We start from the raw sequence: 57,012 nt of genomic DNA, 5'->3' as shown, positions 1-57,012 counted from the left end.
TATGTTGAATAATGAACATGGTGGCTCAGTGGTTAGCACTGTTGCCTTGCAGCACTGGGGTCCTGGGCTCAAATCCTGCCAAGGACAACATCTGCATGGAGTTTGTATGCTCTCCCTGTGTTTGCGTGGGTACTGTGGTGTCCCCTCACACTCCAAAAACATACTAATAGGGAACTTAGATTGTGAGCCCCAATGGGGACATGAAATGATGTACAGTGCTGTGGAATAAGTATGCGCTATATAAATGTGTAAAATAAATAATATAGAATATTAAACCATAGAAATGATTGAAAATGATACTTATTTATTTCTACGTGAATATCAGATATTGAAACCATGGCCCCTGGAAGAAAGTTGGCAAAATCGGTAAAGATGGCCCAAAATGACAAATTACATCCATATAACTTTGTGGATGTGGAACAGAAAATTGTTAGTGGATCAGATGAAGACATCTCAGAAGGTATATACAGTAACTGGATGGTTAAAGGGGTTGTCTAGTTGTAAAGTATTGATGGCCTCTCCTCAGGGTCACTCACCAATAGTAAATTGCCGATTAGTTGCTTGGCGGGGCAGTGCACTCATGTACTGAGCTCATTTCTGCAGGAAGCAGATAGCTCCCACTGTAGTGGTGCAGTGTGGTATTACAGGCTAAGTACCCATTCATTTCAATGGGAACATGGCCTGCAATACCAAGCTGGGCCACTGCAGGGGGAGCTATCTGCTTCCTGTAGAAATTAATTCACTGCAAGAGTGCACAAAGCCCAGAGAACAGCTGATTGTCGGGGGTCGCTGAAGATAGCACATGCATGGTTTACAACCCCACAGCCCTTGTAATGGTCTATTGGGTGTCAGTAAACTGTTGTGTCCCGAGCTTTCAGACCGAAACCCATGTTCAAATAATGAATACAGAGTTAATAGGGGGAGTTCTTCATTAGAAGAGCAGACAGCATCTACAAAAAGCATTTCTGTCTCTGGAGGACCTGAGACATCTGTGAAGTGCACTGACAACCTGTGGAATGGGCATCGGATAATTCTTAATTTCCCCTGTGGTAGTGATGCCAGATTCTGCCACAAATTAATCTGATCATTGGGAGTCTTATTAGCAGGACACTCAATGGTCCGCAGATTTTCTGGGGACCCTTCTGAAAAAAGTTAACTCCTCCTTTTAGTTTTTTTTGTCACTGTTATTTGTATGTCTTCAAACTTATCCTGCATACAATGCTATATTATTACAGATCAGAACATACTCATCAATAAACATGGGAAAAAACGCCCCCTACCAGTGAAAAATGAAGAAGATGAAGATCACATGGGGTGATTGGTTTTTTTTTTCAAATATCAAGTTAATACAGTCAAAACCTCCAACCTGAGAGCTCGGTCAATCACTTATTTACGGCTTATTCAGACGATTGTATATCGGCCGGGTATTCACGCTGGCCGATATACGGCGTCTCTCTCTGCAGGGGGAGGAGGCTGGAAGAGCCGGGAGCAGTGCTCTGAACTCCCGCCCCCTCTCTGCCCCTCTGCACTATTTGCAATATGTGGGGGTGGGACAGGGCGGGGCTACATTTTAGGGGGGGGGATTAGCTCTGCCCCATCCCACCTCCCCTCATTGCAAATAGTGGAGAGGGGGCGGGAGCTCAGTGCACTGCTCCCGACTCTTCCAGCCTCCTCCCCCTGCAGAGAGGGACGCCGTATATCGGCCATAGTTAATACCAGGCCGATATACGGTCGACTGAATAAGCCCTTAAGTGTAGTATAGGGAATAGTTGCATTGATTTTGTTTTGTGTGGGAAGAAACTTTGTATTTGTAACATATGCAAATTAATGATAGCGTAATCCTCCGTGGCGCCACCTATTGGAATGATAGCTACACTGTGAGTCAACAAGAAGTCTTTTAACCGGCCTTGCACTATGATTAGAGATGTAAACCAAGCAGGTTATCCATGTACATACATTGATTTGGGATTATTGCTCCTCTTAGTATACAGTAGGATTATGGCTTGCAATGTTTACGATAGGAACTCTCTCTCTACCCCCAGTCTCTGTAACATACATATGGAGACTGCATGTTAAACAATCTTCCTCACACCTGAAATCAATATTTGAAATCTAACACTTAATGCCGTATTTTTTCTTAACACTTTTTTTTACTGTATCACCATTTAATCTCTTTATTACCACTAGGGGGAGCTCATTCTAAGGATTTTTATAGTTCTCTTTCAACTCAGTGATAGCCGACACCTGCTGGTAAAAAGGGTTATTTAACTCTACAGCTGTGGAGAGACTAGAGGAGTTCAGGGCAGCATGGAACTGAGCAAACACATTACAGAATTAAAAATAGATAAAAAAATGGGGAGCAGCAGAAGGGAACAAAAAAGGGACATTGAGGCAAAAATCAGGAAAAGGCAGGGGACACTGGAGAAGTTAAACGTTTCCTAAAGAGAATTTTGCTCAAGTTTTTTGTAAAAGGGATTTCCAGGACTCCATATGCGCTTAAGGCCTCTTTCTCATGGGGGATGCGTTTTTATGCTGGCCAAAAAATGCATGGACGGGGAAAAGTCGCAATCAAGTCACGGCCAAAATTTGTGTTTTCTCGCCCACTCACACAAGCGGCTGCAGCTTATAAATCTCGCAGCGCAGAAAACCCCTCGGTCGGCATAAATGCTCAGCATTGCTTCTAATGTGTAACTAGAGCCAGCTGAAATGTTTTCACAGCGTTGGACACTGCTAAACTCCCTCCGTTTTTTTTGCAGATCTCATAGGAGTCTTTTGGAACCACCAGTGCATATCAGCTAAAAGAACCCCTATCTTTTCTGGCCGCGTATAAAATCGGTCACCGTATTCAGTCGCCAATGTCTTATTATTCCCGGTGCTACGTTTTTATGCAACTGAAAATCGGTTATCTGAATGAACGTATTGGAATCCAATTGAGGCTGTATTAGCCACGTAAAAATGTTTGTGTGATCACGGCCTAAGGCTAAGTTCACATGGCCGAGCAAGATATCAAGCTGTGAAACTTGGCCCGATATTGTGCTTGGGAAAGTGCAATGTACCCACGGATGCAAGCCTCCCATCGCCTCCCATCACTTCAGTTCAGCCATGTCAGAGGATTGGCAAATGTTTCCAATTGTTTTCAATGGGAAACCTTGCACTGCGTTCGCGTTTTCCGGCCCCATTGAAAACAATTAGCGAGGCGCTCTGAGGGAATGCGACGTGCACATGAGTGCGATGCAAGGTTTCCCATTGAAAACCATGGGACAGCTTTGCCAATCCTCCGACATGGCCGAAATCCGTGCCAGAGGTTCGCAACTTCTCAGAAGTGATCGGAGGCGTTTTTGACACAAAAACGTCTGGCATCTGCAAGGATATCGCACCGAGTTTCCAGACCTGAATCACTGAGGCAGGAGGATCAATAAAGAAAATGGAATATATTCACTGGAATGATCCCTTAAAATTTAACTTTTATTTAATTAATTAAAATATGGTGCCCCATACACATAACAAGAAAGACAAGACAACATAAAGAAGGATATGGATTGCTGGTTATGTGCCTCTATGGATGTGCAGGCAACTTGATTTATCAATCAACCAGATCCAAATATCACTAAGAAAATACTGGCAGTTTAGAGAAGCCAGATTCCAAACTTCTAAGGGTTAGGAAAAGTCCATTTACAAGTTTTGTATTTATAGAGATACAGGTTTACTAGCGAAATACAGGCAGTTTAGAATTGCCAGCCTATAGACTACTAAGGGTAAAGCGAGTCTGTTAGTAAGTTTCGTATTCTAGAGATTCTGGTTCAAATTCAGGTTCAACGCGTTTCTGTCAGTTGTATGACTCATCAGGAACCAATTATTTATGCGGTAAGTACTGGATATTACTATGATCAAAGTAGTGCAATAAGAATATACGTGTTGTTTTTCTCAAAATTATTCGTCGCACTAACCCCAAAGAAAATATAATGAACTAGCAATAGGATGCTGATGTATCCTTCCCTTTAAGCTACAATAGGAGATGAGGCCTGGAGTTAGACACACTTTAGATAAAGGTAGTGGTCTAATCCTATGAGGTAAGAGCCCCAAAGAGTACACTAATTCCTTCAGTACTCTACAGAGTTTAGTGTACTCTTTGGGGCTCTTACCTCATAGGATTAGACCACTACCTTTATCTAAAGTGTGTCTAACTCCAGGCCTCATCTCCTATTGTAGCTTAAAGGGAAGGATACATCAGCATCCTATTGCTAGTTCATTATATTTTCTTTGGGGTTAGTGCGACGAATAATTTTGAGAAAAACAACACGTATATTCTTATTGCACTACTTTGATCATAGTAATATCCAGTACTTACCGCATAAATAATTGGTTCCTGATGAGTCATACAACTGACAGAAACGCGTTGAACCTGAATTTGAACCAGAATCTCTAGAATACGAAACTTACTAACAGACTCGTTTTACCCTTAGTAGTCTATAAGCTGGCAATTCTAAACTGCCAGTATTTCGCTAGTAAACCTGTATCTCTATAAAATACGAAACTTGTAAATGGACTTTTCCTAACCCTTAGAAGTTTGGAAGCTGGCTTCTCTAAACTGCCAGTATTGTCTTAGTGATATTTGGATCTGGTTGATAAATCAAGTTGCCTGCACATCCATAGAGGCACATAACCAGCAATCCATATCCTTCTTTATGTTGTCTTGTCTTTCTCGTTATGTGTATGGGACACCATATTTTAATTAATTAAATAAAAGTTACATTTTAAGAGTTTCCAGACCTGCTATCGCGTTCACCCATGTGAAATTAGCCTTTGTTTCAGAAACCTGCAAAAAATATCTCCTCTACATTTATCATTCATTTTGAGGTTTACTGTTCCTCTAAGGAATATGCTGAGAATAATTTGATTATACAATTTTCATGTCACAAATCTGCTTTCTAACTAAAATCCAGTCCCTCCTACCAGATTAGGTTACATTTTATTAATAGGATACTTGTGAGAACAACCAATAGTGCCATCTTATGGCCCAGAAGGCTTTATGGACACAGGTTATCCTGATAGGACAAAGTCCCTTACGATCCTGAGCTCTGTTGTAAAATTTGTACCAGTCTCCCTTGTATGTCAAATGCTGTTTATCACACTGTTGTCCTCTTATGATCTTACAGTAAAAATACCTTTACATAGAGCGATTATCACTCAAATTCTCCCTGGAAACAGCAATTTTGGGTGATAATCCTCACTCATGCGCCAACAGAGCACTGGGTGTAAAATCACCCACTTGTCAGAACTAAAAACCAAGCAAATGTAAACAGGAACCTCTCAGTGCTTGAGCATGTTTACTGTAAATGGAAGGCGGCAGGCGGTCATAACGATCCTGGCCCTCTCCACCTCCATTCACTTGAACGACTATTCCTCCTTATGAGCCTGACAGTCGTCCCGTGTAAAGAGACACGCTGATAAACTCTCTCCCACCTCCCTTCTCCGGCAGCTCCCATAGGAGTCTACGGGAGCTGCTGCCATGTTCCTCGGGGTCACTATTACTACTGGGGCCAATATAGGGGATGCTATTACTACTGAGGCCGCAAAAAGGAGTCACTATTACTACTGGGCCGCAATAGGGGTCACTATTACTACTAGGGCCACAATAGGGGTCACTATTACTACTGGGGCCACAACAGGGTTCGCTATTACTACACAGGGCCCATATAGGGGACACTGTTACTACTGGGGCCACTGTGGGGGTCACTATTACTATTGGGGCCACTATGGAGGTCATTGTAATTACTGGGGCCACTATGGGGGTCACGATTATTACTGGGGTCACTATGGGGGTCACTTACTACTGGGGCTACTATGGGGGACCCTATTACTGTGGTCACTTACTACTGGGGCTACTATGGGAGACACTATTATTACTGGGGTCACGATGGGGGGCACTATTACTACTGGGGCCACTATGGAAACCACTCTTTATTATTGGAGCCACTCTGATTACTGGGTGCACTGTGGTGGTCACTATTATTATGGAGGTCACTGTTACTACTTGGGCCACTATGGGGGTCACTCTTATTACTGGAGTCACTTACTATTGGGGCCACTATTATGATTGGGGTCAGTATAGAGGTCACTGTTACTACTGTGGCCATTATGGGGTCCCTATCACTACTGGGGCCACTATGGGGACCCTATTACTACTGGGGTGACTATTGCGGCCACTATGGGAGTCACCATTACTATACTGTCGTACAATTACAATTGGCCCTTTGAAGGCACCCATAAGGCTGATGTGGCCCTCAGTGAAAATGAGCTTGACGCCCCTGGTCTATAGTATTGTTACACCTGTGCTATGAAAATCACTTGATGCCTGAATATAAATAATAATGAGAATTAAAAGAGTTATATTAATGATGGTAATAATTAAAAGGGTTGTCTGGGAGTGAGGCAAATTTAAAAAAAATTGATCCAGGCCTGCTAAAACAATAAAAGTAGGGGTACCTGTCCTCTGATCAGGCCCTTTGCTGCTGCAGCCCTTTCAGTCCTTTTTAGTTTTCATTTTTTCATTCCCACTTTCAAAAAATCATAACTTTTTATTTTTTAATTGTTGATCCCTGTGAAGAAGTAAGAGCTGTACCTGATCTAATGAAAAAAGATCATTCACAGTCCGGTCTGGTAAGAAGTTTCTAATCAAGTGGGAATCGCTGTGATACTGTAGTTAGACATTGACTGCTGAAACAGTAGACCGTGATTAATGGGGTTTTCCAGGTCCAAACTGTTGATGACCTATGCTCAGGATAAGTCATTAATAGTGGATCAGCAACAGTCTGACACTCAAAATCCCCACCAATCAGCTGATTAAAGAGGCCATTTTGCTCAGTGAAGAACTGAAGCCTCTTCTCAGGCATGTGACATCACGTTCATCAGTCACATGGCCTGACAGCAGCTCAGTTCCCTTCAAGTGAATGGGATTGAACTGTAATACCAGCCACAACCTTTATATAATGTACAACGCTGTGCCTGGTAAGAATTGGTATGGACTCATCCGAGCACCACTGTCACTTCAATCAACTGCAGGGATCCCAAGCATAGGAAAACTCTTTGGGCGAATGCCCATGGACGGAATCGCTACTCATTTCCCCGCTGCGATAAAACGTGTGTGAATTCCGCAGCTATTAGATTCTATTGAACCTAATAGCTTTCTACCTGCCAACGCTCACATGCAGAATTCTACCGCGGATTTTCGCAACGGGAAAAAAAATCGCAGCATGTTTTTTCCACGGATTTACGCCACAGGAGGTCTCTATTAATATAGTATTAATATAGACCGTGGAAATCCGCGATCACTAGCAGGCCCTTTTGTGTTTTTAATCGTGGTACTCCTGCAGCGTAAATCCGTGGGCGTATCCCGTGGCACTCGTGGGCATGAGCCCTTTTTAAGAATTTATTCTTAGAGTATGATATTTATGGACTATTGTTTTATATTTGCAATTTAAATGTATTTACATGGTTGCCAGTTAATTTTGAGCTTTAGGACATTATATGTAAAGTGGTTATTAGGGCTTAAACAGATGGGCGTGATTTTGTCCCGTTATGCGGCCATGAAAATCACGGCTACATAACGGAACAAAACAAAACTATTGATTTCAATGGTTTCGTTTTCACTAGTGATATTCTCGGGCGTTAATACTACTCCTGAGAAAAGATCGGACTTGCCCTGTCTTTCTCGCACACAGTTAATACTATGTGCAGGACATATCTTCCCACTTCAAGCTCACATGGAACCGCGCGGAGTTTGAAAGGTTAAGAAAAAAAGATTTTTACCTTGTTCATGCGCAACTATGCTCCACAGCGGCGAAAGTAGTTGCGCTTATTCCTATCTGAAGCAGTCCTTATGCTGACATCAGATCACTGGAAGGTATAGGAGTTGAGCATGAAAATACTGAGTATCTCTGAGAGCATGTAATATAAGACATCATTAGTAAATAACTTGCTCTCACAAACTTTGAAAGTGGGATAATTGTGAGAGAAACATAGGTGCGAGAATATGCAAAAACTCTGAACTTTTGAATTGCTGGAGAACTGCATGAGAGCAGACCACCAGGCCTCATGCCTAGACAGTAATTCAGCTGGAGATCAGTTGTAGATTTTCAATGTTTCCCCTATAAGAAAAATCCCTACTATAAGGTACCCAGTACCTATCATGAAAAAGTGTCACCATGACGATAGCTGCAAATTTATGACTCGCGGGTATTACTTTAGAGAGGTAGCCTAAAGTTTAGAGGTTAAATAATGATATTTTGTATTTTGCAATGATCATTTTTTTCTCCCTTCTTACCCTTTTGTTTTCTTTTTGAATTGTAGTGGAGAGGTACAGAATATGCTAGAACGATTTGGAGGCAAGTATGCACTTTTTTGTTTTTCCTTTTTCTTTATTATTGATTCCATTTTGTTACATTATTGTGAACATAATTTTAAAAAGATCACATTCACACACTGCACATGAAAACTTTAAATTTTTAGGAGATTTTGCACAGTGCCATTTCCGGTGTGTTTTCTCCAATTGATTTTAAAGCCACAGTTTTTTGTTCATGAGTGAAAACCACAACAGACAGAGTTCTAGGAACATTTCCTAGAACTGCTTCTTTAATTAAACACAGCTGTGCTCACAACAAAAGTATTGTTCTTCAGTATTCCTATACGTATATGCTGTTTTATTATATAAAAAGGACTTTGATTCTTAGAACTTCATAGAGTTCACTCACACAGGCGTAGGTCGCCCACGTATTAGGCATGTATTTGCTGCATATGTTAAATTCCCATTGCCTATATTGGTGCGTATTACCCACAATATGCTGCATTTTTTCATGCACATAATAAAAACGCAGGTGTGAGTAGTAGCCCAATAGAATTCAGTGGGCTTTTAGCACTGTGTATTACGCGTGTGAAAAATACACACGTAATATGTGGGAGACATGCGCTCATGTGAGTGAATCATTATTAAAAGTCAAGGTAAGTTAAAATTGCTTTGTTTAGTGTCTGAGGCCACTCTGATGACGTCATCATTTTTCCCCCTCCCAGTGGCATAGTAAGCAGCGTGTAAAACGTAGGACATGCTGCGGTTTTTTTTTTTTTTAATGTACATAATAAAAACACGGGTGTGAAGAAACAAATATAATTCAATGGGCTTTTAGCACTGCTTATTACATGCATGAAAAATATGCACGTAATATGAGGGAGACCTATGCTTGTGTGAGTCCTTTTTACAAGTCAAGGTAGGTAAAAATTACTTTGTTTAGTGTCTTAAATGGTATATACATGTTCACAATAATTTTTCATCTAAAATGAAAAGAAGCAACTTTTGTTAAAAATCGTACAGCTTTTTGTATCTTCAATTTCTATGCAGACCTACTGTGTGTCTCCATGGTAACATAATACAAAGCAGACCCCCTGCTAAGTCTGTTCTTACATTTTTACTCCCTTTCAACTACCCCTACTGGTTAACATTTAGTCTTGGTAGAAATAAAGTACAACCTCTTTTAATCAGGTTTTCATTTATCGGGGCCTAAATATTGATTGTGCGCTCCTCATCATTGTTCTATAAACAATTAACCACTAGTGAGACAAAAAAAAATTAAAAGTAACCAAATTCAGTATGTAGTCAAGACGTACACCAACATTCGCAGAGGCTCGCACAGAAACGTCACCGCTGACGCAAGTGCGGCTGTACGCCAGCCAGCACATTGCAGAACACAGAGAGAAGACGCCAGATGGGTAAGCGAGAGGTCACTGCAGGGGCATGGGTCACATCCTGCTGCGAGAATCTCACAGTCGGAATCCGACCCAGCCGTGTGCATGAGACCTTAGGCCCCATCCACGGACGTGATTTCACCGGTGGTAAATCGCCCAGAAATCACGCCGTCTGAAGCTTTCCATAGCAACGTCATGCGTCTCCGTAGCAACATCAGTACAGCGCCGGCCCCCTGTCCACGAGCGGAGAATCATTGCGATTCTCTGCGGTCAGCCTATCTGTCAGAAAGGGTGACCGGCGGAGATTTGTCTGCCTACTCCTGGGCGGCTTTGCAACGCCCGTGGACAGGGGCCTTACTTTCAAATTGTTTATGAGAAACTTTTACCCATTCTTATTTACAATTTTGCTTCAGTTCATTGATATTTGTGTGCATTTGTTTATGAAAAGCTTTCTTAAAGGAAATATGTCAGCATCTTTTGAACCCCTCTCTGCAGTGAGCATAAGGTAGTACCTGTTACACTAATTACACTGATATGTCTGGATTTGTACAATAGTTTTGCAGAAAATTACATTTTATCAGCAGCAGTATATATAGAGGACTACTTAAAGTAGTCCTGGATATTCATGAGCTGCAGGCTAGCTACACCCACTTTATAGCTAGAGAGCTGCCCATCTGCTTTTACACAGGTTTCATAGGTCTGTTTATTCAAATACTACAGTTTACAAGGATATTTATATAAATAATGTATAAATACAATGGATTTGAGTTTGGAAAGCATTAAAATAACGTTCATCCTTTACAGAAGAATTGACGAATCTGTGGGTGTACTGAAACTTATAAGCAGTATTGTAGTTAAAGTATAACCTTTAATAGTTTAATTAAATTAGTCAAGACATGAATCCTGGCTGAAATGTGTAGCAAGCAACAGAGACAAACAAACAAAAAAAAGTATTTTTTTTTTCAGGTTCCACAAAGAGTCCAGCTATAGATGTAGGTTTCCAATGTGAGACTTGAGATGTCACTGCAAAATTTTCACACTCTCCTGCAATAATTAGCTGCACTGACAAAATCACACCATACTGTGCCCCTATAATGAAACTATAAGAATGTCCTGGACAACCACCTTGCATCATGTCTTCAGCAGTGAAGTCATCAAGGTGGTACTGTTGGCTAGTGTGGTCAGGACTTGTAACGATTGCTAAAATGAGGCTAGATTACGGCTGTCTGAATAAGGCCTAACTGTAATTATTATGTGTTTATTTCACTGAAACTCACAATGCAGCGAACAGTTTCAGGTAGACAGTACCAAAGTATTGCAGCATCCTGAGCATGAGCTCCACAAGCAACCCTGATGATCTAGATCTGGGAATACATAATTTAAAGGAATTGATTTTTTTAAAGTTAGATAAGAATTAAACTTTTACCAATCTTTTAAATACAGCGGACATTAACAAGGCTCTAATAGCAAAGCGCAAAAGGTTGGAAACGTATACAAAGGCATCTTTAAAAACCAGCAACCAGAAAATTGAACATGTTTGGAAAACACAACAAGATCAGAGGTGAGTTACTATGCAATATGGATTTACAATTTTTTCAATCAGTCCCTCCCTACTCCAAGACATATTTTTGTGACATATAGGGCAATTTTTTACTTCCTTCTATCACTGACATTTTTTCCGTTCTTTTCATTTAGTTAAAGATAATGTGTACAAAAAGTGTAAAAAAAAACAAAAAACCCAAAACACAATTTTTAAATTTAGAATTCTTAATTCTAAAAATTATTATATTTTCATTAAAATAAAGTACAAGAATGGGTTGCCCATTTTGTTTTGAATGTTTTGATATGTAATTTATAAAGTTTCACATTACGAGGCAGATATGGCAACGGTTTAGTGACATTGGGTAATTTTCTCTTATGTAACAGTCACTATATCTGCCCTGCAATCTGAACCTATACAAGCGAAACAAAATGGCAAACCCATTCCTGTACTTTATTTAACAAAAATATAATTATTTTAAAAATAAGGAACTCTAAATTTAAAAACGTTATATATATGAGAGCTGGGTACAACGCAGGAAACGATACTGCCGCTTCCTGAATTTTCTGTATTTTTCCATTGAGCGCTATGTAGCCTGTAAAAGAGAAGGCAGAAGCAGTTAAAACCCGCTTATTTTTTTCCTGTGGGTTCTCAGTTGTGTCTAAATTGCAGCAGCTTTAATCCTATGCTGTATATTTACACCACTTAGTCCTAATCGGGTTAATTACAGCAGAACTCATGCACGATACTTTACTAGATGTTGTTATCCTACTACCATGTTGGCACTGGAGCTGAAAGGATAAATCCATTTTTAAGCAATTTAGAAACCTATTGGTCAAGAGCATCATTCAGTGGTATATCAGACAACGTATGAGAGTTCCGGGATAGAAATGCAGGCATAGCAGTAGGACAAATGTGAAATTCTCCATACTGGTCATCCTCACCATTAATGGGAATAGGTAAAACAAATAAGAATATATGAAGAGAATTTGTTAGAGGATCGATGACAGGAGTACATTTCTTGTAAATTACAGATTTAGAAGCATAAATGTTGGACTCAAGCTACTGACAAAAATATGGTTACTCAGTGGAGACTGTATAAAAGGCGAAGGAGCAATTGACAGAAATAGTGCCACAGCTACTACTATCATTCCAAAATTCCCAGAACTTGACACGGTCCAAGCTAGGAAGTCATGGAATGGTGTTTAAGAGCAGACTACTTCCAGTGGATGGTTCTGGTGTACTCTGGACAAGTTCTGAAACTTTAATCACTTACAGATTCAGCAGGTTGTGAATGAAGGCCCATAGCATGCGCTCCACCTCCATGCAGATGCTGACCTGGAAGACTAGATGAAGGCCCAGTATCTACTATACCATGGTCACACTTAATTCGGAAGCGGCTTCTCTTAGCTAGCATCTGGACTTCAATGAAGGGCAGCGCTGAGACAGCTTAGGGACTAAGAGGCTGTCCCACTGCGAGCTCCTCATTTAAAGGGGTTGTCCCGCGGCAGCAAGTGGGTCTATACACTTCTGTATGGCCATATTAATGCACTTTGTAATGTACATTGTGCATTAATTATGAGCCATACAGAAGTTATAAAAAGTTTTTCACTTACCTGCTCTGTTGCTAGCGTCCTCGTTCCCATGGAGCCGACTAATTTTCGCCCTCCGATGGCCAAATTAGCCGCGCTTGCGCAGTCCGGGTCTTCTGCTCTCTTCAATGGAGCTGCTCGTGCAGAATGCCGGCTCCGTGTAGCTCCGCCCCGTCACGTGCCGATTCCAGCCAATCAGGAGGCTGGAATCGGCAATGGACCGCACAGAAGAGCTGCGGTCCACGGAGGGAGCAGACCCCGGCGGCCATCTTCAGCAGGTAAGTATGAAGACGCCGGACCGCCGGGATTCAGGTAAGCGCTGAGCGGTTTGTTTTTTTAACCCCTGCATCGGGGTTGTCTCGCGCCGAACGGGGGGGGGGGGGGGGGGGGTTAAAAAAAAACAAAACCCTGTTTCGGCGCGGGACAACCCCTTTAAGTCCAGGAAAAGGAGGGAGTAATTTCAGGGATCAGCATCTAATATACTGTAGCATACATATCACTGCAGATCTGTCAGCAATTATGGAGATTCTGTGCTTAAAAAAAAAAAAAAAAGACATGCTGCGGTCGGCAAATCCGCGCCGCAACAGCGGCTTCTGCTGGCTTAGCCGCAGCGGATTTGCCGTCCCGTGTCGACGAGATTTCTGAGAAATCTCGTCCACATGGCTAGCTAATCCCGGGATTAGCAGCCACATGTGGATTTGCCGCAGCGAAATTCCACACGGAATTCCCACGGCAAATCCGCCCCATGTGAACCCAGCCTCAAAGTTAATACTACTGACTTCAGCACTCATGAGATGCCTGAGCTTTTCAGTTGCACACAGCATGCATCAGATATGTGCAACTACATTATTCCTCTTTCCCACAAGCATATATCGGCCTGCCGTTTTCATTGTTGGCCGATATACGCTACAATCTGATGCATTGGATTGCAGTGCATCAGATCACATGGCTGTATTCCCATGATGTAAAAACGCCCAGGCGGCCAATATAGCGCCGGGAGTTTTTACTTCGGGCCCAAAAGATAGTCCTGGAACTATCTTTTGGACTGGAATACGTCAGCCGCTGAATGGGCTCCTATGGGCGCCAATGACAGCGGCTGGAGGTGGGAGGGAGTTTAGCAGCATGACTGCTAAACTCCCTCTTCACTCCTCCCCTCCGGCTGATTCCAATGGGGTGGGGCGGGGCTAAGTGCCACTCCATCCTGCAAGAGGTGAGATGCCTGCGGGGGGCTGGATGGGGGCGAAGCCAAGCTCCCGCCCTTTTTCCGCAGCCAGCAATGTGAGGATGTGGGATGGGGTGGTGCTTACCTCCGTCCCCTCCCATTGAAATCAGCTGGAGGGGAGGAGAAAGGAGGTGAGCCCGGGGGGAGGGGGGAGGAGAGGCTCAATGGCTTGTCAGCCTCGGCATATATGCACCGGGCGCCTGTTCATGAGGTTTTACACCTCATATCGTAGCGTAAAATGGCGGCCGCTATACGCTCGTGGGAATAATACCGTACTGCGATGTACTATTTCTATAATGAGTTCATGTCTTATTCAACCTAACAACATTTTTACTAGCTCTCATAAATAATTGCAGTATCAAGTAACATTTACAACTTCTGTTGCATTACAGGCAGAAGATGAACAATGAGTATTCTCAACAATTTCAGACATTATTTCACCAGTGGGAAGATGACATGCAAAAGACAGAAGAGCAAGAAGAAAATGTAACGGTAATTGCTTTTGTACACTCATTATAAAGATAATAGTTAAATCAAGCACCTAGATGGAGTTGTTAGAATCAAATGAAATTTTCTATGTGTGATTGTAACGTTGATATGAGTAAGTAATTACAATATCAGAGCAAAAGGATAATTTATTGTGGAAAACTGAACGCTTGAAGAGAGGCAATTGTACCCTGTTGTACTGCCACTAGCTTGGATACAAGACGTGATATAGGCAGGCATAGAGGCATAAAGGTTCTCTATGGTATCCAGCAGTGTTCTCCTGTCAGGATGGCGCACAGCACAAAAATGTGACTTTTATTTTTATAATACAAGTCTATGGGAGGCGGGACTCTGCAAAGAGTTAGATTTTCATGTCACTTACAGACTTCAGAGGGGGATAACGCTGGATTGCTGGAGCAGGCGAATATAAAAAAAAAAAAAAAAAAACACCCGTCTCCGTCTCCCTGTCCCCATCCCCTAACAGCACCATAACTTATTTTATGGTCGCGTGAAGACATGACAGTTTCCCTTAAGACACCGTGAAACCAGTCGTAGACCTCGTTCTCAGTCTGTAAATTGTCAGATGCACATCATTTTTCAGACATTACACTGAATGAACTCTTCCGTGTGAACAAGGCCTAAGAGTATTTTTTTCTGGAAGAATTTGATTGTGATATAAACCTCAGATTTCTGCAGCTTAAAATCTTTATTTTCGCTTTGACTCACAAACTAGAATATGTTCCGTCAGCAGCAGAAGCTTTTTCAACAGGCCAGAATAGTTCAGAACCAGAGACTGAAAGCAACTAAGCAACTCTGTGAACAGTTCTTCAAGGTACTTCACATTGTTTATTAGATATTAAAGTGCACGTAAAATGTTATTAGAAAGTTCTGTATAGTATTTACAACTGTGTAGCCTTACTTCTGCAGAGACACAGTTTTCCATCTCTACAGGTCAATAACAAATTAGTAATTGTATTCTGCATAATTTTTTTTAAAGGGCTGACCACTTTGAACAACCTTAGCAGCTAGATGCCAGGAGTCTTGCGACTGTTTGCCGTGCAAGAGCCACATGGTTTAGATTCTCTGCAGTAGTTCATATTTATTCATTAAGATGAGTGACCCTATAGTCCTGGACGCATCTCTTGGCCTAGACTACTAGAAGATGGCCCTAATAGGGACTCCAAACTTGTAGTTATAGGTTACTACTTCTATCTGACTTGTTTCTAACCTACAAACTGTAGGAGAGCTTAGGAGGGTTGTCCAGGATAACAAACACATCTCATTCTTCTAACAATACTACACCTGTCCACAGGTTTTGTTTGGTATTGCAGCTCCGGCCCATTCATTTCAATAGAGCTCAGCTGTACTAGTATACACATGCTTTGAACAAGTGTGGTGCTGTTTTAGGGCGCATTCAGACGACCGTATATCGTCCGCCGGCCGATACACGGCGTCTCTCTCTGCAGGGGGTGGAGGCTGGAAGAGTCGGGAGCAGTGCTCTGAGCTCCAGCCCACAGAAGTACATAATTTCTATGTGCTTCATCTGTAGAAATGGATCTACTACAAACTGCATCACATGAGATTTCCAGCACCATTTTTGATGTGCAGTTGGGAGGGGTATCATCTCGCCTTAGGGAGAGCACAAAAAAGGTTAGTGAGGAGACTTTTTAAGGCCATCCATGCCCCTCTGGGCAATATGCAAATAAGGAAGATGGAATACCTCTGCAGCGCCACCTTATTGATGTGCAGCTAACATGCATATGAAAAATGCCATAGAAATGCTATACAAGGGCCACATGGGAACACAGCCTTAGGCCAAGCTGCACACGACTGGAAGCCTGCAGTGTAATCCGACCCTGAGCCCAGCCAGCATCTGCTCGTGCCTCTCATTTCTTTTCTGTACTGCGGATGGTCCGCACAGTGAGCCATCGGACATGCACAATATAGATTTTTTAATTTTTTTTAAATCCCTGCTTTTCCTGCATCATTGCTAGGCAATGTCAATTGTGGAAGGGCCACGGGTAGCCGTCTGTGCGGAATCAACTTAAAAATAGTGCATGATGCGATTTTTTTCTCTCCTCCTCCGAGAGCGAAAAATTGCAATCAATTTATGCTCGTGTGCAGGAAAAAAATGCTTTTCCAGAGCATGCTATGGAAAGTATTTGCTGTGGAACCTGAAGGCAGATGCACGCTTTGGATTCCGCAATGCAAATATGGTCGTATGAGCGTTTTTGAGCACGTAATATGGAGTGACTAGAACCCATTGATTTCAATGGGTTCGTTCACAAGAGTATTTTACATGTGCAATTCTGTCATGCAAAATAATACCAAGCATGTTCAATGACCTGTGCTTTTGCGTAGGGAAACAGGACATATGAAACTAATTAGGCTAATAAGCCATTTCAATGTACGGGACTGTGGGTTATTTTAAGAGCGCAAAATGTGCACGATTTGCGCACACAAAGAGTACAGTAAAAAACAAAGTTGCGCATGCAAATATGCAACGCCTGATGCGGAAAAATGAGGTGCCAGTGCATGTGCAAAAACACTTATGCTCATGAATCCAGCCTTATGGCCCATTTACAGGTAATGATTGTTGCTGAAAATTCATTCATACGAACAAAAGTGCGCAGTAATAGTCATCTCTAAACGTGAAGCCATCATGCACTTTTCGTTTGTCGCTCAGTTTCAGCCTGCATTAAAAACATTGCTGGTTCGCTCACTTCTGATTTCAATTAAAACACTCCCTGCTCAGTGTTTTACATAGGAATGTAAAGCACTGAGCCAGAAGTTAGTAATCTGCCTGTCTAAACATACTGAAGAAGCGCAAACTACTAGCAGTGATGTTACTCGCTCAGGCAGATCGTTTAAACAGAATCGTAAAAGGGGCATTAGGCTAGGGCTACTGTGTGACAACTGCAGTCAACAGTACTACATACAACTCAGTGTAATTCTTGAGACTGCATCTGTTGCTCTACAAAAAAGCCTTATTCAGACGAACGTACGCATATATATGTTTGCCCGTACATTCGCAATATTTTTAACTAGCTCGAATCTCGATCGTAATTGGCATTTTTAAAGTCATTCACACCAGCCACTGCAGCGTGCATGTTAAAGAAATACACGCTGAAGCGATGGCAAGCAACAAATGGAAGAAATCCTCAGAATGGCAATAAAATGCCTAATTAGAGAGAGCCATCTTCTTTTCCCAGCGTTGTACGCAGAGTAGCTCCCTCCTCCTTTTTTTTTTTTCCAGCTGCCATAGAAGTCTATGGGAGCTTGCTGCGTAACACGGCGAAAGATAGGTCAAAACTTCTCTTTTTACAACCCCTGTGAAAAATAGAGCAGGTCCTATTTTTTCTCACACTAATATTTTGGAAGGTAAAAACACATTCTTCTAAATGAAGCAATTTAAATCAAATGAGTCGCACTATATGTGCGACTTTTTAATGTATGGAAATAAGTTCGAGTGATCTAGCCCATAGGAAGAAAGCTCCTGTTTTGTACTCCTGGACAACATCTATCTACAAAAGGTATTTTATTTCTATTTTAGATAAATTTGATTTGATCAAAAAAATGCTTGCACATACGGTCGCCTCTGCAACAAAATATATATGGTAAAATCCACCAGTGAATAGAGCTTACTGCGGATTTAAAAAAATTGTAGCACAAATCATGCTTTTTTTTCTTTAAACGTGTCAATAGAGTTTTGAAAACCTCAATAACTTGAAACCCCACTGTAAGTTGCATGCAGAAAATCTGCAGCAAATCCACCCCAAGTGAATTTACTCTTATACACGTTCTTTTTCTTTTTAGAGCATGCTTGAACTAGAGAAAAACAATGAAAACCTCTTAACCAGCGCTCAAAATGAGCTGAAGAAGGAAATGGCTATGCTACAAAAGAAAATATTGATGGACACTGTAAGTCAAGATCAAATAATCTATTGTGATATGACACATTGCTCATCATTTTTTCCATCAAGTTTTATTATGAAAATATGAGATAAGTACTGTATAAAAATAGTTTAACATGTTTGTCCTTTTTCTTCTGTCAGCAACAGCAAGAGAAGGCAATTGTTCGAAAGTCTCTTCAGTCAATTTTTCTGATGGATCCCTGACGGAATAACTTGTACCTATGTAACATATAATATACAATTATTCACCAAATATATAAAGTTGCGTTTTAAAGTCATGATTTAGAAAGTTATGTTTGGTTTACGTAACACAATTTGCAATGTTATGTAACAGTCATGTTCAAAACACCGAATAAAGATTTGTGAGTTTATGAAAGTGTTTGTGTGTTGGGGAGGGTTTTTTTTTTTAGTTTTTACAAGAAACAGTGTCACTCTTGACCATGGACTTATCTAGTATTCAAAATAAAGGTATGCTCAGAACAATTAAAAATCTTACAGAAAGATTATGTGATAAAGATAAGAAGAATCTGCAGTAGTCTCTGCTACTTACATGCAGCGGGTTAATACAACATGATTGCTGCAGGTCTGCAACAGAGACCAGTGGGAGCACAGCCGCGGTAGCAGACTTGTCAGGAAAGCAATACTTGCTCACCATCTTATTACAGCACCTGCAAGATTTTTTTTAATGTCCCAGAAACCCCCTTTAAAGGGTGCTGAACTACAAACGCAGACAAAGACCATGTTTAACCCCTTAACGACCGGGCCATAGTGTTTTTACGTCCTGCAGCTGCAGGACGTGTATGGAGGGAGGTAGCGCCGCTATCTCCCTCCATACAGTGCGGGCGTCAGCTGTTTATTACAGCTGACACCCGGGGGCAATAGCCGCGCTCGGCCGTTCGGGGCTATTAACCCTTTAAATGCCGCTGTCAATTCTGACAGCGGCATTTAAATCCCCCGAACGCTGTTTGGGGGTCCCGCACGGCCCCCCCGCGGTGAGATCGGGGGATCCGTGCAGGTGTCATGGTAGCCGGGGGCCTAATGAATGGCCCCAGGGCTGCCTTAGTAGACTGCCTATCAAGCCATCCACACAGGGTGGCTTGAAAGACTGCCTGTAAAAAAGCAGTATGACGTAATGCTATAGCATTACGTCATACTGCAGGAGCGATCAAAGCATCGCATGTTAAAGTCCCCCAGGGGGACTTCAAAGTAAAGTAAAGTAAAAAAAGATCAATAAAGTTTTTTAAATTGTAAAAAAAAAAAAAAAAGAGTTATAAAAGTTTAAATCACCCCCCTTTTGCCATATCCATTATTAAAAAATCTAAATCATAAAATAAAAATATGTATTTGATATCGCCGCGTCCGTAAAAGTCCGATCTATCAAAGTAGTGCATTATTTTTCTGCACGGTGAACGTCGTCCGAAAAAAAAATAAAGAACGCCAGAAATGCATTTTTTTAGTTACCCTGTCTCCCAGAACAAACGTAATAAAAAGCGATCAAAAATTCGTATGTATTCCAAATTGATACTATCGGAAACTACAGGACATCCCGCAAAAAATGAGCCCTTGCTCAACTACGTCGACGGAAAAATAAAAAAGTTATCGCGTGCACAAAATGATCGCAGAAAATAATTGAAAAAAATTTTATATCTTAAAAAAAAATAAAAATGCAAGTACTACAGCAAAAAAAATACTATACAAGTTTGGTATCGTAGTAATGGTACTGACCCATAGAATAAAAATATCAGGTCGTTTTTGTTGCAGTTTGTGCGTCGTAGAAACAGGACGCACCGAAAGATGGTGGAATGTCGTTTTTTTTCCCACTTCTCTCCGCTAAGAATTTTTAAAACGTTTTTCAGTACATTATATGGTAAATAAATAGTGCCATTGAAAAATACAACTCGTCCCGCAAAAAACAAGCCCTCATACAGCGACGTCGATGGATAAATAAAGGAGCTACGATTTTTTAAAAAGGGAGTAGGAAAAAACAAAAATGCCCGGTCACTAAGGGGTTAAGAATGGCACCGTTTCTCAGGTCGGTAAGTGGCTGACTCATGTTACCCCTACCAAACAGACTCTTTCTTTGCATTTAACTAAATAGGTGTTCTTACCTCTTAGGCCTCCTGCACAGGGGGAGAATTTCCGCCCGTAGAAGCTGCCATAGGATTGCATTAAAAAACGCAATCCTATGCAGACGGCCGCGATTTGTCCGCGTGAAATCACACGCGGAAAACAAATCGCAGCGTGCTCTATTTCTGTGCGGGTCTCGCATAGGCCCGCACGGAAATGTCACTCCCCGGCTACCGGCTCCGCTCTGTGCATGCGCCAGCTGGCCGACACATCAAAGAGCCAGAGCCGCGGGAGAGGTGAGGGCCGCAATCGTCCCTGCAGGGGCTCGGGTCGGGTCCCGCTGCGAGAATTCTAGCAGCGGGATCCGACCCAGCCGTCTGCAGGTGGCCTTATTAGGAAAACAAAATATTGAACACATCCCTTTTACACACTGCATGTTCATTTCTTTTAATAATTTCAGATTTAGGCTACTCTCTCATATATAGCATAACAAAAACATGTTGTCTAGTGTGCACAATTTCAAGCACAACACAGCAATGCATATTTAATAAAACATTTATTAAACATAAAAACAATTCCGATGAGTAAACTTTTTTGTTTTCTTTTTATAACGAAAATAAATTATTCAGCTTCAGAGCATGCGGGCGCGGACAGCACAAAGAGGTCTCATAAAAAGATTGCTTCCAGTTCATTAATACTGTACAAGTGTTTTAGAACGAAGATTACTAACAATAGAAAAAGTTATGCTATTGGTCCAGAAGAGCGTCAGGTCACACATGGGAATTTGGAATTCTTGGAAAAGAAACTCTTGCAAATTTCTGAATTGAGTTTTTGTCACTTCCCATATAAATAGAAACCTTAAAACAAAATTCCCCGTCACTATAAAATGCCAAAATGAACTGCCCATATGGAGGAGAAGAAACATAATTATTTTAAGTGACTTGCAAAATATTAAAAAGAATTATCTGAATAAAGAGCAAGTCCAGTTGTATTCACAAAAAAAAAAAAAAAAAAGTTTTTAGCGCTGGTTTGTTAATACTTTTTCCTCACAAACCAAGAGTTATATGCAATAACAAAGGGTGTCCTGTGCTATGCAGAGTGCAATCAACATCAGAACAATTGGGAATGCCAAAATAATGCAAAATATAAAAACACCACTCCTCATTAGGAACGTGTCCATCATACTGGCAGTGGATTTGGTCACTGAAGCCACAACTGAGGTACCGTATCTCCCTCCTCTTTTTATTGATTAGGATAGATATTGTGCCGTCTCCTTTGGATTAATTTTAAATTATCTCTTGCTTAATTAAAGAGCACTAATTGTCAAGTTATTAGAAAATAATTAATTTGCTCCCCCTTCAATCCTCATTTTTCTGCTTAGTACTACAAACATGCAATTATTGCTTCATGTTTCTTTTCCTCCACTTTTAGCAGTCAATCGCTATGGGTTTGATTTTGAACCTGCTCTGCAGCTGGCATAGGGGGTATTCTGAAGACAGATATTCGCAGATGTGCTGCTATTTGCAGGCAAATGCCTACGCAGTATCTCAGCAATTCAAACAAAGAAATAACCTACAAAAAGAAAAAAATGCAGGTTAGTACACGTATGGGCTCAGTATTCTGAAATGCACACTTTACAAATGTTATTCTGATATAATGTGTCAGTGTATTCAGACAGCAACCCTCAGTCTCAAGTATACAATAAAATACAGACATTGTCCGGTATAAAACTATTAGCTACTGTGCAGCTTATTGTTATATATACTGAATCATATTGCTAGACTATTTATGCTTTTGAGGTGCTGCACTCTATCCAGTGGATGCCTCTGTATGGAAAAGTGAACTTGACTACGCTCTTGTATACAAAAAATAAGAAAGGGGGGTATACCAATGGCCGTAAGGACACTGTTGTCCCCCGCTTTGGATGAATGACGGGGCTTATTGCTACGGTACATATATACATTTCCTTATACAGGGTCAGCAGGATTTCTTTCAATACACAGTGAAGAAGGGTTCAGTTTTGGTGCAGTAATGTGATATAGAAGTAAACATTGCTTAATAAAGTACTCAACTTTGAAAGCAGTGAACAGTACTACTCCACCATAAGATGATATACTAGAACAAGGCTTTAAGAGCTCCCAACGTCCTACAGTTTTAATCACTTTAAGGCCGAATACCCACGGATGGATTATCACTGCGGAGTTCGCAGTCAGACACCCGCCCCAAATTCCATAGCAATGTCCATCCATAGACATGCTGTGGTAAAGAATTCTCCCCTGACCATGAGTGGAAATCAACTGCGATTTTCTGCACGCAGGGGAGAATAGCAGCATGTTCTATTCTATGTGGAAAATCATGCGGACGGCTTCCATTGCAGTCAATGGAAGCAGTCCGTCCTGCGATACTTCCACAAGAATCTGCGTTATAGCCCAGCTTGTCATGTGCTACACCGTACATGTACGCCAGGTCGCTGGGCAAGACGCTCGCTGCAGATCTGGAGAGGCGAGTGTAGCGTCTCTGACGGCGCCGCTGCGAGATTTCGTAGGCGGAATTTAAGAACACCTAGTTATCACTTACTAATCTACTTTTAAACCATAAAGATCTGCACTTTTACTCCTATAATATACTCTAGTACATAAGATTATGGATCACACACATTGCAATAAGTACTTACGAGTGCCACCCATAGAACAATGTACTCATCAATGAAGCTGTTGAAATACTGATCAAGAAATAGAAGACCTGGTCCAATAAATGCAGAATCCTGAAGATACAGTTCACTTTTGGTCATGTGTGCCAACTGTAAGAAGTCATTAAGATTTGATTATATAACCTGAAATATTTTAAACACACACTATTACTTTGCTAAAGTTTGATGTAACGAAGACTACTCTGAAACACTGATAGCATCTGTGTTAGGCCCCCTGCACATGGGCGGAAATTCCGCGGTGCTATTTCCCGCAGAATTTCCGCCTGTGGAAGCTGCCATAGGAATGCATTAGAGAACGCAATCCTAGGCAGACGGCCGCGATTTGTCCGCGTGAAAATACACGCGGCATGTTCTATTTGCGAGACCCGCACAGCAAAGTCACTCCCGGGCCGCCGGCTCCAGTCTGCGCATGCCCATGAATTACTGGGAATGGGAGGGGGGGGGGGGGGGCCGTCAGGCCAGGAATGCTGCAATAGGTACACAAACATTTTTAACCAGACAGTAATTCAGGGACCATAAACTTTTACTCCCTTATCAGTGTCTAGTTAAAAATGTTTGTGTACCTGTTGCAGTATTCCTTTTACGTGCAAACCAATTACATCCATGTCTGTGCCTTGTCATAAGTGTGTATAAATATTCAGGCCTCTTCAGATCTATTCTATTTTAGCCTGACGAACAGCCTGAGAGGTTCGCAAGCTCGCTATTACATCATGTATTTTTGTTAGCCATTAAAAGGTATATCTACAAGATTACGTGGTTTGTCTTGCTGGAAACAATCACCAATATAGGCAATAGGGATTTAGCATACGTCGTAAATATGCATGTACATGCGTATTTGCTGTGTAGTGTGTATTATGCACATAATATGCAGGTCACATACTCCCGTAGAAGTGAGCCCTTAGAGTTGTCCGACAATACAGTATATTAGACAGTTCAGTATAAAAGTACAAGCGGAGACTTACCACAAGCTTAATGGTGATTTTGGCACTCACAAACCCAAAGGTTAAGGTATAAAGACACGGATGCTTGAAGAATAAGTCAGTCGTTGACTTTTTGTAAATCATTAGTCCCAATATTAGAACTAGTCCAATATGAAGACCAGGAGATAATACGCTTGTTCCCTGTCAGAAGGTGAAAAGGTTATTTTTGTACATTTATTTTTGTCCGTTAACATTTTTCTATAGATTTGTCCAATTTCCTGCTCAACATGGTAGATGTCCCTGTCCAGCCCTCAGATTAATCACTTAGCAGCCTGATTACTACAGACGATTAGCCCAGGGGCGGCACTAGCTCTGGACATCCAGGGCACATGCCCCGGATTCTAGGTCTAGATCTCCCAGCTAGTGCCACTGTATAAGGAACTCATGGTCTCCCTTCCCTACCATTCACTGTCTTCTAGGCCATTGTTTGGGGGCACTGAGAAGATTACTATTGAAAGGATGGCACTTTTAATTCATTTTTTCCTCCCCACCTTCAAAAAAAAAAATTAAAAAAAAAAAAAAATCATAAATTAATTTTTCCAGTGACATAGCTACATGAAAACTTAATTTTTGCAGGATGGGTTGTATTTTTCAATGGTGCAGGATTATCTGCAGAACACCTACAGGTGGTGAAAAGAGCAGAAAGTCTAAGTGCAACTTCAGCGAATAGCTGCAGAGTAGACAGCAATGTCAAAGAAGAGGGCACTGCTGTGGCAGCTCCTCCTGTGCAGCTCAGTGACATGCAACCATTTAGGATCTACATGTCCCCTTGGAAACCTGCATTTGGGAGACCGTAGAGAAATGATTACCGGCTCTGGTATGACAGTAGTCAGCGCACTTTACTAATTCTGGAACTTGTTCCTAGTTGAACTTTAGGTTTCTTCAAATTGGGCAAAAGAGAAAAACTGACATTTAATATCCCCAAAACAATATATGATAAGGGTGACACAAGAGCGATTATATAATTTAACCATAGTGTGGTTACTGATGATTATCTATAATTACTGTCTGCACTTCTTAGTGAAAGTTTTTGAAGATAGTATATACAGATTTCAACCCTTTCCCTGATGCAACTTGACGACAAACCTTATCTCACACAAGTTCTTCCAGATAGTTCCAGAACAACATAGCTGTATACTTCAATTCAAGCGCTGACTATGGGATGACATCTTTTTATTTGCTATGCATCTCTTACAATCTGACAGCAATAGCCTTTTCCAGTGCTTGCTATCCAATATTTGCCCATTCAAGCCTTTCAGGACTAAAGGATCATTAATGTTTTTTTAAATAACGATTGTCAAGGTGAATATTTTTTCTTATTTCGTAGTGTACCATTGTTTTACAAGACACATGAACATCTCTCATAACTTCAAAACTGAGAAAGGTTAAGCTTGATGACCATGTATCTTTTCTCATCCTAAGTAACGTAATCTTCTCAGATTCTTGGCGTTCTATAGAGAAACACTAACATAAGTTTTCCTTTGTTCTAGGACTTTGTACACCATTGTTGATAATATCCATTACATTTACTAGATAAAATAACCCTCTAATTCTCAATAGTTTGTTACTTGCCAACGACACAGCCATTATGACCCAGAACAAAGGTCCCAATTATGTTTTTAAAGCAGTTGTGCGAAGTTATAAAACCAGCCCTTATTCACAGGATAGAGGGGGTTCTGAAAGTCCCCACATGAATGGCGTGAAGGACATGCATGCACAGCGCCAGTTTATTTTACTGCAAACGTCTGTACTGGCGTGCCAAGTAGCTGGTTTCATTAGTTTATTAATTAGGTACAGTATTAAAGTAAATAGGCAGGGAAGCCAGTGCAAAAATGGAAGTAAGGGTCTTGTTTGTAGCTTTAGGTTACCTTCTCTCTACATGAGGTTGGCATATTGTGACACGGGACAACAGTTTGTTTCTTTGTACAGGACATCCATTTTAAGCAGGATGCATGATAAATGTCTGCCTGCACTGGGAGGTGTATAGTTTTTTTTTTTTTTTATTACTTGTATTAGATTACTTTTCTACTTCTAAGAAAAATGTTTCCTTCTGAATTTGGGAATCCGGTGCTTACATCCTGCACCATTTTTCTGTTTTAGTGTCAAGAAGATAGCCATTTCAGTTTGGGGTCAAATTAGGAAGAAGAAATTATAGGCATGGCGGTCTGATTCAAGGAATACCCGTGTGAGATTAAAAGCAATCTTATTCATACTAATGACTCTACATCTACTCTGACCCAGTATATTTAATGTCAGTAATGCACCTTTACACTATACAAAATGGCATACATCACACATAGTAAATGTAAAATATACTTACTGCTACAGTAGATCCATTTTTGCCTACTCCACCACTGAGAATGACTCTAAAGTAGTTGTTACAGGAGTAAATTATTCCTGACACAATCCCCACGAGTGGAATGGCTTTCAGCGGCAATCCAGTCATAGGAATCTTAAAAGAAAACATGTAATGCGTAAGGCTGGTTATACACACTACATACAGCAACCTTTTTTGGGATCTAGTTTACAGTATTTTTTTTAGGGGGTGGTTTGTACTAAAAGGCAGCGCCCAGATGTTAACTCAAAACCTACAGTAAAAATGCAAGAATGTCTACAAACTTAGCAGTTAGTATTGTGGGTCAGTTTCATTTCTCTATATGATTCTCAATACAATTTTGGAAAGGACAGTTTAAAAATGCCACTAAAGACCCTTCAAACTGCTGGTTTTTTTTACATGTGTTTTAACACGCTAAAGAGAAACTAGTTAAAAAACACCATGAAATATAATATTCAGTATTAGTCATAGGAATTGTGCAATATTAACCCCCGACTTTAAATAATGCATAGGATTATTAAATTAGTTGCACAAATACTCTAATGCAGTGGATTGCAAGCTGTCGCTGTTCAGCCATTGAGAAACCACAACTCCCAGTATGCCTTGATCCTGTGCTTTGGTTAACCATACTATTTATGTTTAATCATATTTTTATTAAAGTTTGCATATATATCAAAATAAAATAAACAGTAGCAAGTAGGTCTCGCAGAACCATATAAATTGTAAGAAACATTTAACCAATTGCCTAATCTATGGAGCCGGTTTACTAAGGTTATTATATGTCAAACCAAAAGGAGGTAATATCTTAGTTACAACTTTTAACACAACCAAGTTGAACTCTATATAGGCTTCATATTAATAGCTTAGTAAAAGGGAATTTACCAGAGAAGAGAGAAAAGGAAGAAGTAGGGAAGGAAAAAAAAGAGAGAAAAAAAGGGGGGGGTGGGGGTGGAGGAGTTTCAGATAAATACCAAAGGAGTAAATTGGGGGGAGGGTGGGGTGCCCTGAGGTATCACTAGTAGCGTGAGGTTAAGATTAACAAGGCCTGAAAATCAGAGGTGCTTTGAAACTCTAGCCAAGGGTTCCACATTGCTATAAATTTCCTGTATCCACTCGCGGGTAATGAGTGTTTGTGGAGTCTTCCAATGTCTGGGGATAACGGCACATGCTGGGGTTAGGAAATGGCATAAGATATCCTGCTTTATTGAGGAGATAGATCCTGGGAGGTTGGACAATAGAGCGATCTAAAGGGACGCTGTAATTGATCGAAACCATACTATTTATATTGGTGCCTTACAGCTCTGCTTTTAAATTCTTCCACCGTTTACAAATGTCATCAAGTAACATGTAGGGCCAAGATTGTCTTACCGGATGCTTCGTCGAAGAGGAATCAACTCCAGTTCCAGCCACCAGTATGTCACATGACCACAGCACTGACAACTCCAATTCCACACTGTCTGCGTGTGGACTAAAAAGTAACTCTCTATGCAGGTCTATGAAATGGACATCGAGGCTTTCATGGATTTTCATATGGAAACACTTCTCGTCGACATAGCAGACGCAATTGGATTGAAGTAGTCAGTACAGGAGTCACAAAATGTACAGGCAGTCAGGACCAGAGCAAATTCCTCTTTAATAAAGCGCTGGGTTAGACAACTTTTGGCCTACATGTTCCTTCATGACATTCCAGATAGTCTCATACATGTTTCTATTGGAAATAAATCTGGCGACTGGGCAGCCATGGAAGTGTTACAATGTTGTGGAGGCATTCCTGTGACCCCCTTGTATGTGCGGCCAAATATTACCCTGCTGGAAAATGCCTTTTGGAAGCTGCGATGAGAGGAACACTTGGCTACAGGATGTCCTGAACATATCGCTGAGCTGTCATTGTCCCTCGTACAATTACTAGGGGCACCGTCATCTGCGATGGTCTACCAGACCATCACACCAGCAGTGGGGACACACAACATAGGCAGAATTGAGGCGCTCATTCTGTGGCAGTCTAGTTTCATCATTTACCACACCACTGCAAATAGAGGGGACGGTGGCTGGGTGTTAAAGGCAGTACATAATGGGCGCTATCAGACCAAATATCCTTCAGCCAAGACCTTGGTAATGGAACTGACAGACACTGGGGCCTGTAATGATAGGGTGACCTGTCTCTGGATAGCAGACAACGAAACAGTTGGAGCTGCTCATGCTTGTCGGGGGATCAGACAATCCTTTTTACTGGTGCCCTCACAAATCCACTGATCCCAATACCTCTTAACAGTCTGGTCAGAGCAGCCTAGATAGTAGGCAATTAGTCAAAATGATCATCCAGCTTCTTGCATTCCAATAATACACCCCTCTCAAACTGGGTGAAATCTCTGTTTGCACCGTAGAGGCGTCTAGTGGTCAACAAGCGCTACACAAGCGGAAAGAGAGGTGGCTACACACAAGGAGCCTCTGAGAGCCTTTTATAGGCCAAGGGTGGAACCACCTTTAGTGCCTCAGGTGACAGACTGTTCATCTAATCACCCACAACTCTAATCATTTGCATATCTGCCTGAGATGGAACTGCAGGACGAGTTTTGCAGCAAAATGACAACTTCTGGGTGCTCTTTGGAAGCCATCATAGCAGCTAGTCTCTACCCACAAGCACAGGGAAAACTAAGAAATAGAGATGAAGCCTGCAGAGGAGAAAACTGCTGAAAATGCAGAATATAAGTCATATATTGGCCAGTAATAGAATTATTGTGCACACACGACAGCTTATTATGAAATGTTAGGTATGTTTTAATTCTAGTATTCCTATTCGCAACGGTTTTCAAACTGTTCAAAAATGCAAAATTTGATTTAGCAATTTCAGTAAAGTAACAACTTATTTTATACACATGGTCCACACACACTGCTTATTTAAAATCAATCTTTTTATGAAAGAACACATCAAAATAATTACCTGGAAATCCTTCAATCTTTAAAAAATTTCCATGGGCAGCAGAAAGTGAAGAGAAGACAAATAAGGGTCTATTTACAGCAAAAGATTTATCCTTTGAACGAGTGAATGAGGTCAGCGTTTGATTGGGCAGCCTGTTTATACAGGCAGATACATTGTTGGCTCATTCACACAAGAAATCATTAAGTTGTTCATATTCATCTGAACTATCTGTATTTATAGTGAATGAGCCAACGATGATTTGTTTGCCTGCATAAAATGAACGAAAAGCAAACAATTTATTGTTTGATCGTTGGCCGTTTACACACTGAAGGATTATTGGTCATTCAAAAATCATTCCGCCTGATAGGGCCTCACATGACTTCTATCTGATGCAAGCCTTAGAGGTCTCTAAACTCCAGTAATTAACATTGATTACAGTAGGACACACAGACATAAGGTTTAAGAAAATGGGAACTATACACACACACAAACACACATTCTGCTGACTACTTCTATTAAAAAGAACATATTTTTATGTGACCCTGGTTTCCATAGAATAACTTTACTATATAAGTAATGTGTTCAGATATTGCACCAGATTACAGTGGACCCAGCATGTAGCTAGTGCAGTCTGCTCTGGGAATGGGGCAGAAATGCGTCTGTTTCACCTCTACAGGAAACAAAACCGAGCTTCCTACTACTGCATAAAGATTTAGAACTAAAACGGTTAAACAGGCAGACAGACAATATGTGTAACAGCATACAGTTGGGATGAAAGTTTTTGCGATTGCAGATTTTCGTCAGATCATCATCAAGTGAGCCCTTGTAGAGCAAGAATGGTTGTTTATGTAAAGGGAAACATTCTGGGAGACCCCCTGTGGCATTGGAACAAGTGGACCGTGTTCGTGAAAAAGCTCACAGAAGCATTCGTAACTCAGTCAAAAAAAAAATAAATTGAAGCATTTTGGCCATATCAATAATAGTGGTTTCTATTAAAAGCATCTATTACGACACACGATTCCTAATGAGTGAATGAAAATGGTCCTGTAAAAACACAGAAGCCGAGCTCTGATCTCTTAATAGAGTGAGAGTGAAATGTTGTCAGAGGCGCACAGAATGACAGGCTATGATATTTCCACATATTACCTCATAATCCCAAACACCAGTGCCAAAAAACGCAGACAGCAAAAACATTGCCGTCACGGAAAGCTGCAGCTCCGTCACATCAATCCTAGAAGAAATGACATTTTTAGGTGTAGAACATATAACACATCGTTTTCTAAAAATAAATCCCTTTTTAAGGCCTCACTAAAAACGCAATAAAAGTGATCAAAAAAGCCGTATGTACCCCAAAATGGTACCAGTAAAAACTACGGCTCGTCACGCAAAAAATAGGCCCTCACAGAGCGCCGTACATTAAAAAATAAAAAAGTTACAGGACTTTGAATGCAGCGATTTAGAATAGAAAAAAAGATTTCCAAAAAAAAGGGTTTTTATTGCAGAAAAGTGGGAAAACCTAAAAAAATGAATTTCGGTATCGTTGTAACCGTACCGGTCCGCAAAAAAAATGGAATGTCTCATTTATGCTGCATGATTAACGCTGTAAAAAAAAATAAAAAAAAAATCTATGGCAGAATTGATGCGTTTTCTCTCCGTTATCATAAAAAAAAAAAAATAAAAGTTTTACAATATAGTCTATGTACCCAAAAGTGTTGCCGATAAAAACTACAGTTCACCACGCAAAAAACAAGCGCTCATACGGCCGCGTCGATTTAAAAATAAAAAAGTTATGACTTTTGATAAACGGAGAAGAAAATCCGCCCAAAATTGTTGCGTCCTAAAGCCCAAAATAGGCCATGTCATGAAGGGGTTAAACATCATTTACAGTAAAAAAAAAAAAAAAAAATCCAAAACACTTGATTTTTAGTCCACTCTACCTCCAAGAAAATGCAGACTACAAACAGTTCTGCAAAAAAATAAACTCTCACACAATTCCATGGACAAAAAAGTAAACCTTATAGGTCTACAAATGCAGCAACACAAAGATAAACTAGTAGAAAAGTAGAAAAACAAAAAACTTCTTCAGAACGCATTGTAAGGTTAAAGTCTAATCAAGTGACTGCTGTAGCCATTACTGAGTGGTGGAACAAGATTTCAGGTGCTTTGAAGACAAATATTGTCCCTTCATTTAGATTTTAGAAAATATATATAAATCACAACAAGAACTTACAAGCCAAACCTCAGGGTACCACAGACATAGGTCTGCCACTGGGCACAAAAGAACATGAACATGCTGATAAAGCAACAGAAAAACATCCAGCTGGGCAGAGTTCCAAGACGTACTGCGGCTATTGTCCCCACGGATACAAACACTGTGTGGGAAGAGAACAATCATTACAATTAGGAACTCACTATTCATTCCAGGCATCTTAAAAATAAACAAGAAAAACAAAAATGAAAGTGCAATAGGAAGATTATTAAACAGACGAGAAGTATTACCTATTGATATAGAGTCACATCCGTGGTCAAACAACTCCCCGAGTGGAGAGCTACTGTTGGTTCTTCGAGCTTGTTTCCCATCAATAGCATCCAATGACTGATACGCAAACAAGCCAATAGCACAAAGTAGAAATGCCCAAGATGGCGCCTGTAGCAAAATAAAAACTTGCTGACATGAGAAAGAAGTTTACAGAGATCAAGAGTTTTTACTCAAGCGTATTACAGGAGCCTGTATCATGGACAAATGTCTTACCCAACTATGGGTCTACTGACCTGAACTGACAGGGACCTACGATCTTGCGAGTACAGAGTCAATAGGCCCGAGGATGGGTCAAGACATTCATCCGTAATACAGGTATAAAAATGCACCTCACTAGTGTAAATGCTGTAGAAAAACCCACCCAGCTAATAGTACAGAAAACCACGGCCATCGCTGGTGGTCAAAATGATTAATTCACGGACTAGAGACATTAACTGGTCATCTAGCTACAATTTAAATGTTGGGTACATTATTATAAAATGCAGTCGCTGTGAGGACTAGAAAAATAGCCACTGGCAAAAAAAAAAAAATCAGCCATCTGTACATTCAGTGACTGGGTCAGTAGTGATTCCCTGTACTACCATGTTTCCCCAAAAATAAGACGCTGTCTTATTTTCAGGGGGCGGTCTTATACTTACCTAGCTGGCGCCGTCTGGGGCTCTCCCACTGGTCTCAACAGTTCGAGACAGGCTTTCTTATAGTTCTCAACACCTATAGAATATCGCTTGCTGGTAATGGGGTTTGTAAACCCCGCCTCCAGTAAGCGATTGCTCCGATTGGTTTTCAAGTGCCGCGGTTCAGCCAATAACTGCGGCGCTCAATAAACCAATCACAGCCATTTAATGCGATGGCTGTGATTGGTACACAGCGTGGCCAATAGGGAGGCGGGGTGCCCGGAGGAAAATTCTCTCTCGGCTCTTCCCCTACCCCTCTCCATTCACTGTAAGCAGCGGCCGTTCGTACAGAACGGCTGTCGTTTACACTGAACGATCGTCGTTTAGTATTTTAAGCATGCTTTAACTGAACGACTGGACGATTCTTGCCCAGTCGTTCAGTTTCTGCATGCTTTTGCATGGGACAATTATCGTCCAAAACCCCGTGGAAGCGCAAACAGCCAGAACGATAATCATCCCGTGTAAAAGGGCCTTTACAGAATTCCGCAGCGGAGCCCGTCACAGCCAGCCTTAAAGAGAGTCTGTCAGCAGTTTTACAGATACAAAACTGCTAACAGCGCTAGGTAGGGCAAGGAGAGCGCGTTGTAATCAGGCCTGTGTGTAGGGCTGTATAGTTGGTAAGCCAGACTTCTGCCTCCTCGGGTTTTCCAGACTCGATCACATAAAAGTAATGTTAAAGTGATACATTTACTACATTAAAAATCAGGCTTTTCAGTCACATCTTAGCTATTAATGTTTTTGATAAACAGGGGCTTAGATTAATAGAACAAATATTTATAGGACATTTCAAAACTTTCCTAAGTTCCTATAAGAGGAAAATGCAACAAGTTCTGCACTGAATTAATTATACCATATTTATAATTATATCCTTTTTTTTTCTTAAGCCAGAGTCAGTAGATTTCTACCGACTCCACCAAAATGGGACTGACTCAGACGCCAAAGCCCTGCCTGTATGCACAATTTTATTAGAAGCAAAACTGGGAAAATGAAGCTGTAATCACCGGTGTGCCACTGCCACAAGTGCTAAAAAAGGGCCTTGCAGTGTTCTGGTTGGAGATTAACCCCTCAGTAACCAGCCCATAGTGTTTCTAAGTCCTGGCCTGCTGGGCTTTAATCCCTGAGGATGCATCCTCTGGGGATTAAAACCTTGCGGGCTCTGGATGTGACAGCTCAATGCTGATGGGTTACCCACCCCCCAGTCACACGATTGCCAGTATCCACTGGATACTGGAGATCACATTAAAGTCAATAGAAAGTAAAAAAAAGTTAAACTTTTAGCCCCCTTATGGATTGGATCCGTAAGGGGAGCTGATAATACTCCCCAGTGTCCTCCGCGATGTCTCCCGACGTTCATTTCCTTGGAGGCCCAGGAAATTTGAAGACTCCCTGCTCCCGGCTAGTAAGAGTAGTCAAGAGCAGGGAGCTGTCACCAGGAGCCGCTATATGCGGTTCCCGGTCATATGATCTATCCAATGGATAACAGCAATCATGTAAAAGTAGAAAAAGTTTTAAAAAGTGTAAAAAAAAAAAAATTATATATATATATCATATCTGTGAAGGGAGATGAAACTAGGTACCCAAGGCCCTCATATTTATCCGGACCTTACCCCGGCGTCTGGGCACGCGCCCGTCGCCAGCAAGAAGGCTTAAGTTTCACCTTCTGTCAAGAATCCGAACCGTGAGGGGAGTTGAAATTACTTACCCAAGGCCTGCGGCGATGTCCCCCGACGGGATCCTTATCGTTTTCTTTAGCTTTGGCGTATGCGTCTGTCACCGAAATGGCGGACACAAGTGCAGAAGCTAGGTAGGGTCTGGGAAATTTAAAATTTCCTTGCTCCTGGCTATTACAGGTAGCTGAGAGCTTGGAGCAGTCCGCGGCGAGTGGTTTCCAGTTACGTGATCGCCATTATCCATCGGATAATGGCAATCACATAAAAGTTAAGACAGTTAAAGTTTGATGCTTCGTTCGGTTTGGGCCCCGTTGTGCATCCAGACGGAATACTACGGCCATAATGGGTATGCTTCTGAACACAGGACAAACATTTGGGATCCATTTTGGGGTGAAAGTCTTCAATCATATGTGTGTTGTACAAAAAAAAAAAAAACTATTTTAAAATGACAATTGTCAAAAAAACGAAAATCGTCATATTTTCCTTGTGCTTGGCTTAGATTCATTCAAAATTGTAAGGTCAAAATACATAGTACACCCCTAGATGAATTCGTTAAGGGGTCTGGTTTCCAAAATGGGGTCATTTGTGGGGGTTCTCTGTCGTTTTGGCCGCTCAAGAGCTCTACAATTGTCTGTTCTGAAAGCCAGCGGCTGCTCCTTTCGGTTTGGGCCCCGTTGTGCATATAAACAGAAGATTAGGGCCACGACTGGTATGATTCTGAACACAGGACAAACCGGGGTATCCACTTTGTGGTGCAAATCCTCATTATTATATGCATTATAGAAAAAAAATGTCTTTAAAATTACATTTTCAAAAATATGAAATTTTATTTTTTCTCCTCTAAATTGCATTAACTCCTGAAAAGAAACTCTGGGGTCAAAATACTCCTGACCCCCCTCAGTAAATATATTAAGGGGTGTATATATATATATTTTTTAATGGGGTCATTTGTGTGGGTATCTATCATTTTGACTCCTATGAGCATTTGCAATCTTCGCTTGGTGTAGGAAAAGAAAGTGTTCCTCAAAATATTAATAAGTAGAGACGAGCGAGCGTACTCGTCCGAGCTTGATACTCGTTCGAGTATTAGGGTGTTCGAGATGCTCGTTACTCGAAACGAGTACCACGCGATGTTCAGGTTACTTTCACTTTCATCTCTGAGACGTTAGCGCGCTTTTCTGGCCAATAGAAAGACAGGGCAGGCATTACAACTTCCCCCTGCGACGTTCAAGCCCTATACCACCCCCCTGCAGTGAGTGGCTGGCGAGATCAGGTGTCACCCGAGTATAAAAATCTGCCCGCCCGCGGCTCGCCACAGATGCATTCTGACATAGTGCAGGGAAAGTGCTGTTGATGCCGGAGCTGCTATAGGGAGAGCGTTAGGAGTGATTTTAGGCTTCAAGAACCCCAACGGTCCTTCTTAGGCCATAGAAATCGCAGATCGCACCTATCTGTTCTCTTCTCTATATGCGCTCAATGGGGCCGGCGGCAGCAGCGCCGACCCCATTGAGAACATATAGAAGACAAATCATTCTTCTCTGCCACAGGTGTAAAAGCTGTGGCAGAGAAGAACGATGTTTGCCCATTGAATTCAATGGAGCCGGCAATACAGCAGGTTCCACTGAAAGCAATGGGCTGCCGGCGTGCGCGGGATGAATTGTCGGGAAGGGCTTAAATATATAAGCCCTTCCCTGCAATTCATCCGGAAATGCGGCCGGCAGTGGGTGTGAAGGGGGTGTGTCAGACTCAGCGCTGAGCCAATCAGGGGGCAGGTCTGACTCACACCCCCTTCACACCCACTGTAGGCCGGCCGCGCTGAACTCCATCTGCCGGGACAAGGTAAGTATATACCGTATATAGTGGCATATAAGACGACTTTTGAACCCTGAAAAATCTGCTCTGAAGTCGGGGGTCGTCTTATACGCCGGTAATACAAAAAAAAAAGAAAGTGTCAAAAAAAAAATTCATTACTCACCTCCCCCGGCGTTCTGCGGCGCTGCTGCAGGCTGTTACTCCCTCCTGGTCCCTGGCAGAGCATTGCTTTCTGGACGCAGGGCTTGAAATCCCCGCCTCCAGAAAGTTACTGTGATTAGCTAACACACGCCGTCAGCCAATCACAGCCATTCAATGACATCATTGTCATTGGCTGTGATTGGCTGAAGGCACGTGTGTTTTCTGGAGGCGGGGATTTCAAGCCCTGCGTCCAGAAAGCAATGCTCTGCCGGGGACCAGGAGGGAGCGACATCCTGCAGCAGCACCGCAGAACGCCGGGGGAAGTGAGTAATGATTTCTATTTTTTGCTCCGCTGTATTCCCGGCGTATAAGGTGACAGTTGGGGGGTCGTCTTATACGTCCCGTCGCCTTATGCGCCGGTATATACGGTATATTTTTTTTATTTTTACACATTTCTGGATGAATTGCAGGGAAGGGCTTATATATTTAACCCCTTCCCGACAATTCATCCCGTGCACGCCGGCAGCCCATTGCTTTCAGTGGAACCTGCTGTATTGCCGGCTCCATTGAATTCAATGGGCTAACATCGTTCTTCTCTGCCACAGCTGTTACTGCTGTGGCAGAGGAGAACGATCTTTATGCTTACAGTGCGGGGGGGGGGGAGCACTCTTGCCGCTATTGTGGCTTAATAGTGGGACCTGGGAACTTGAGATGCAGCCCAACATGTAGCCCCTCGCCTGCCCTATCCGTTGCTGTGTCGTTCCCATCACTTTCTTGAATTGCCCAGATTTTCACAAATGGAAACCTTAGCGAGCATCGGCGAAATACAAAAATGCTCGGGTCGCCCATTGACTTCAATGGGGTTCGTTACTCGAAACAAACCCTCGAGCATCGCGAAAATTTCGTCCCGAGTAACGAGCACCCAAGCATTTTGGTGCTCGCTCATCTCTATTAATAAGGAATGTTAAATTTGTACGTCCCCTAAATGGTTAAAAAAAAAAAAAAAGTTTTTCCAATGTTAGTCCAGAATAAAAGTAAACAGATGGAAATATTTATCTTATCAAAAATTTCTATATTAGGTTTGCACATATTTGAAATACTGCCGTTGAAAATGTGAAATAAAAAAATTACGATTTCTCCAAAATTTTAATGCTTTTAATAAATGTACACAAATTCTAGCCGTCTATTTTTTCCGCCTAAATGAAGGACAATATGTGGCTACAAAACAATGTCAGAATCGCTTGGATATGCAAAACCTTTACGGAGTTATTCCATTTTAAAGTGACATGTCAGATTTCCAGAATTTGGCCTGGTCATTAAGGCGCAAACAGGCTTGGTCACTAAGGGGTTAAAGCTGCCAATGGACGGAGTGGTGGGCACCTCAGAGAGAATACTTGCCATCATGCCACTTGCGGCACAAGCCTGCCAGTGATTAAAAACAAGATTTTCGCTTACCATAAAATCCTTTTCTTAGGCCTCCTGCACACGGGCGTATTTGTATTGCGGAGTTCGTGGCGGGCAACCGCTTCCGGACTCTGCAGCAAATACAGCCCATAGTATTCAATGGCAAAACACCATTTCATCTAACCCAGTGGAAATCTATTGAGATTTTCCACTCGCGGAGAATAAATCCCAGCATGCTGCAATTTTGAGCGGAGCACACACGGCTGGCTTCCATTGAAGACAATGGAATCCATCCGTCCTGCGGCACTTCCTGAGCACTGCGGAAGTATTGCAGGTTTACGCGTCACCCCACAGCGCCGCCGGCTACTGCGCATGCGCGGTGGAGTGCCAGTGGGCACATCCGCAGCATGTGCAGAAGCCGCCGAACAGGTAAGCTAGGGTCACCGGCCGGGCATCGGGTCAAACTCCGCTGCGGGAATCCTGCCTGGGTGGTCCGACCCACCTGTGTGCAGGAGGTCCTGGATGTTCACACAGTGAAGACCTTGGGACATTGAAAAGCAGGGCCCGAAATACCGGTATTTATATTTATTAGACACATACACAAAAAAAATAAACCATTCCAACAAGTTTGAGACAAGTGAAGAGATCGGCACAGTCATGTCCTGAAGTGATTTATGCTTCTGTGAATGACTAACCCAGCTAATAAATAGGGCAGGAGATAACGACTAAATAGAACACACCCTACTTTGGCCCCAAGCTTTACAAATAGACAGTTGTGTAAGAGCTGACACCTGATACCTCAGTCAGCAGCTTCCTCTGCATTTCATTGTAAGAGTGATTCAAGCTGTAAACTGTGAGCCCTGCAGACTGCCAGTCCTATGTATTCTTCACGCAGTCCTCAGAGATCACGGGGCACATGTATTCATTTGGTTAGGACTTCTACTGCATCAGACTTTTTGCACCAAAGAACAAAAATTTTGGCACAACTTTGGAGAGCTGTAATGTGGCAGTTTCATAATGCCGTTAGGCCATTTTTTTTTTGCAACATACTAAAATATGGTGTAAAAAGGAGAACCATGCACCACATGTATTAAGCAGTGCATCTTGGTGATACATTTGGCCCATTTTCAGCCTAGCTCCACTATCTTTAGGCCATCTTTGTTCAAAGGGGTTATCACACCAAAATCATATGAACTATTGTTATCACGCCGGTGACTCAATCATTTATCACCTATATTGTTGATATTGGTGATAAATGATTCCCCTTTAAGATATCTGCCCCTGTGTGCCCACGGCTTCACTTCACACAGCAACAGCCCTTGAAGATCTATGAACCAACCAGGAAGATCTAAAAACATCAGTCTGTTCTCTGACATGAGATATCTTGAACTCAACCTTTAAAAGATGCAGTTATTTAATAAGCAAGTAGGTTAAAGGGGTTCTGACACAAATAATGTTTTTATGTTTTACCAGCCATTGTTCCCTGGTCTGCCTAATGGACACAGGGAACCCATGGTTTAATGGCTGCTAAAGCATAAAAATCTTACCTTTTCTTCTGTTGTTGTCGTCAGCAGCGGGGTCATCCTCTTCTTCCTGCACGAGCCGCGCCGCTCCGAGATCGCGCTCATGCACAGTGGAGGGGTGCCCTCTGACAGGAGTCAGGACGGTCCGTGTCTCCACTGCGCATGTGCAGAATCTCGGAGTTCAGCAGGACGGACGGGCCGCCCACAGCAAGCACGGCTTGTGACGTGCTTGCTGTGGGCGGCCCGTCCGTTCACCTCGGAAGTGGCTGACGGATGGAGCAGAGCAGGAAGCGGTCTTTTTGACCGCTCCTGCTCTGCTTTTACAAGGCACAGAAGATGCCGGCTGGAGGGGACATGCCTGGCGATCGGTCCTGGCCAGGCAAGGTGAGTACAATTTTTTTTTTTTGATGTCAGAACCCCTTTAACAACTTATACAGGGTGTCACTAAAGTGTGGAAACTCCCATGTAGAATGAAAACGGTTTAGCAGACGTTGATTCAATTTTGCATACAAACTGCAGGGGAAGGGGTGAACCTGTTAGGCCATGTCACCAAAATGGCAGCCATTTTAAATTCTGCCATCTGGGATGCTACATTAATTTTTCCAATGGGGAGGTAGGTGTGTGATATATCAAACTGGCAGAGAATTTCACCAGATAAACAATGGTGGGCTTCATTTTAACGTAACTTTATTCATTCTTATGTTAACAGTGATTTTTCTTCATTACAAACAATGTGAATGATGGCGCTATCTGAAGTTGCTGTGTCAGCCATTCTGCTAAATCTATCCAACAGTTTGGGTCATCCTCAATCAGGTGCTGCACCATGTGCAATTTGTAAGGATGCCAATTATCTGTAGAAAAAACTTGCTGTATGGAGGCACAGCTAAACTCCCATTCCTGAGACAGACGATGAATGCCAAATTGGTGGCTCTTGTTGAATGAGGCCAGAACAGTGGTTGTTGATGCTTCATCAGTAATGGTTTTTGGCTGTCTAGATTTTGGTTCATCAGGGACAGAACCTGTTTCTCGGAGTTTGGAAAGACATCTGAAAACTGTACTGTGAGTAGTGAGAGGTCTGGTTGGGCGGCATTGATGAAATCTGAGCGATGACACGTATGTTTTGTTCACTAGCATAAGGACGATCTCAACACATTCTACCTGATACAATGCCACCATTCACATTGCTGGTAAAGAAGAAAAACCCCTGTTAACATGAGAATGAATAAAGTTATGTTAAAATGAAGCATGTCATTGTTTTTTGGTGACATTTTCTGCCAGTTTGATATATCACACGCTTACCTTCCCATTAAAAAGATTACAGTTGAATCGAAGATGGCAGCATTCAAAATGGCGCGATATTGGTGGCATGACCTAACAGCTTTCATTCAAAATTGGATCACCGTCTGACAGTTTTCATTCTACATGGGTTTTCATTTCCACACTTTTGAGCGACCCTGTACTATAGTACAAGCCTCCTTCTCACAAAGGGCTCGTTCACAAGGACAGTATGCAATTTTGGCCTGTTAAAAACGGACTGATTTCACTGCGTGTTGCATGTGTTTTTACTGCGTAAATGCAGGGGGGTTTTTTACATCCGTGTGCTACAAACATCTCTGAACAGCCTTGAAAGACAATGAATTGCAAATGATACAGTGTAAAGCCTGCCAACAGATACCAAGTTATCAAGAACTGGAGCTGCCAGGCTAGGTATTCTACATAGCATCAATTTATAAATGCCAAGTGGGCGGTCCCCACTGCTCCCTGTCAATAGGTGATGTCAGACTTGATTGACACTGCCCACCAGACCCCAAGTAAAGCCTGTATGAAAGAGCAACAGTGAGTAGAGGGGGTAAAGGGAAGAGGGAATCCCTGCAGCCGAACAGCTCCGTCTCTGGACAGAAACGAACAGCGCCGGACAGACCCCATTGACTATAAAGCCTTCTAACTATGTATTTGCATTATATTCCCAGTCAGTCTTCTCTAGAAGGGAAAGATAAACCATGTACAGACAGCTACTTCAGGGTTTATAACCCCTCATCAGTGTTCAGTAGGTGTCTGGCTTGGCTAGGGAGAACTTGTGATGTTTTTCCATCTTCTCATTTGCATAGAGGAGCATAGATGGCCCTATAAGTCTTCTCACCTCAGTAGGAGCTCTCCCTAAGCATTAACTGTACCTTTTCTGACCCACATCTATAGACCTCTCACCCAGCTGTGAAAAATACAGCCATGTGAATAGATACAGAGATGATTTACATTAGCTCCTTATTACAGTCTGCAGAACATGGACCAAATATGAGCTAAGAAACGCTCATCTGAAAGTGTCCTTAGGCCTCATGCCCATGGCCATTACGGGAATACCACAGCGGAGTCTGTCACAGCCCCCCCCCTCCCCAAAGACCCCATACTCCCCTCCGAAACCTCTGCGTAGCTCCCGCATGACACTGCCAGCGCGTGTGCGCAGTACAGCGCATGATGCGCCGGTGGTGTCACATGACGAGGTGGGCGGGGCGCATATTCATGCGGTAGTATAGCGTGACAGGTGGCTTCCATTGACTACAATGGAAGCCGTCCGCGCGCATTCCTGTGGCACATAGGGCATGCCATGGAATTTCTCAGCATGTACATTGAGCTAGTAATAGAACCTAATAGCTGCAGTGAAACGCCGCGGATTTACGCCACGCTATACGCGGCAGAAATCCGGCCGTGGGCATTAGGCCCTATAGAATCGACCTCAAAACAAGAAGGAGAGATCCAATTTAAGAGCAGGGCAACTGTGGAATTTCCCACTTTTTGCCATGGCCTCGGTGTCACACCGGGGTGCTTAGGCCCACCTGTAACGCTGATTCTGGGGTCACTCTACAGCTACATATATACATGAGCTGAATCTTTTTCAGACGCCATGCCCGCACATTGTAGCCACTGTTCCCCAGCTAAAATACACACAAATCTCACATGAATATGAACCCCATTCTTTTAAATACGATACGGGAAAAAAAAAATCACAGCATGTCATATTTTCACATTCAGGTACGGACACCCATGTTTCCCTATGGGCGGCTTGAACTGCGGATCGTCCTTGTGGGTGCCCCGCTCGGATTCCACAAGTTAAATCTGCCCGTGGACATTGGGCCTTACTGTTTGCAGTGAGAATAACAACCTCTGTTCATATTAGGGTCCAGTGACATTTATATTAAAGGGGTTTTCCAGGCAGGATCCACTGTCAATGCTGGATACTCAAGAGTCAGAGTGGAAACCGCTGTTCTGACCCCCATGTAGTGGCTGGTGCTTGTAATTGCACATGCAGCTCCCATTAATTTAAATGAATCCCAGCCTGCAATTACGTGCGCCGGACACTACACAGGATCGGAGTGCAAGCCGCTGCCACGCTTTTGTAGTGGCCGGCACTGTGCATCCCGGCATTGATAATGGGCGCTGCCTGGAAAATCCCCTTAAAGGGGTTGTCCCGCGCCGAAACAGTTTTTTTCTTTTCAATAGCCACCCCGTTCGGCGCGAGACAAACCCGATGCAGGGGTTTAAAAAAAAAACAAAAACGGATAGTACTTACCCGAATCCCCGCGCTCCGGTGACTTCTTACTTACCTTGCGAAGATGGCCGCCGGGATCTTCACCCTCGGTGGACCGCAGGTCTTCTGTGCGGTCCACTGCCAATTCTAGCCTCCTGATTGGCTGGAATCGGCACGTGACGGGGCGGAGCTACGAGGAGCAGCTCTCCGGCACGAGCGGACCCATTCAGAAGGGAGAAGACCGGACTGCGCAAGCGCGTCTAATCGGGCGATTAGACGCTGAAAATTAGACGGCACCATGGAGACGAGGACGCTAGCAACGGAACAGGTAAGTGAATAACTTCTGTATGGCTCATATTTAATGCACGATGTATATTACAAAGTGCATTAATATGGCCATACAGAAGTGTATACCCCCACTTTGTTTCGCGGGACAACCCCTTTAAGATTACATTGTTGAAGATTAAATCTAGGTGTGAAAGGCTCCCAATGCAGAGACTGCCACTTGCTCGAGCGTCAGATCAGGCTTGTGATGGCAGTGAACTGCTGAGACTTGTCAGCAGGAGTGCTGAGGTGGCAGAGTGACACATGATCAAAAGACAACGAGGAAGGGAAACACTGCATGCAATGCAAGCACAGAAATACTGATAGGCCACAGCTTAGTTTTTAGTTTGGTATATCTAATGATTATGTCACCCGTACAGGTAAACCTACTCCCCTCCCTCCGCGGCCATGTCACCCGTACAGGTAAACCTACTCCCCCTCCCTCCACGGCCATGTCACCCGTACAGGTAAGCCTACTCCCCCTCCCTCCGCGGCCATGTCACCCGTACAGGTAAACCTACTCCCCCTCCCTCCGCGGCCATGTCACCCGTACAGGTAAACCTACTCCCCCTCCCTCCGCGGCCATGTCACCCGTACAGGTAAACCTACTCCCCCTCCCTCCGCGGCCATGTCACCCGTACAGGTAAACCTACTCCCCCTCCCTCCGCGGCCATGTCACCCGTACAGGTAAACCTACTCCCCCTCCCTCCGCGGCCATGTCACCCGTACAGGTAAACCTACTCCCCCTCCCTCCGCGGCCATGTCACCCGTACAGGTAAACCTACTCCCCTCCCTCCGTGGCCATGTCACCCGTACAGGTAAACCTACTCCTCTTCCTCCGTGGCCATGTCACCCATACAGGTAAACCTACTCTATTGCAGTATCGTAAAGTGAGTTTACAGGCATAATGATTTCGTGGATTGACACCATGAATGTGTTGGTCACAAGTATTACCAGCTTTGTACGAGGGTCCCTCTGTAGGGTATGTTAACATGACAGATTTGCTGTGGATTTTTCACAGCGGAAGAAACTGCAGCAAATGCACAATGCTTTGTGCAGATTTTGGTACGAATTCGCAGCAGCGCCAACTGTGATAGTGTGTATATGACAGTGTACGCTATGATAATACATGCCATAGTGGCAATGCCAAGTCTGATCATGCACCCCATTGCATCTTATATACTGGTCTAGCAGAGCTGGATTTGTTGTTTACGCACTTCACGCCATAGTATGTTATTGAGCCTATAAGGGAGGTCTCGCATAGCGTTGTTAGGAAAGTGCTTTTTTGTTATTTTTCCCACACTTTTTTTTTAATCAAAAACTGCTGTGACCAGATGTTACACTAAAGCCTGCCGGGATTTACACCCATGTTCCACGCATGTGAAAAAAAACCAAGGTGTTGTTCCAATAGTAAAATCCTTTAAAACAGATCCCATTCGCATGCAAATTGTACAGCATGCAATTGGGATTTTTTTTTTTTTTTTTAACACTTCTGTAGAAAATAACAGACCATTCTTGTCAAACTTGGACTATTGATTTAAGTGAAAAATCATTTGTGTGAATTATCCTATTTGTTCTTTTCCCAATCTTGGAACTCCTGCAGGGGAATCCCCTGTGTGAATACATCCTCAAGGTGTCCTTTACAAGCCGGAAGGAAAAGCTACAAAAAGGGTGTGCAGAAATGTGTGCTTTAACTGAATGGATTAAAGGGGTTACATATTCCCTATACCCAGTATCTGATTGGTGGATGTCTGCCCGATACAACCCCCACCAACCAGGAGAACGGGCATCGCCAAACGAATGGCGTTATGGTCACGTGTGCTCAATACTGCTCCATTTGTGTCTGTGCCGGAGGTATCTAAGCAACCTATTCTTTTGAGGACACTTCTATCCCGCTGATGACAAGAATGGGGGTACCAGTGGTTGGACCCCATCCATCAGATATGTATCCTCTAGTCTGTGGATAGCGGATAAGAACTTTTCGTGGGGCAACCACTTAAGGCCCATTTAGACACAACGATTATGCTCAAAATTCGCTCAAAGCCATCTTTTGAGCAATAATCGTTGTGTCTAACTGTACTGACATGGTGCAGTTTTCGTTACCCCGTCGCTCATCGTCGTCTTTCAGCATGCTTATCAGGGATTCAGCTGATACTATTGTTTCAGCTGTATCCCGTCCCTGATAACAGGCTGAGTATGAAGAACACAGCGGTCCAGCTCTGTTCTCCATACCCGGCACGGGGCGCTCAGCTGTATAAAAACCGGGCGCTCCATGCAGAAAACATCTGGATGCAGAAAACAAGCAGGGACACCCACCTTGTCTTCTGCATCCTCTGCACGGTGTGCCTGGCTGTTATACAGCCGAGCGCTTCGTGCAGAAAACAGCTGGATGCAGAAGGCAAGTGGGGACACCTCGCTTGTCTTCTGCATCCTACGCTCCAAGCGCTCGGCTGTATAACAGCTGGGCGCTCCGTGCAGGGAACAGCTGGATGCAGAAGACAAGCGGGGACAACCGCTGGCAGCACAAGGTGATTGCTCATCTTGAGCGATCATCTTGCACTGTAAATAACACATGGATTATCGCTCAAAAGGCGCTTGTATAACAGCCGGGCGCTCGGAGCGGGGAACAGCTGGATGCAGAAGACAAGCGGGAACAACCCACTTGTCTTCGGCATCCTCCGCTGGCAGCGCAAAGTGATCGCTTATGTTGAGCGATCATCTTGCACTGTAAATAACACAACGATTATCGCTCAAAAGTCACTTAAGAGACATCTTTTGAGCGATAATTGTTGTGTCTAAATGGGCCTTAACTAATATACTTTTTTTGTGCTAATCACCATACAATGTTACTAAAGTCCATTTAGCACGTCCCTTGGTTTTCCAAAGTCTCTGGTGCCCTGTGTGTACAGTACAAGAGCTGTTACATATGGCGATTGTGTGACTGAAGGGACTTGAGGACACCAGCACCTTCTGTAAACGCATCCGGCCAGGCAGCTTCAGCTGTAGTCACACCCATCATGTTCACAGGCGAGTTCTGGCTGACTGACAATATTATAGATTATAGAGTACATGGTCACACACACACACACACACACACACACTGTAACCGTTGGCACTGCCACTTTGACATTATAGAGTACATGGTCTCGCTCGCACACACAATCACTGTTGGCACTGCCACTCTGACATTATAGAGTACATGGTCACACACACACACACACACACACTATAACCGTTGGCACTGCCACTTTGACATTATAGAGTACATGGTCTCTCTTACACTCACACACACACAATCACAGCTGGCACTGCAACTATGACATTATTGGGTACATTGTCACATACCCAATATCACAGCTGGCACTGCCAATACTGCATATATTATAGTTTACATTTCCACATACACACACAATCACAGCTGGCACTGCCACTATGGTATGTATTAGTGTCCACTGTCACATACACACAATCACAGTGGGTGCTGCGACTATAAGATATTATAGTATACATGGACACACACTATCACAGTTGGCACTGCCACTATGGCAAGTATTAGTGTATATTGTCACATACACACTAACACAGTTGGCACTGCCACTATGGCATGTATTAGTGTATATTGTCACATACACACTATCACACTTGGCACTGCCACTACGGCATGTATTAGTGTATATTGTCACATACACACTAACACAGTTGGCACTGCCACTACGGCATGTATTAGTGTATATTGTCACATACACACTAACACACTTGGCACTGCCACTACGGCATGTATTAGTGTATATTGTCACATACACACTAACACACTTGGCACTGCCACAGTGGCATATATAACAGTATACATACAATCACAGTGGGTGTTGCCACTATGGCATATATTAAAGTACATGGTCACATACAAACACAATCACAGTTGGCACTGCCACTATGGCATTATAAACGACTTTGTCACATACAATCACAGTTGGCACTGCCACTATAGCATGTATTATTGTACATTGCTACATACACACAATCACAGTTGGCACTGCCACTATGGCAAATATAGAGTACATGGTCACACACACTTTCACAGCCACTATGGCATATTTAATAGTATACACGATCACAGCTGGCACTGCCACTATGGCATGTGTTACAGTGCACACAAACAGCCCTGCACCCCCGCCCACACTGCCAGCCCGGGACCTTCTCACCTCCTCGGTGGCCGTGGGGCAATAGAAAGCCACAAAGAGCGTAGTGATGACATTCATGAGCAGCCCGATCATGGTGATTGTGTTGGGTGCCAGCCACAGGGGCACCTTCTGTACCAGCCAGTTCCAGTAGACCTGCATGGGGGGCTCCAGCAGCGAGCAGCCGGCCACGCTGTACTTGTGCTCCTCCAGCCGCCTCAGCTGCAGGGCCGTGAGGGGCTCCGGCAGACACAGCAGCCCGGCCATCCTCCTCCACTGCCCGCAGTCCGGTGCCTCTTCCTGCTCGTGAACGGAACGCCCTCCGTCCCTGCAGGCTCAGGGGGCGGACCAAGACTTCACCCCGGAAGAACAGCGCCAGCCGCAGTGCCCTGCAAATGCCACCCATTGTATGTCCACGGATGCTGCCGCAGGGCACTGAGCGTTTCCTTACTGGGGTCTCTTATTCTATATAGTTAGGCATTGCATCACTTTATGATACATTGGGGTCTGAGTGGGCGGGGCCACAGCAGTTACAGCCCCGACTCCCTTTCACTGATTCATCCTGCACGATGCTGCCCCCCGGCTACCTGGTAGAAGGATCGTACTGTAAATAGCTATATCTGCAGATGATACACAAGTATATAAAGTAATTCACACAAAAGAACAGAATGTGGTTGAAAGAGGATCTGGATACATTTGGGGCTTGGGTAGAAAAGTGGCAAATGAGGTTTAATACTGATAAATGTAAGGTTCTGCAAATGTCATCATCACACACTAAATGGGAAACACTGGGAAACACTGACATGGAAAAGGACCCTGGGGTTTTAGTTAACTGTAAACCTAACTGGTGCAACCAGTGTCAGGCAGCTGCTGCCAAGGCAAATAGAATCATGTCGGAAATCACAAGAGGTATAGAGGCACATGATGAGAATATTGTTCTTCCTCTTTACAAGTCACTGGTCAGACCACACATGGAATATTGTGTACAGTTTTGGGCACCGGTACTCAAGGACATATCAGAGCTTGAGCGGGTGCAAAGATGGGCAACTAAAGTACTAAACGGAATGGGCGGACTACAATACCCAGAGAGGTTAAAATTGTGTTATTGGGTTTCGAAAAAAACTGTCTGATGGGCAACCTAATAACTATGTATAAGGCCGGCTGCACACGGCCGTGATGGGCTCCGCCGCGAAATTCCGTGGCGGAGCCCGTCACGGCGCCGCCCCGGGGACCCAATACTTACCTGCGGATCCGGCGTCCTCGCTCCCACATGACGCTTCCCCGCCCACCTCCGCCGCGTCATGTGACACACCCACCGCGTCACATGACGCGGCGGCAGTGGGCGGGGAATCGTTTTCACGCTATCTTGCGCTGTGCTACAGCGGAAGATAGCGTGAACGGACGGCTTCCATTGACTGCAATGGAAGCCGTCCGCGCGTACACCCACGGTAAATAGAGCATGCCGCAGGTGAGGACGGGTGAATTCACGGTGGGGAATTCCGCGGTGGAATTCCGCACCGTGAGCCCTGAGGTATTAGGTTCAATAGAACCTAATAGCTGCGGGCAATGCAACGGGTATCCGCCGCGTAATCCGTTCGTGGGAAGGAGGCCTAAATATATCAGGGGACAATACAGAGATCTCTCCCATCATCTATTTATACCCAGGACTGTGACAACGGGGCATTCTTTGAATCTAAACCCAAATCTATGTTAATGGAGTAGCAGTGCATGTGTGACCATTCACTTTTGTGGGACTGCTGGAAATTGGCCATCTTCCTCACTCCCACAGCAACGCTCCATTCCTATTTGGGCTGCACCTGTGACAAGGTGCCCCTGACTGGGTTTGATAATGTTTTAGCACTCTTGCTAACTGTTTTTATTGACTTGTGTGCCCCCAGGTGTCAGTGAAAGGAGGGTGCTGCCCCAGAAGACAGAGGAGGGTCAGGTGTTGCTTGGCGATATGAGTGATATAATAAGGTGTAGCCCGGAAATAAGCGTCTGACACAGCAGTGTTTGGAGTGAACTGATGGAATGGACAGGAGCCCATTGTTTTGCTTGGTGTAGAGCCAAGCCCAGAATGTGACAAAGAGTTATAGCCAAGAGAGCATGAAAGTGACCAGCTCCACAGACTGTATAGCACCATTCCATAATCAACTCAGCACTGGGAGAGAAGTTTTCCTATATTTAAATAAAATAAGTTGTTCATTGCTGGAACTACAGTATGTGCTTACCTCCTCTTAATGACAAACAGTGGGGAAAACCGATCACTGTGACTCCCAACTCCAAAACAACAGAATCCCCTGCATTCCCCTAGTCAGGGTGAGTTGATCATCAGTCCTGCCATAGGTAACCCCAGGTGGGGGTCCCCCTTACACTGTTGTCAGGATCCCTAAGGGTCTTAGCATTGGGACCCCTAGCGATCAGACATTTATCACCTATCCCGTGGATAGATGATAAATGTCTTTAGTTGGAAAACCCCTTTAAATAACATGATTGGATTAGTTTACTTAAAAAAGACAGACAGGAGGTCCAGGATAATTGGTAGCTCAGGAATGAATATGTAGGCGGGAGGACAGACATCTGAAAGGAAACAAAGGCTTTAGCATGGATGAGGGTAGACTCACTTAAAGGGGTTGTCCCGCGGCAGCAAGTGGGTCTAAACACTTCTGTATGGCCATATTAATGCACTTTGTAATGTACATTGTGCATTAATTATGAGCCATACAGAAGTTATCAAAAGTTTTATACTTACCTGCTCCGTTGCTGGCGTCCTCGTCTCCATGGTGCCGACTAATTTTCGGCCTCCGATGGCCAAATTAGCCGCGCTTGCGCAGTCCGGGTCTTCTGCTGTCTTCAATGGGGCCGCTCGTGCAGAATGCCGGCTCCGTGTAGCTCCGCCCCGTCACGTGCCGATTCCAGCCAATCAGGAGGCTGGAATCGGCAATGGACCGCACAGAAGAGCTGCGGTCCACGGAGGGAGCAGACCCCGGCGGCCATCTTCAGCAGGTGAGTATGAAGACGCCGGACCGCCGGGATTCAGGTAAGCACTCTCCGGTTTGTTTTTTTAACCCCTGCATCGGGGTTGTCTCGCGCCGAACGGGGAAGGGGTTAAAAAAAAACAAAAACCCGTTTCGGCGCGGGACAACCCCTTTAAGGGGCAACACCATAAAGGAGGGAACTTGGCAAGACATGTTAGTGTGCAGGACGATGCAGCAGCTGCCCAGCACACTTACAAATAATTGGTTTGTAAGTGTCCCGGGAAGATGTGGAGTCGGCTGATTTTTTTTCAACTGACAGTGATTTAATAGCAGCACCCACTTCTCTCCTCAGTCCTAACTACGGCCATGGCTTATGCCTCCCTTGTCTCCCCTACCTACAATAGTTCTTGCGTGAGCACAGCAGCCTCTTCCTCAGCCTGTGACAACACACCCATTGGATATATGGGCTTTCCATTCAAGTGATTAATACAATACCAAGCACAGCCACTGCAAAATTTATGGAGCTCAAACCTGTCAACTCAGACGGATTTCCTGGGGGATACCCAGGTTTCCGGCTCCCTCTCTCAGTCCTCTACATTGGTTACATCTGGGATGTTATCAGTAAAATAAAAAATTGAAAATGCTCATTTCTTTTGCACTCCCTGTCTTACTTTAGTCACTGTCCCACTGGTCTCCAGTCACTTCCTGGATGTGCAGTCACATTATCTGAGTATGTGACTGCTGCAGCCATTTGACCAGCTATCGGGAGGCTGGCTGAGATTGGCAGGGTAATGTCTGGAGGGTTGGAGAGAGTGAAATAGATGAGTTAAACAAGTAAAGGGTGTGAACTAATGACCCTGGAGGCCACAAAGAGGGGGAACTAATAACTGTAGAGGCCACAAAAAGGGGAAACAATTACTATGGGGGCTACAAAGAGGGGCACTTAATTACTGTGGGGGCCACAAAGGAGGCATTATTATTTTTTGGTGGGCACAATGTATAAACTGTTTCTGTATATGGACACTAAGAGGAGCATTGGGAGTAGCAGCAGGATTGGCAGAGTATGCAAAAACAAGTCGTTGCTGGAAGAAGTCTTCATGATGAAGGTTTGGACCCAAATAGAGAAGAAAAAATTAATTTCTGGTGGCACAGTGTATTATAATTTTTTTCAGGTGCACAGTGTAGATTTTTTTTTTTTCTGGGGATACAGTGTATTATAATTAATAACAGCGGAAACGCTGTATTATAATTTCAGAGGGCACAGTAATTAGCACTATTTTCAGGTGACACAGTGTGTTGCGCAATTATTTTCAGAGGTGCCAAAAACATCTGGGTCACAAACCCAGGGAAGAATTAGCTGGAAAAGTCATGAAGGTCTGGAGCAGATGGAGAAGAAAAGGAACAAGCCCAAAAGATGTTAGCTTTGGGAAACTTAATCTCATTGTGCAGTCTGCCTCTGACTGCATCACATCAGTACTGCGTTCACATATAAGGGCTGCAACATTCTTATTTGGGAAATGACAACTCTGAGTTGCCAACAAAGCTTTAGCATACTTAGTTCACCAAAGCATTATTGGCATCCCAAGTATACAACACGACTTGACCGCGTTGTCCTTCATTCTCTCTCATTTTCTCTCTTTTGTGTTCTCTCGGTCTGTCCTTAGTTTGTGTTCTCTCTCTCTCTTGTTTTCTCTCTCTTGCTGTAGGTAATTATCCACACCCAAAACCAAGTCCTCAAAATTGCCACTGACATTTTTCTATGACCTGTAGCTGAAGAATCACCCTGAGAAAGGCTTTCACAGGTTGACGTTCCTGGGCACTATGCCTGGTATGCAGTGAATAGGCTGCTGTGCTCACACAAGTGCTACAGCCTCTTCAAAAGGCCTTCAAGCGCAGCTTCTGGGAGTTTATACAACACCACTTTATTAATCAAAGCGCCTGTTCTAGGGCACTTTCACCCATCTGCCCTCAAAATGGATCTGCTCATCTGAGATCATCTACTGCTGTGAGCTTTGCTTTGTCTAAGTGTTATTGCAGATAAAATAAAGCGTTATATAGCACCTAATGATTTAATTGAATTCTGGTGGTCTTTAACTGTTTATGGGGTACTATTCAGGGCATTCCCAGTATTATCCTTAAACAGGGCAGTACATAGGGTGGACAGCATAGGGGTCTGCCTGGAGAGCTTGCTGGATACATTCATACGGTACTATTGATGGTCGTAGAGAAATGTGGATGTCAGGACGCAGCTTTATTATTTGAATGTAAATACGATGATGAGTACAACATGGTATGCTTGTAGAGTTACTCTTCATATACAAAGAGCTTCTAGGCTGACCACATAGATTTAACATATTATGGGCTCACTCACATGGGCATATGTCGCGTGCGTAAAGTACGCAGTATACAGCAAATACTCATGTATCATGTAGAATTGCTGTGTATGCTAAATTCCTATTGCCTATATTGGGCAATATTACTTGCGTAATACGCACCAAAATAGGATGTGGTGCCTATTATTTTTACCGCATGTAATAGTCGTATTGAAAACCCCCCAGTGTGAGTGGCCCAATAGAACTCAACGGGCTTGTAGCACTACTATATTTCATTACATGCATGAAATATACTTGCGTAATATGCTGGTGACATACACCCGTGTAAGGGATCCCTTAAGCAGTGACAGAATACATTCAATCAAACATTCAGCTAAAATGTATCATAAGTATATGAGACAAATTTGTAGTGGCCCAGAGTTAACAGGGCCCCTCCATAAGTATGAATGCATTTGTCTTGTGCCTATGTGTTGTTAGTGTCTTCTATGTTGCATGAATTTGATGTGTATTGCATCTCTGCAGCACTGAATGGGTTAACATTAGAGATGAGCGAACGTACTCGGATAGGCACTACTCGTCCGAGTAATGTGCCTTATCCGAGTACCGCTGTGCTCGTGCTTAAAGATTCGGGACGCGCTGCGGAGCGGGGAGCTGCAGGGGAGAGCGGGGAGGAACGGAGGGGAGATCTTTCTCTCCTTCTCTCCCGGCCGCTCTGCCCCGCTCCCCGCTCCGACTCACCTGTCAGCAGCGGAGCGCCCCGAATCTTTGAGCACGAGTACAGCGGTACTCGGATAAGGCACATTACTCGGACGAGTAGTGCCTATCCGAGTACGTTCGCTCATCTCTAGTTAACATCTGGGTTAAGTCTGGAAAATGTATCTTGCTGTGTGTCATGTGATCATGTTTTATATATGTGTATGCAAGGATGCTAGAGTGAGCAGTTGATTCCAGTCTAAGGGAGTCTTAGAGAGTCTAAATTTGGAGTCTAAGCCAAAGTGCTGCAAGAAGATCTGCAAGAGAGACTTCTAGTAAGTGGGAGAACCTGTGTTTTGTCTTGCGAGAAGCCCCAGGATGAAAGAGGCTGAGCGATTGCCTTGTGTGTGCACTGGGCCCAATTAACCCAGGCCTTCCTGCTGTTGACCTGGAGGACTGAGAGACTGAGAGGAGCCGCCGCGCAGCGCTGAGTGCTACTTCTAAAAAGTGAGTGTTGACCGATAGAGAGCTGGAGAGAGGGAAGAAGAGTGGCCAGGAACAGAACCCCGCAAATAACGGACTGCAGACTTGTCTGTCATCCTGTGATTCCTCCCTATCGCACCACTAATTGTACTTGCACCAGTGTCCTGATGGCCTATGTAAATTGTTTTGGACTGTTAACCATTTGACAAGTAAACGAGCACTGCCAACTGTTCCCGGCTTTGTTGTGAAACGTTTCCCTGTGTGTGTGGACTACTTATTTCAACCATCTTAATTCACCGCAGAGAATGGAACAGTGGCGTCACGAGTGACAGGACTATAAGGTAAACCACATATTGGGTTACCCCGTGAAACTCCCTAAGTGGTCACTTGGACAGGTCCCATGCTACCCCCAGAAGAGGAGATGGTAGAGCCCCGTAACAAGCCTGCAATCTACCCCACTATCTCCCAGGAGAGGAGTTGCCACCAGTGGTGAGCAACTTGATCTTTCTTTCCAGACCAGTGTGAGCACTTCCCCAGGCAAGATGTCTACAAAAGAGTTTTTTTCTGGAGTGCATGCTGGATATCCTCCATCCAGACCCCGATTCTACTGGGGTGATGAGCCAGAGCTCCAAGGACTTGTCGTACCCCCACCTGTATCTTCACCTCCAGAGGAGTCTTCAAGATGGGACCCTGATTTGCCTGAGGGTGCCCCATCTACTTCTCCTGCTTCTTCTACCACTCTTACAAGGGAGCATCTGCGAAGACTACAGCGATACCGTGTTGGGGATGGTTTAGTGGAGAACCGGTACCCCCCCATAGATTCTGGTCCACCGCTGCAATGAGGAAGTCAAAAGTCTTCTGCCTGTGCACCTGTTGCCTTTCCTCCGGGAATATGGACATTCAAATTTCAACTTTATAATTGGTGATGACCATAGATACTGTGTTCCAGGACCACCTTACTTTGCCCCGGCTGAAATACCTACTAACCGCTTGCCTGTGCCTGAAGGAACCTGGCAGCGTTATGCTTCCCCAGCGGACTGGCTGGCCAATTTATGGAAACCTCTTTCTTTGCCTCAAATATTGATGGAGGAGAACATTGAAAGACCAGCTGGTGTTTTGTCATCATGGCGGCAGTCGGACATTGACTGTTTTGAGCTGGCAGCAGACCCAGAGGACAGCGAAGACTCTGCAGCGAAGGAGTGTAGGAGTACTTTCTTATGCTCGTCCCTTGGAGTGGACTCTTGGAGCACCAACTCAACTTCTACAGGGTTAGCACCGAGTCCGAGGCAGAGGAGCCCTCTGTGTCTTACACTAAGGTAACTTGGAGCTAATGGACTCCCGTCGTTACCTTTTCTGAACTCTTTGCCAGAGACTTTGTCCTATTTTTCCCCCCGTTATGCCCAAAAAGACTGCAAAGCTAATATATCCTTTTGCATAATAAAAAAAAAGTGTTTTGCAGGTGTTATTTTTCCAAAAATATATTGTATTACTACTGCAAATGCTTAGTAATGTTATAATGTTCAATTAATGTGCAGGAGGTTAATGAAAGTCTCATAGTAAAGTTTGCCTGACTGTATGCAAATGCTAGGAGGTTAATCTGCATGTCTCCACTAATCCACTTAATGTGATCCAGTGCCAGTCTGTTATCTTGTCTGTCTCAAGACATACAGCCTCATCATCATTTTTCTAGTCAACTCGGTTGGGGGTATTAACTTTTAGCTACTGCCCTTCACATAGTTTTACAGAGGAAGTGATGGTCATTCCACTTGCCTCTTGTTCTTTAAACCTGCCAGTCACCCTCTTCTATTTTTTATCCAGGTACAGTGACGTATTCTCTTTTTCAGTCTTCTTTAATCTTCAGGGAGAAGAATTATGTAAGTGCCCTATAACAATGCTAGTGCATCTTGGATTCTGTCCAACCTAGCAGTATACTCCAGTGGTTATGGCCATACCCCTTTTCATACATGCTGTCATATATTGATGCTTTTCAAAGAAAGTGACGTCTTAGGTAGTCTGAGTACCCCGAGATGGGTAAGCTCTGAGTAGTAACCAGAGGGGGAGTAAGTGTTAAGGCACCCTCCATAACTGAGCAGTTGGTTCTCCACATGATTTTTGGGTAGCGCACTGAGAGTGACCAACTCCGGAGCTCAACTCTGGGGTCGGCTTGTTCTAAGTAGGAGAGACTGTATTGGGCCAGAGTTACCAGGGCCTCTCCACAAGTATGAATCCATTTGTCTTGTGCCTGTGTGTTGTCAGTGTCTTCTATGTTGCATGAATTTAATGTGTATTGCATCTCTGCAGCACTGAATGGGTTAACGTCTGGGTTATGTCTGGAAAATGTATCTTGTTGTGTGCTACGTGATCATGTTTTATATATATGTGTATGCAAGGATGCTAGAGTGAGCAGCTGATTCCAGTCTAAGGGAGTCTTAGAGAGTCTGAGTTTGGAGACTAAGAGTACTGCAAGAAGTTCTGCAAGAGAGACTTCTAGTAAGTGGGAGAACTTGTGTTTTGTCATGCAAAGAGCCCCAGGATGGAAGAGGCTGAGCGATCGCCTTGTGTGTGCCCTGAGCCCAATTCACCCAGACCTTCTTGCTGTTGTCCTGGAGGACTGAGAGACTGAGAGGAGCCACCGCACAGCGCTGAGTGCTACTTATAAAAAGTGAGTGTTGACCTGTAAAGAGCTGGAGACAGTAAAGAAAAGTGGCCAGGAACAGAACCCCGCAGATAACTTGGACTGTGGACTCGTCTATCATCCTGTGATTCCTCCCTGTCACACCACTAATTGTAATTGCACCAGTGTCCTGATGGCCTATTTAAATTGTTTTGGACTTTTAACCATTTGACAAGTAAACGAGCACTGCTGACCGTTCCCAGCTTTGCTTTGAAACGTTTTCCTGTGTGTGTGGACTACTTATTTCAGCCATCTGGATTAACTGCAGAGGATTGAACAGTGGCGTCACCAGTGACAGAACTTTAATGTAAGCCACGTATTGGGTTACCCCATGAAACTCCCCCAGTGGTAACTTGGACAGGTCCCGTGCTACCCCCAGCAGATGGTACAGCCCCGTGACAAGGTCGCAATCTAACACACTATCTTCTCGGCTGTGGGCCCGCTTCTCGGATGCTGCAAATTGGGCATTCAAGCTAAATGTTTAGCCCTATGGCCATTACTGTAGCAGGAAATGTGTTTTTCTTAAATTGTTCTTAAGCTGTTGATGTGTGCAGATTCATTA

The 57,012-nt window shown here is 43.5% G+C and overlaps 2 protein-coding genes across 2 annotated transcripts; one reads left to right on the top strand and one right to left on the bottom strand.

The window, feature by feature from the left end:
* The first annotated feature begins 336 nt into the window (after positions 1–336).
* Positions 337–18,577, top strand: SYCP3 (synaptonemal complex protein 3). The gene is made up of 5 exons (XM_066589291.1): positions 337–460; positions 11,179–11,296; positions 14,482–14,581; positions 15,309–15,407; positions 18,392–18,577. Exons 1-5 carry the CDS (start codon positions 337–339, stop codon positions 18,575–18,577), a joined length of 627 nt encoding a protein of 208 aa, XP_066445388.1.
* Positions 18,544–47,627, bottom strand: CHPT1 (choline phosphotransferase 1). Its single transcript, XM_066591411.1, has 9 exons — positions 47,314–47,627; positions 32,001–32,148; positions 31,732–31,873; positions 30,648–30,732; positions 26,567–26,698; positions 24,229–24,387; positions 23,231–23,356; positions 22,018–22,128; positions 18,544–18,708 (listed from the first exon to the last, which is right to left on the bottom strand). Exons 1-9 carry the CDS (start codon positions 47,554–47,556, stop codon positions 18,670–18,672), a joined length of 1,185 nt encoding a protein of 394 aa, XP_066447508.1. The 5' UTR covers positions 47,557–47,627; the 3' UTR covers positions 18,544–18,669.
* Between the last annotated feature and the right edge of the window lie 9,385 nt (positions 47,628–57,012).

This window comes from Eleutherodactylus coqui, chromosome 2, assembly GCF_035609145.1.
Source record: "Eleutherodactylus coqui strain aEleCoq1 chromosome 2, aEleCoq1.hap1, whole genome shotgun sequence".
Taxonomy (NCBI): Eukaryota; Metazoa; Chordata; class Amphibia; order Anura; family Eleutherodactylidae; genus Eleutherodactylus; species Eleutherodactylus coqui.
The sequence above is the reverse complement of the archived record's forward strand: the minus strand, read 5'-3'. Positions and strand labels throughout refer to the sequence as shown.

Coding starts and splice junctions, on each gene's coding strand:
- SYCP3 (XM_066589291.1), top strand. CDS start 337: ATGGCCCCTGGAAGAAAGTTGGCAAAATCGGTAAAGATGGCCCAAAAT. Junction 461..11,178: donor AGATGAAGACATCTCAGAAG/GTATATACAGTA, acceptor TTTTAAATACAG/CGGACATTAACAAGGCTCTA. Junction 14,582..15,308: donor AGCAAGAAGAAAATGTAACG/GTAATTGCTTTT, acceptor CTCACAAACTAG/AATATGTTCCGTCAGCAGCA.
- CHPT1 (XM_066591411.1), bottom strand. CDS start 47,556: ATGGCCGGGCTGCTGTGTCTGCCGGAGCCCCTCACGGCCCTGCAGCTG. Junction 31,874..32,000: donor ATGTGACTCTATATCAATAG/GTAATACTTCTC, acceptor CTTCCCACACAG/TGTTTGTATCCGTGGGGACA. Junction 26,699..30,647: donor CTGGTGTTTGGGATTATGAG/GTAATATGTGGA, acceptor TTTTCTTTTAAG/ATTCCTATGACTGGATTGCC.